At 41.4% G+C, this 72,053-nt stretch overlaps 1 protein-coding gene across 1 annotated transcript; it reads left to right on the top strand.

The window, feature by feature from the left end:
• Positions 1 to 12,237: 12,237 nt before the first annotated feature.
• LOC128377450 (NLR family CARD domain-containing protein 3-like) lies at positions 12,238 to 54,592 on the top strand (the record flags this gene model as incomplete). The annotated part of the gene is made up of 8 exons (XM_053337402.1): positions 12,238 to 12,430; positions 12,706 to 14,476; positions 14,578 to 14,751; positions 15,238 to 15,411; positions 51,100 to 51,146; positions 51,378 to 51,950; positions 54,201 to 54,281; positions 54,489 to 54,592. Coding segments are annotated over 8 exons (3,117 nt in total), but the record flags the coding sequence as incomplete, so codon positions are not given.
• Positions 54,593 to 72,053: the final 17,461 nt, after the last annotated feature.

Below are 72,053 nucleotides of genomic sequence, written 5' to 3'. Positions count from 1 at the left end.
TCCTACCCCTCTTCCTTCCATCCTTATTTCGTTCCTTCCTTCCTTCCTTCCTTCTGTCCTTCTTTCCTCCCTCCCACCTACCTTCCTTCCTTCCCATTCATTATATTATATTCATTATATTATATTATATTAATATATTATTTTATATTTATTATATTATATTATATTTATTATATTATATTATATTTATTAAATTCTTTATATTATATTATATTATATTTATTATAATCAGTATTTATTGTACAGGCAGTGTTATATGATGATTTTCTTTCCCTCATGTTTCTCCAGACAGCTGCTGGTTGTTTTCTTCAGGATGTAATATTTGATATGACTGTACTGCAGTGTTTTCACTCTATTATTGTGATGTATTTATGAGACATACTGTAAGGAGGGAAGGAAGGAAGGAAGGAAGGAAGGAACTGCAGTGTTTTCACTCTATTATTGTGATGTATTTATGAGACATACTGTATATTCATGTGTTTTATGTTGTTTGTCTGTAATCATATGTGTTGCTGCCACTCTGAGCCAGGACTCTCTGAAAAAGAGCTTTTTCATTTCAATGAGGTTTTCCTGCTTAAATAGAGTTTAATGTTTGTCTGCAGTGTGTATGAGGACACATGATATAATAATGAAAACACAAAGAACTATTTATTTATCATGTTTTGCACAGCGGGTAAAATAAGTATTGAACACGTCAACATTTTTCTCAGTAAATATATTTCTAAAGGTGATAGTGACATGACATTTTCACCATACATACAAATACACCAAAATAAATAAGTTCAGAAATTAAGTTATGGATAATAAAATGGAATTACAGGGAAAAAGTATTGAACACCCTTACTGAAATGTACTTTGTACAAAAGCCTCCTGTGTGGAGAAACTAGTCTCCTGCATTGTTCAGACTCAAACAGTCTTCAAAGGTTGTGTGGGCCTCTTCTATGAACTCCTCCCTTTAGTTCTTTCCATAGAATTTCTATTGGATTGAAGTCAGGTGATTGGCCTGGTCATGGCTGGTTTATGAGTTCTTCCTCATCAGTATGTTTGGCAACAATAAGGTTGTGAAGGTTTTGAGAAAGCTCTTTGATTTTACCCATCATGAGTTGTTTGTAGTGTGACACCTTGATAATGAGACTCCTTTTTATTGGCCATCAGTTGGGACTGAACCAGCTGGTATTAATTTGAGGATGGAGGAAGGAAGGGAGAAAGAAGGAAGGAAAGGAGGGAAGGAGGGAGGGAAGGAAGAAGGAAGGAAGGAGAGAAGGAGAGAAGGAGGGAGTGACACCTTGATAATGAGACTCCTTTTTATTGGCCATCAGTTGGGACTGAACCAGCTGGTATTAATTTGAGGGTGGAGGAAGGAAGGGAGAAAGAAGGAAGGAAGGAAGGAAGGAGGGAGGGTGGTAGGGAAGGAAGGAAGGGAGAAAAAAGGAGGGAAGGAAGGAAGGAACGAGGGAGGGTGGGGAGCGAAGGAAGGTAGGTGGGAGGGAGGAGGAAGGAAGGGAGAAAAAAGGAGGGAAGGAAGGAAGGAACGAGGGAGGGTGGGAGGGAAGGAAGGAAGGGAGAAAAAAGGAGGGAAGGAAGGAAGGGAAGGAGAAAAAAGGGAAAAAAGGAGGGGAGGAAAGAAGGAAAGGAGGGAGGGTGGGAAGGAAGGAAAGAAGGAAGGACGGAAGGAAGGAAGGAGGGTGGTAGGGAAGGAAGGAAGGAAGGAACGAGGGAGGGTGGGAGGGAAGGAAGGTAGGTGGGAGGGAGGGAGGAAGGAAGGAAGGAAGGAAGGAGGGAGAGAAGGAGGGAGTGACACCTTGATAATGAGACTCCTTTTTATTGGCCATCAGTTGGGACTGAACCAGCTGGTATTAATTTGAGGGTGGAGGAAGGAAGGGAGAAAGAAGGAAGGAAAGGAGGGAAGGAAGGAAGGAAGGAAGGAAGGAAGGAAGGAAGGAAGGAAGGAAGGAGGGAGGGTGGTAGGGAAGGAAGGAAGGGAGTAAAAAGGAGGGAAGGAAGGATGGAACGAGAGAGTGTGGGAGGGAAGGAAGGTAGGTGGGAGGAGGAGGAAGGAAGGGGGAAAAAAGGAGAGAAGGAAGGAAGGAAGGAAGGAGGGAGGGTGGTAGGGAAGGAAGGAAGGGAGAAAAAAGGAGGGAAGGAAGGAAGGAACGAGGGAGGGTGGGAGGGAAGGAAGGTAGGTGGGAGGGAGGAGGAAGGGAGGGTGGTAGGGAAGGAAGGAAGGGAGAAAAAAGGAGGGAAGGAAGGAAGGAAGGAGGGAGGGTGGGAGGGAAGGAAGGTAGGTGTTAGGGAGGAGGAAGGAAGGGAGGAAAAAGGAGGGAAGGAAGGAACGAGGGAGGGTGGGAGGGAAGGAGGGAAGGAAGGAAGGAAGGAAGGAGGGAGGGTGGGAGGGAAGGAAGGTAGGTGGGAGGGAGGAGGAAGGAAGGGAGAAAAAAGGAGGGAAGGAAGGAACGAACGAGGGAGGGTGGGAGGGAAGGAAGGAAGGGAGAAAAAAGGAGGGAAGGAAGGAAGGAATGAAGGAGGGTGGGAGGGAAGGAAGGAATGAAGGAGGGTGGGAGGGAAGGAAGGTAGGTGGGAGGGAGGAGGAAGGGAGGGTGGTAGGAAGGAGGGAGAGAAGGAGAGAAGGAGGGAGTGACACCTTGATAATGAGACTCCTTTTTATTGGCCATCAGTTGGGACTGAACCAGCTGGTATTCATTTGAGGGTGGAGGAAGGAAGGGAGAAAGAAGGAAGGAAGGAAGGAAGGAGGGAGGGTGGTAGGAAGGAAGGTAGGTGGGAGGGAGGAGGAAGGAAGGGAGAAAAAAGGAGGGAAGGAAGGAGGGAGGGTGGGAGGGAAGGAAGGAAGGTAGGTGGGAGGGAGGAGGAAGGGAGAAAAAAGGAGGGAAGGAAGGAACGAGGGAGGGTGGGAGGGAAGGAAGGAAGGTAGGTGGGAGGGAAGGAAGGAAGGGAGAAAAAAGGAGGGAAGGAAGGAACGAGGGAGGGTGAGAGGGAAGGAAGGAAGGGAGAAAAAAGGAGGGAAGGAAGGAAGGAACGAGGGAGGGTGGGAGGGAAGGAAGGTAGGTGGGAGGGAGGAGGAAGGAAGGGAGAAAAAAGGAGGAAGGAAGAAGGGAGGGTGGGAGGGAAGGAAGGAAGGTAGGTGGGAGGGAGGAGGAAGGGAGGGAGAAAAAAGGAGGGGAGGAAAGAAGGAAAGGAGTGAGGGTGGGAAGGAAGGAAGGAAGGAAGGAGGGAGAGAAGGAGAGAAGGAGGGAGTGACACCTTGATAATGACACTCCTTTTTATTGGCCATCAGTTGGGACTGAACCAGCTGGTATTAATTTGAGGGTGGAGGAAGGAAGGGAGAAAGAAGGAAGGAAGGAAGGAAGGAAGGAAAGAAGGAAGGAGGAGGAAGGGAGGGAGAAAAAAGAAAAGGAGGGGAGGAAAGAAGGAAAGGAGCGAGGGTGGGAAGGAAGGAAGGAAGGAAGGAGGGAGGGAGAGAAGGAGGGAGGGTGGGAGGGAAGGAAGGAAGGAGGGAGAGAAGGAGAGAAGGAGAGAAGGAGGGAGTGACACCTTGATAATGAGACTCCTTTTTATTGGCCATCAGTTGGGACTGAACCAGCTGGTATTAATTTGAGGGTGGTGGAAGGAAGGGAGAAAGAAGGAAGGAAAGGAGGGAGGGTGGTAGGGAAGGAAGGAAGGAAGGGAGAAAAAAAGAGGGAAGGAAGGAAGGAAGGAGGGAGGGTGGTAGGGAAGGAAGGAAGGGAGAAAAAAGGAGGGAGGGAAGGAAGGAAGGAAGGAACGAGGGAGGGTGGGAGGGAGGAGGAAGGAAGAGAGAAAAAAGGAGGGAAGGAAGGAAGGAACGAGGGAGGGTGGGAGGGAAGGAAGGAAGGAAGGAAGGAAGGAACGAGGGAGGGTGGGAGGGAAGGAAGGTAAGTGGGAGGGAGGAGGAAGGAAGGGGGGGAAAAAGGAGGGAAGGAAGGAAGGAACGAGGGAGGGTGGGAGGGAAGGAAGGAAGGGAGAAAAAAGGAGGGAAGGAAGGAAGGAGGGAGGGTGGGAGGGAAGGAAGGAAGGGAGAAAAAAGGAGGGAAGGAAGGAAGGAACGAGGGAGGGTGGGAGGGAAGGAAGGTAGGTGGGAGGGAGGAGGAAGGAAGGGAGAAAAAAGGAGGGAAGGAAGGAAGGTAGGTGGGAGGGAGGGAGAAAAAAGGAGGGGAGGAAAGAAGGAAAGGAGGGAGGGTGGGAAGGAAGGAAGGAAGGAAGGAAGGAAGGAAGGAGAGAAGGAGAGAAGGAGGGAGTGACACCTTGATAATGAGCCATCAGTTGGGACTGAACCAGCTGGTATTAATTTGCCAGTGTTAGGATTGCTGTCTTTTCTGTTCTATTACTGATAGATTTGAACTGGTGCTTTGGCTTTCTATGCCTTTTAAGCCTTCCTGTCTTCATGTGTTCAATACTTTTTCCCTGTGTCATTTCACATTATTACACATAACTTCATTTATACACATCTATGGGTTGATGTTTCTGTGTATATGTGGATTACTGATGTCAATATCACCTTTAGAAATATATTTACTGACAAAAATGGTGAGGAAGGAAGGAAGGTAGGTGGAAGGAAGGGAGAAAGAAGGGAGGGAGTAAAGAAGTAAAGAAAGAAAGAAGGAAGGACGGAGTGTGGGAAGGATGGAAGGTGGGAGGGAGGAAGGAATGAAGGAAGGAGGCAGGAAAGAAGGAAGGAGGGAGGGAGGGTGGGAGGGAGGTGGGAGGGAGGTGGGAAAGAAGGAAGGAGGGAGTGTGGGAAGGAAGGAAGGAGAGAAGGAGGGAGTGAGTGAAGGAAGGAAGGGAGGTGGGAGGGAGGAAGGAAGGAAGGAATGAGGGTGGAGGAAGGAAAGGAGGGAAGGAACGAACAAACAAACGAAATAAGGAAGGAAGGAAGGAGGGAGGAGGAAGGAAGGGAGAAAAAAGGAGGGAAGGAAGGAAGGAAGGAGGAAGGGAGGGAGGGAGGAAAGAAGGAAGGAGGGAGTGTGGGAAGGAAGGAAGGAAGGAGAGAAGGAGGGAGTGAAGGAAGGAAGGAAAGAGGGAGGGAGGAAGGAAGGAAAGAGGGAGGGAAGGAAGGAATGAGGGAGAAGGAAGGAAAGGAGGGAAGGAAGGAGGGTGGGAGGGGAGGAAGGGAGAAAGAAGGAAGGAAAGGAAAGAAGGAAGGAAGGAGGGAGGGTGGGAGGGGAGGAAGGAAGGGAGGATTGAAGGAATGAGGCAGGAAAGAAGGAAGGAGGGTGGGTGGGAGGGAAGGAAGGGAGGTAGGATTGAGGATGGAAGGAAGGAAGGAATGAGGGTGGAGGAAGGAAGGGAGAAAGAAGGAAGGAAAGAAGGAAGGAAGGAGGGACGGAGGGAAGGAGGGAAGGAAGGAAAGAAGGAAGGAAGGAGGGAGGGAGGGAAGGAAAGAAGGAAGGAAAGGAAGGAAGGAAAGGAAGGAAGGAAAGGAAGGAAGGAAGGAAGGAAGGAAGGAAGGAAGGAAGGAGCTTGCACACAGAGAGCAAACTTTGTGATCCAGCTGATAAAGATTTGTAGTGTCTGTTAATGTTTGACTCTTGTTCCAGATTGTTGGTTCCGGAGTTCAGAGCTGCTGTTCTGTGATCAGATTCCCTTAAAGAAGACTTCAGGTTAAAGATGAATACAGAGAGTTGACACCTTAAAAAGCTCCTGCTGTCACTTCCATGTTTGTTCTTCTTCTGGTTGGTTTCCTGCTTGAAGCTGCTCATTCATTTCACCTTCACTCATCAGCTAAAGGTAACGTCCTCCATCCTCCCTCCTTTCCTTCCTTCTTCCTTCCCTCCTTACTGCCTCCTTTCCTTGCTGATTCATTTCACCTTCACTCATCAGCTAAAGGTAACGTCCTCCATCCTCCCTCCTTTCCTTCCTTCTCCTTCCCTCCTTTCCTTCCTTCTTCCTTCCCTCCTTACTGCCTCCTTTCCTTCCTTCTTCCTTCAATCCTTACTCCCTCCTTTCCTTCCTTCCCTCCTTCTCTCTTTCTTTCCTCCCTCCCTCCTTTCCTTCCCTCCTTCCTCCCTCTTTTTCCTCCTTCCTTCCTCCCTCCTTTCCTTCCCTCCTTCCTTTCCTTTCCTTCCCTCCTTCCTCCCTCTTTTCCCTCCTTCCTTCCTCCCTCCTTTCCTTGCTTGAAGCTGCTGATTCATTTCACCTTCACTCATCAGCTTGATTCAGATGATTTTCAGCATCTAAAGGTAACGTCCTCCATCCTCCCTCCTTTCCTTCCCTCCTTCCCTCCTTCCTGCATCTAAAGGTAACGTAAGCAACAGTTTCATCATGTTTGTGTCAGCAGCTGTTAAAATGATCTGATAACAGTACAGATGGAAGTTATACTGATGACTTATGTTCATTTGTTGATGCATTGATGGAATGAACTAAACTACAGAAGAAATAAGAAAAGCTGAAATCAAACATCTTTATTTCACATGTCAAAGTTTGATGTGAAATAAAGTCATGTTCTGTTTCTATAAATCGTGTCTCAGTGAGTCTGAGAAGTTTCTGCTCTTTATATTTCTGATGGAGACGATGTTCTACACATGCAATGATCCCTTCACTAAACTGAAGACATACTGCAAAGTGTTGGAGTTGCTGCTGTGTTGTAGGAAGGAAGGAAGGAAGGAAGGAAGGAAGGAAGGAAGGAAGGAAGCTCTCATCATGTGTGATCATGTAAGGAGAGAAGGAAGGAAGGAGAGAAGGACAGAAGGACAGAAGGAAGGTCCTTCCCCCCTTCCTCCCCTCCTTTCCTTCCCTCCTTCCTCCCTCCTTTCCTTACTTCTTCCTTCCCTCCTTACTCCCTCCTTTCCTTCCTTCTTCCTTCCCTCCTTACTCCCTCCTTTCCTTCCTTCCCTCCTTCTCTCTTTCCTACCTCCTTCCCTCCTTTCCTTCCCTCCTTCCTCCCTCCTTTCCTTCCTCCATCCCTCCTTCCTTCCTCCTTCCTCCCTCCTTCCTTCCTTTCCTTCCTTCCTTCCTCCTTTCCTTCCTCCCTCCCTCCTTTCCTTCCCTCCTTCTCTCTTTCCTACCTCCCTCCCTCCTGTCCTTCCCTCCTTCCTCCCTCCTTTCCTTCCTCCCTCCCTCCTTCCTTCCTCCTTCCTCCCTCCTTTCCTTCCCTCCTTCCTTCCTTTCCTCCCTCCCTCCATCTTTGGTTTCAGTGATGGAATTCAAACCTTCACTGTTCATGTGTTAATGTTAATATCTCAGATGGTGACATTATTATAATTATGATATATGTGTTAAAGATGTATTTTTGGGTATTTGTGGCCTTTATTTAATAGTACATGTCGTACATAGAGCCTGACAGGAAACAGGGAGAGAGGGGAATGACCTGCATCAAAGGTCCCTTGCTTGGACGCACTGTAACCATTCACCTACCAAGGCTCTCCAACTGAGACTGTTTGGTTATTGGTCCCTGACCTCAGGGTGCTGCTCAATTATTATTCATTCATCTAATCATTTGATTGATTTCTGATCATTATCTTCAGTGATTATTACTTATTGCTGATAATCAAAGCTACACACATGAATATGAAGATGAAGTGTGTGCATCAATAGATCAGACTCAGATCAATAAACAGTTTGATGAGCTTTCAACACAACACTGACTGTTCTGTACAGACTGATGTGATTATGTTCTGACACATTTGACATGAAATCAACTCAAAGTGTTTGTTTTTCTAAAAGCTTTTCTTGTCCTTGTTAGAGAAGTTAGGTGACAGTATGGAGTCTCCTCCTTCATCACATTTTAATCAGCAGTGTCACTCAGTCAGTGAGGGACATTCACTGTCCACAGTCCAGCACAATGCAGCCTGCTTACTGATGAACTGTAATAAAAAGTCATAAATATGTTACAGTCAGAGATCTCTGACAATGTTTTAGTCTCAGAAATAGTGAAATCATCTTTTCATTGATGATATTCAGTTATTGAAGCAGCTGAGAGCTGCAGCAGCAGCAACATGTTTCTACTGTAGCTCTGCATTTACTGTTTAGTTTCACACATTTTACATCAACATCATGTTTACACATGTTTAATATCAAGGTTCAAAGTTCTGATCATTCAACCATATAACCTTCTGAAATAACATCCTTATTGTCCAACACTGACTAAAGGCCACAAACATGATATAAATATAACTGATAACTTTGATCTCCAGTAATATTTAGTTTTATAGCATCAGAGTCTTTATGTGTATTCAGTAAATGATTGTTTGAAGCCGTCATATCTCTGAGTGTAACATGTAGAGTCAGCACTGCTTTCTTTTATGGAGCCCCAATTGACTCCACATTCAAATAATAAATAAGTTAATTATTATGAAACATAACCTTATCATAATTTCATCAGGCATACAGCTCAGAAATCAGATTGGTTCATGTCCTCACAGAGAGTCTTGGCAGGTTCCTCCTGTGTGTTTGGAGCTGAACTCTGCTGCAAGCTTCACTGCTTTAATGTCATCTTGATGCTTTTGGACTTTGACTGTGAAGTTATGAGAGTGTGACAGCGTCCTCAGATTGATGATGAAGGACTGATGAAGGAGAATCAGCTGCAGCTTCTCTCTGTGTTTCCTCTACAGGTGAAGGTAGAACCACTCTGTGACCACATGTGGATCTGAATTCACCTGGTGAGTATTTTCTTCTTTCTGACACACAGCTGGATGAAAATAGATGCATGTCATCAGTTTTTAAACACAAGTGAACTATAACTTGCTGCATATGAGCTCTGTAGTGGACAAAAATACAACTGTATGAAAAGGAATCTAGTTAATGCAGTTTCTTCAACATGTATCCACAGTGGAAATCTTACAGTAATGACTAACTGTGGCGCCATCTGGTGGTAGAATAAAGAATGACAGTGTGATAGACAGCAGTGTGTGTGTGATGTGCAGCTGGTTGTAATGAATGAGCATGTTGTTGTGTTTGTGTGAAGGTGTTTCTCTGCTATGGATCAGAGTGAGGACAGAGAGGAGGGAGTCCCTCCCTCTAAAAGCTCTCTGTGTGGGGAACATGACAGCCAGACCAAAGCTCAGAGGTGAGATGAGGATCTCTAACTGTCCATCACTGTTCTCCACTCACATCACTCCACCATCATTATTCACACTCAAAGCTCTGTGTGTGTTGTGTTGAAGGACAGAGAAGCAGCTCAGACCAGACTCTGATGAACACAGCCGGCCGTCTGTCAAGAATCTGTGGTCAATATTTAAATCAAAGAAGTTCAAACATGAACATAAATCTGCTGATCAGAGGTAAGAATGTAAAATCTTTGTTTCTGTTAGTTTCCATCACACCTCAGAAAATGTTGAAGTCTTTGTCATGAAGTCATGAAGCACTTCTCATTCTTTCTCTGTAGTGTTAAAAACATGAAGTACAGCACCACATCATCAGATCTCAGTATGTTTTAAGGTTGATATGATCGTTCTGACTGATTGTCTGACTGCAGGTTTCTTCTTACTGATGTCACTGTGGTCCCACATTTCAGAGTTAATTTAATGAGCCCAGTGTTGTTAGTTCTGATAGAAATGAGACCCAACTCATAGCAGGAGATCATGTTTGAGCAGACTGTGTCCTGGAAGATCAGAGATGCATCTGTGCTCTCTAAGCTAGTTAGCCAAGCTAACAATGTCAGTTTGTTGTAGCTGTGTGGATCAGTTTCTTACTGCAGGTTTATGTAGAAACACCTGATGTGTCGTAGCTGTCGTCCAACAAAACACACAATCTTCAGGATCAACACTGTAGTTACACTTGTTTGATCTCTTCTCTGTTTCCATCAGGATCCATCAGCAGAGACCAGATTCTCCTGAACCCAGCTGTGTGTCCATGAAGAGTGACCGGTCTAATGATCGACATATTACCTTTAAACATGGATATCAGTCTGCTGATCAGAGGTCAGACTGTAAAATGTTTGTCTGTTATTATCCAACTCTCAAAAACACAAACATGCATAACAAAACAAATTCATATCATGCAAATAAAATCCCACTAAATTATACAAACTGCCTTTCTGACATCTCCCCCTGGTTTGTATTACCCTATTATTACTATCTATTACCTGATCTTGTAGGGGCTCTAAATCTGTTGGGTCCAGTCTTGGCCTTAATTTCACTAGGGCTGCTTGTTCGGAACAAGCAGCCCTAGGGTTAGGGTTAGGGTTAGGAACAAGTTGTTCCTGTGCTGCAACTGGGTCTGTTGGAGGAAATGTTAATGGTAAAACCAGTGGTATGCTGATATTGTTGCATGGCTCTGTGTTCAGTGGTGTAGGTTCATTTCCAATACTTTCACCGGGTCTGATAGGGCATGGCCGACAATTGTTGCGTTGAATTGTCTTTTCTGGCCGACTTCGCCCCTCTGGTCACACTTTATACACTGGCGATTTTGGATACAGTTGAGAGATGACAACGAATGGTGATGGTTGCCAGCAGGCAGCGAGTTTATTGTGGTCATGTCGAGGGAAGTTTCTGAGGAGTACTCTTTCTCCTGGAACTAAGGGCATGTCTATGGTGCAGCGGTCATACCTTTGCTTGTCCTTAGTTTGCTGTTGTTGGGCCCGAGCTGCAACCTGTTTGCATGCTTTTGTGAGCGTTTTGTGATGGTGTTGAACCCACTCGTTGATGTTGCAGCGCTCCGTTTTGCGGCAGGACTCCGGTCGCTACCTCCACTGGGAGTCTTGCATGCCTTCCTGTCAAGACAAAATGAGGGGTGAGACTTGTGCTGCTGTGAACAGTATTGTTTTAGCAAAGAGTAAGGCTGGTAAGTTATCTGGCCATCTGGCCTTCTCCTCGTCACTTAGAGACCCTAGTAGGGACAAGACGGTCTGATTAAACCGTTTTCAGGCACCATTCCCTTGGGGGTGATAAGGGGTGCTGCGTATTTTCTTGCAACCATATAAAGTGTATAGTTCGGGTGGTGTTTAGCTCAGTGGGTAGAGCACCCGCCCCATGTGTTGAGGCTACAGTCCTCACTCCCGCGCGGAGGAGAAAGAGTACTCCTCAGAAACTTTCCTCGACATGACCACAATAAACTCGCTCTTTTTTTATACTTTAAAAAAATGACTTCATCAGGACAGCTTCAATCCGGTTAGGCCCCATGTGGCCACAATCTGAATGATAGCGTTCCCATAAGGACCATGTGCATGCCTGCGGGACTACCATCTGGTATGACAGCTTTCCTGAGTAGGGGTCCTTCATTGTCCGCTGTGGAGGAGTCCCTCTTGTATCTCATGTCGAGTTTCTGTCTTGAATTTCTCTCTCCAGTCACTCAATTCACCTGAATTATGGTGTCTTAGTGTAAGCAAAGTCCAGACCTGCTCCTCTCCCAGATGTTCCCCCTCCAGGGCCTGAGCCTCCCTGCAGGCCTCAGAGAAGGACAAGGTTGGCTCACGTCGCACCAGCAGCTGGAGCTCTGGCTGAGCTGCGCCGGTCTTCAGACCCAGAATTAGCTGATCTCGAGCAATGTTTTCATCTTGCGCTGAGCCCTCTGGTTCCTGCTCCCTCCACCTGCTGAACAGTTCTGTCAGCTGCAATATGAAGGAACTCATGCTTTCCTCTTCCTGTTGTCTGCTCTTGAAAAACTGAACCCTCAGCTTATTAACTTCAAACATGGACATCAGTCAGCTGATCAGAGGTCAGACTGTAAAATGTTTGTCTGTTATTATCCAACTCTCATAAGAAGAAGTTTGATTGACTGAAACAGTTTTTACACACAATGTCCTCATAAAGACAAACACACACACTCCTCCTACAAACACTTTTCTAGAAACCACAAACTTTATGTGTATAACAGTTTTTAAACAGAGGTACAAAGTCTTTACAGAGACAAATGATCAGAGGTCAGACAGAACAGCCTGTGAGTGTTTTACCTGGATCCACTGTGATAGAACACAACACCTTTAACACTGAGTGTCATTATTTATTCTGAGACTTCATCTTTTCTTCACAGAGTTCATCAGCAGAGCTCAGAGGTTCTCAGTGGTCAGTCTGTCCAGCAGCATCAAACACAGCTGGACTCCATATTTATGGTGTGTAAATGTAAAGCACAGCTACTACTGCTAACTACAACAGCCACAGACTAAATACTAAACTACCATTCTGGTCCTAACAGTCTCCATGCTGCACTCTGTAGACCAGCAGCTTTTCAGTCTGTCACTGATCATCTGATGTTGACTTCTACCAGTTACATTTACATTTGATTGTGTTCCAGCTGCTGGAGGAGAACATCAGCAGGTTTGTGAAGAACGAGCTGAAGAAGATGCAGAAGGATCTGAATCCAGATTACCCAGAATACTTAGAGAGTCAGAGTGAGGATGAGGAGGTGTTGGACGGTGAGGAGGAAGAGCAGAGGAGGAGCAGCAGAGAGGCATTTCTGAAGATCACAGTGCACTTCCTGAGGAGAATGAAGCAGGAGGAGCTGGCTGAGCGTCTGCAGAGCAGTAAGAGGATTTTAACAGATTTAACATGATGGAGAGGAAATGGAGGCAACATGGGAGAGGTTTATATTTCTTACTCTGCTGTTAATATGATGCACACATCTGCATCAAATCTATGAATTCTTCTGAGCTGTTTTCAGATACTGTTTGTCCACAACTGATGAGCTGAATAGATTTCATAGTGGAGGAAAATATAAACATCTGCAGTTTAATGTTTACATTCTACCAATTTACTGTAGAATCATCTGATTGATTTCATTTGTTGTTTGTTCATTCAGGAACTCCTGCTGCAAAGTGTCAATATAAACTCAAGTCTAACCTGCAGAAGAAGTTCCAGTGTCTGTTTGAGGGGATCGCTAAAGCAGGAAACCCAACCCTTCTGAACCAGATCTACACACCGCTCTACATCACAGAGGGAGGGACTGCAGAGGTCAATGATGAACATGAGGTCAGACAGATTGAAACAGCATCCAGGAAACCAGACAGACCAGAAACAACAATCAGACAAGAAGACATCTTTAAAGCCTCACCTGGAAGAGATGAACCAATCAGAACAGTGATGACAAAGGGAGTGGCTGGCATTGGGAAAACAGTCTTAACACAGAAGTTCACTCTGGACTGGGCTGAAGACAAAGCCAACCAGGACATAGACTTCACATTTCCATTCACTTTCAGACAGCTGAATGTGCTGAAAGAGAAAAAGTACAGCTTGGTGGAACTTGTTCATCACTTCTTTACTGAAACCAAAGAAGCAGGAATCTGCAGGTTTGAAGAGTTCCAGGTTGTGTTCATCTTTGACGGTCTGGATGAGTGTCGACCTCCTCTGGACTTCCACAACACTGAGATCTTGACTGATGTTACGGAGTCCACCTCAGTGGATGTGCTGCTGACAAACCTCATCAGGGGGAAACTGCTTCCCTCTGCTCGCCTCTGGATAACCACACGACCTGCAGCAGCCAATCAGATCCCTCCTGAGTGTGTCGGCATGGTGACAGAGGTCAGAGGGTTCACTGACCCACAGAAGGAGGAGTACTTCAGGAAGAGATTCAGAGATGAGAAGCAGGCCAGCACCATCATCTCCCACATCAAGACATCACGAAGCCTCCACATCATGTGCCACATCCCAGTCTTCTGCTGGATCACTGCTACAGTTCTGGAGGATGTGTTGAAAAGAAAAAGGAGAAGAGAGCTGCCCAAGACCCTGACTGAGATGTACATCCACTTCCTGGTGGTTCAGTCCAAAATGAAGAAGGTCAAGTATGATGGAGGAGCTGAGACAGATCCACACTGGAGTAAGAACAGCAGGAAGATGATTGAGTCTCTGGGAAAACTGGCTTTTGAGCAGCTGCAGAATGGCAACCTGATCTTCTATGAATCAGACCTGACAGAGTGTGGCATCGATATCAGAGCAGCCTCAGTGTACTCAGGAGTGTTCACACAGGTCTTTAAAGAGGAGAGAGGGCTGTACCAGGACAAGGTGTTCTGCTTCATCCATCTGAGTGTTCAGGAGTTTCTGGCTGCTCTTCATGTCCATCTGACATTCATCAAGTCTGGACTCAATCTGCTGGCAGGAAAACAAACAACATCCCAGATACGTTTCTACCAGAGTGCTGTGGACGAGGCTTTAAAGAGTCCAAATGGACACCTGGACTTGTTCCTCCGCTTCCTCCTGGGTCTTTCACTGCAGACCAATCAAATGCTCCTACGAGGTCTGCTGAGACAGACACGAATTAGCTCACAGTCCAATCGGGAAGCAGTTGAGCACATCAAGAAGAAGATCAGTGAGAATGTGTCTGCAGAGAGAAACATCAATCTGTTCCACTGTCTGAATGAACTGAATGATCGTTCTCTAGTGGAGGAGATCCAACAGTACCTGAGATCAGGAAGTCTCTCCACAGATAAACTGTCTCCTACTCAGTGGTCAGCTCTGGTCTTCATCTTACTGTCATCAGAAAAAGATCTGGACGTGTTTGACCTGAAGAAATACTCTGCTTCAGAGGAGGCTCTTCTGAGGCTGCTGCCAGTGGTCAAAGCCTCCAACAAAGCTCTGTAAGTGGATGAAACACTGGATATTTGAACAATTAATGAATATGTTCAATATAGATATAAGTAATACATTATTTTGTGTTCATTACTAATCCTTTCTTCAGGCTGAGTGGCTGTAACCTCTCAGAGAGAAGCTGTGCAGCCCTGTCCTCAGTTCTCAGCTCCCAGTCCTCTAGTCTGAGAGATCTGGACCTGAGTAACAACAATCTGCAGGATTCAGGAGTGAAGCAGCTTTCTGCTGGACTGGAGAGTCCAAACTGTGGACTGGAAACTCTCAGGTCAGGATAGAGCAGCTATTGTCCTGTTGTACTGAACAATGAAAATAAAGATTAATGTTAATTGTTCTACACATCTGTAGGATGCTGGTACATATGTGATTAAAAACATTGTGTTACCAACCTTTTTATATTTCCAGTCTGTCAGGATGTCTGATCACAGAGGACGGCTGTGCTTCTCTGGCCACAGCTCTGAGGTTCAACCCCTCCCATCTGAGAAATCTGGACCTGAGTAACAACAACGTGCAGGATTCAGGAGTGAAGCAGCTTTCTGCTGGACTGGAGAGTACAAACTGTGAACTGGAAACTCTCAGGTCAGAATAGAGCAGCTATAATTTCTTTGTCTTGAACAATGACAATAAATCTGATTCTGAGACTTTATACAGATTAATGTAAATTGTTCTTCACAGCTGTAGGATTCTAGTACTTATGATTAAATGATTATGATATGATTAAAACATTGTGTTTTCAACCTTTTTATATTTCCAGTCTGTCAGGATGTCTGATCACAGAGGAAGGCTGTGCTTCTCTGGCCTCAGCTCTGAGCTGCAACCCCTCCCATCTGAGAGAGCTGGACCTGAGCTACAATCATCCAGGAGACTCAGGAGAGAAGTTACTGTCTGCTGGACTGAAGGATCCACACTGGAGACTGGACACTCTCAGGTAGGTGTAGAAACCTTTAAAATATAGATAAATGTAAAAAAAATGAAAGGAAGTGTGTTTCCTGTAAACTACAGATAGATTAATTCAAAGACTACATTAACCATGATCCTTTGTTTTCTTGTGGGTTTCTGTCCTGTTTGTTGGGTATGTTCAGTATGTTATGAGTGATGTAATCTAAACCAATCAGAGATCACTTTGGGGAAGGCAGACTGTAGCCACATGTGTGTGAGGAGAGCTGTGTGTGGGTGTGAAGTAGAAAACTAAGGGTGAGGCTGAATAGTGTTTTTTGTTTAGGAAGCTTCCTAACTGAGTGAAATGACCCAGTAGTATCTAAATGTCATCTATGACAAGAGCTGGTTGAATTCTCTAAATGCTAAGGAACTATGATTCAGTGCTTCCTTTCTAACCTCCTTTAGCACAGAGTACACCTGACCATCCTTTATGAAAGGAGAGGAGATAATACTGTCCCAAAATTCCTTGTGGCAGCAATATTTAACACGACCAAGTGACGGAGCATTCACAAACTCAAACCATTAAACCCACATTAAATGTCCACAGTGGTCTCTGTGTGTCCTCTGTCCAAAGCTGTGTTCAGCATGTTTAATAACTGGATTAACTAATATTAGGGGAGGGGAAATATATCCATTATACGATGCATCACGATGCAGACGTAGTCGACTCTGCATCAATTCAAAAAAGTCAAGAATAATCACAGTAAAGATGCACATGCATGTCAACCCTTAAGTGAATTGAGAGTCAGGAATTAAGTCCATGTAACTAAGGCATATTACAGCACATTACAATACAATGCAGTACAGTACTTGAAGAATGAGGACGTTAGAAAAATGGGGATTTTTTGAAAGAGATAAATACATTTGGGGAGAACTATGTTCTTGATAATATTAACACGCCCTATTACAGAGAGGGGGAGAAGTTTCCATTTATCTATCATAGTTTTAAGATTTCCAATCAAATCCAAAAAATTGATCTTAAAAAGAAGCTTTGTGTTACAGATAGATAGATACATTTATCTGACACAAGCAATACATAGAAATACATATGTCTGCACTTGTCAGGGATTAAACTAAAAAGTCCAGGACTTATTTCCATCGTTGTCCCTGTATTTCGGTTTTGGGCAATTTTAATCCCTAGATACACAAAGTGATCAGAGGAAAGTTTAAAGGGTAAATTACCAAGAAAATGTCTAGAGTGAAATCAGCTTCACCAAGAACAGGAATGTTCAGTGCATTAAGAGAATCAGAAATATCCACATCAGTGTCTTTAGACTTAGAGGCATATAACTGACTATAAAAGCTAAAAAATGATTAATCATCTGTCATTGATCAGCTTTGGATCAGATATCAGCTGCCCCTTAGGGAACATCATTCTGTGTATTGGCCTGTCAGCTTGCACACCTTTTAACTGTCAAGCAGTTTATCAGCTTTATCAGCTAACTCAAAATGCTTTTGTTTAAGCTAACGAATACGGTTTCCAACCGTCTCTCCAAGAATATGGTTGTACTCATATTTTATTTTTAAGATGGCATTGAGAGTGTCTTCAGAGTTTGAGTTTCTATAGACATCCTCATCCTGGCTCTCTTACTAGCTGACTGGTACGAGATGATGTGACCTCTCATTACTGCTTTGAAAGACTCCCAAAGGGTTGAGTCTGAAACCGCGTCATCATCATTGAACAGCAGAAAATCTGAGATCTTGGATGAAACATATTCACAAAAACATTTATCTGAATTTAGGGAGGGGTTATATTTCCAATTATATTGACGTGTATGAAGATTAAAATTAATTTTCATTGAGAAAGGGGCGTGGCGAGCGGAGTGTGAATTTGGTTCCTCAACAAAGCCACCTTGGGAATTGCACCCAAGGAATTATTTATTTATTTAAATAAATACTTCATTACAAAATATGTATTCTTTTAAAAATTACCATTCACACAAAAATAATGAAAAAAGGGACCCTAATCAGGGGCTGAGGCCTACCGGTAAATAAATTAAAGAAAAGGATTCACCCAGACACACACTCTGTGATATCACCAAAATCCAAAGAAGCACAGCCTGCGGCAACTCAGAAGGATTTAAAAAAGGAAGTTACGACGGAAATATTTAACCCAAAATATACCAGAAAATATACAAATTAAAGCAAGGGACAGTTCACAACATAAATAAGCTAAACACAATTACCTAAACAAAACAAACAATATATTTAATCAAGATAACAATAAAGTAAAGAAAACAAAAGAACACTTGCCCCAAAGAAATATCTAAATATATAATAAATCTATTGAAAGTAAATGGGTAAATCCCCAAATAAATTAAAAAGAAAACAAAAGAATACAAATGATCCAAAAATAAATGGATTAACTCTTCACAATCATTCAATTAAAATGAGAAAATTAAACAGGTTAAAAATGTGGTAAACTTGTGAAACCCATATCAACCTCAGTAGTCTCTGTTCTGTTGGTGAAATGTGGGTTTCCTGTAGGAAAATGATTTCAAGGATTTTAAGAGTGCAAATACTTTCCCCCTCTTAAGGGCCTTACCAAGACCTCTGCAGGTCCAAGAAATAAAAGTGATTGGGCTCAACCCTGACCTATTCAGATGGTCATTCTACATTTAAAAAAGACCAGCAGGTAATAAAGACTTACCTGTGGCTAATAAAAGTCTGGCAGTGTAACAGTTAACAAGAACCCCAAAAACACTTTAAAACCTAATACAACTTAATTATCCAACACATTAATTCACATAGATTTTAAAATGTATCATTGTGGCAGTCGTTTAGAAAAGGAAATTAAGAATTTAAAAATTGATGTACCAGATAAAAGTGATAATAAACCAAAAAAAAAAGATAAATATAATAATAAAAATAGTAAAAAGAAAAAGAAAGTGTACATTTTTTTTTGTTGTTGTTGTTGGTTGTTTGTTTGTTTGTTTGTTTTTACAAAATTTCATCATCAGAGTCTGAGATGGAGTAATGATAGGGATCAGGAATGCGAAATGAGGTTGAATTTTGATGATCATTGTTAACATTCATATGAACATATGTAGAAGATTGGATTACCTTTTTGGTGAGTATGTCAGATAGCCATTTCAACTTGCAGGGAATTATGATGCAGAGCAAAAAGAAAATAACTACAACTGGGATGATTATTGTTAGAAACCATGATGATCATTCTTGGCCCCAAAGCTTTAGCCAAGAGAACCTGGTTGCTAGAGCATGACAAACCAAACAGTCACCAGGAATCTTCAACTCTTTTTTGTTTGAAAGAGCTAGGGCACATGCACTGTTGCCGTTGCATTGTCTGAGGGCTTGTTGCACTGCGTCATCTTTGAAATCAGTGGTGTCCGGGTGGTAATCTTCTGTCTCAGAGTTCGGTGGAATTGTCTTTAGTTTGACCGTGTGTTAAGTGGGATGCCATATGAGTGTGGTGGCTCATTGACATTGACTCTATGATCTCTGTTTGGAGCAAGATTTTCATTTGTGGCAGCCACAACCAAATGCCAATCATGTGGGCCACAGAGATCTCTGCATAGGTACTTATCATATTTGGCATAATGTGCATGAATTTGACCTGATCGCCAAATTTCAGGATAAGCACTGCAGGTGAAAGTTGTATTTTGTCCTTTGTTCAGAGAGACAGTCTTGGTGGGTGTGTAGGTGTGTAAGCCTCTATCAGCATCACTGCCCATGACAGGAACAGGATCAGCTGGTGCATGATGTAGTTAGATGGGAAGGAAAAAGTTTGTGTTGTTACTTCTGTACGTCTAGTTGATGTTGAGTTCACAGAGTTCTCCCTCGTGTTGTTCTCTGTTGTGCTTATCTGTCGTTGTGTTGTTCGTTTTTGTGCCGTTCGGGTTGTCGGTCGAGTCCCTCTGTTGGCTCGGGAACCTTCCTGCAGTGGTTGGCGTGTATCCACGTTGTTCTCTCAGCAATCTTCACAGCCGTATGTGTCGTCAGGAGCACTTGGAATGGACCTCGCCAGCGTTTGGAGTGCCAATGCTTCCTTCTTAGGTCCTTTGTCACCACCCAGTCACCAGGCTGGAAGTCATGGAGCAATGTGGAAGCTGGTGGTGGAAGGGCTGACTTCACCTGCTGTATTATGTGTTGCACAAACCATACATGATAAACAAAACTTCTGTAAAAAAAAACTTTGGTGAACCAGTGTTGGGTTATGGTATCCAGTATCCCCCCTTTTGACACATGTGTCAGCTTTGCAAAGTGAGGAAATAAATGTTTAGGTAGACATGGTTTGTTATCGGGTCCTTGCCACACTGCTTCTCTCTGTGTGGCACCGCAGCATTTCCACAGAGCCTTCTCTTGTGGCGTGGCAAAGGATTGTATTGCTTCAAGGGAGATGGGTATGGAGGCTGGAGTTAAAACAAACAAAGGATCAAGGGTAATACGTTGGAGTGCTACTCTTTTTGCATCAACATTGGCTCTTGCGTTCCCTAAGGAGACAGTCTGAGTGGTTAGTATGAGCAAGGTGTTTACAAACAGCAATTGAGGTTGGGAGCAAAATGGCATCTAGAAGAGCTGCAACCTTGTCATGATGGAGTGAATCTGGGACAAGAGTTTCATGGTTAGTGACAACAGCAAATCCTATTCTGTTGCGACCAGTTTGTGGGTCACGTGAAGCAGATCCATCTATAAAAACAATCAAATCAGGATTAATTAATGGTGTTTCTTGTAGATCTGGGGCCTGTTTCAGGAAGCAGGTTTAACTAACTCTGAGTTAAAACCTTTACTCTAGGTTGACCAACTCTGAGCTGTCAAACTCAGAGTTTTCGGTTTCAGAACAAGTGTTAACAGTTAGTTCAATCAACTCTGAGTCAAAGTAACTCTGAGTGAAGCTTCTGCATGAGGAGATACCAAGCCCTCATCAATGGAGCACAGATAACATGATTCACCATGACAACAAGAGAAACAAAGGGCTCAGTCCTCCCACTTCTCCCCAAAGGAGTTAGAAATATTAATGAATACATGCAGACGATGAGTATATTTAAGAAAAGTATTAATGAAAACAAGAGAAACATTTTGTCTCGAGTGGTTGACTTATTCAACATTTATATTCTGTGTGTGTGTGCGTGGCACATTTAACATTCATGCAGACCCCAACAGGTACAAAACATAGGCCTACTTGGCAGCAACTGAATATGAAATATAAAAATATAGCTCAAACAAGTAAGGTTATTGATTACAAACAATTGTGGTGTTGTTTAGCCTGCCCTACCTCATTAAACAGCATTTAAATGCTACATTCAACATGTTATATATATTTCAGTAGTTGATCTTCTAAGCAAAGAAGAAAGTCAATTTTTCAGCCATCCCAACACTGCCAGTATTTAATATTGTCTATTTGAAAGCAACAACTACATGCCTTTATACATACAACACTAAAAAAGTAAACGTTTAAGTGTAATAGTCAAATTAAGTGTTATGTTTGGGCACTTGGCACTTTCACCGTAATTTAACAGTAGCTGGTATAGAGAGAGAGAGAGAAAGTTCCTCACTGGTATCGAACCAGCGACATTGCCACTGTGAAGCATGCGCAGTAACCACTTGGCTATCAATCACCTTCAAATATTGCCTTTGTGACAGCCCGACAGACGGTTGCCTTGGAAACATGAACTTGAACAGAGAACTTATTCTGAACTGAGAGCATGTCCATGTGGTGTCGTACAGACGATACGAGGGCTGAGAATATTGTTCAGATAAATTATTGATTGTACAAAAAAATGGAAACACTCAAACAGAACATCATCAGAGAATGATACAACATTCTAGCAGGGTCTGATCACCCTCTGACGGAGATTTATGCTTCGTATTTGTGCTTCAATATTAACAGACTCTTTAAGAAAAGGACACACCATGTCTGACTCCTCCTTCAGTCTGCGGGCTTCAACTAAAAAGGAGGAGAAACTCAGGGTTAGTTGAAGAAAACCTGCCAGCGAGCAGGTTAGGTTCACGGAATATGTTGCCAGAGTAACTGACTCAGAGTTAAGCTGAACTGGCTTTGTGAAACCGAAAAACCAGAGTTTCCCTCATCTCAGGGTTAACTAACTCAGAGTTCTCACTAAACCTGCTTTCTGAAACGGGCCCCTGGTCTTGGAGAGCAAACCTGTTGAAGGATAGCAACACAGTTATGTTCTTGTTCATCCTCAGGCGTATGGAAGAGAGAGGCAGGGTTTAAAACATTGCATCTTTGAACAGTGATATTAGACATTTCTAAAAGCACAGTGTTGTATCTTAGCCGTTGTGCTGTGGAGAGGTGAGAAGTTTTTTGTTTAAGTAAAATCATAGACACAGCATGTGGGACCAGGAGAGTTACATAAGAAAAATAAACTACGGGAAGTAGTTTATTTCCGTGATCCTGTAACAAAAGAGAAGTCATACATCCATTTGTCTCATATGCCGTTTGAGTGAACGGCCTGGTAGGGCTAAGTAGTTCCAGAGTTGGAGTGATCTGTAAGGCAAGCTTTTAGTTCAGTGAAAGATTGTTCTGAGCTTTATTGTAGATGGTGGGACTTTCACAATAACCTCGGCACAAGCGAGTGAATGTGTAGCCTCGTCCATTGAAGTTGAAAGCAAAGCAAAATTGACTTTCTGGATGCACTGGAACACTGAAGAAAACATTAGAAAGATTCACCATTGAAAAGAATTTTGCATTTGAGGGAACTTGAGACAAGAGTCATCACAGGGAATAATTACTCCTGCTGCTTTAAGAGACTCAAAGACTGATGTTATACCATCGATGGCTTCTTGTTTTAGTGGGCATTGAGCCTTGCAAGGTCTAAAGTCAGATTTTGATTTTATGATAACAAGTTTACAGTCTTTGATGAGGCCAACATCATACTTACTAACAGCCCACAGTGTCTTAGGGACTTCCTGTAGGGCTGTAATAGCTGCAGCTTTCTTCGGACAAAAAAGAAAAAGAGTTAGAAGTGCTTTCAGGTACCAGCTGGATTTTTTTTTGTAGTGTGCACAACAGATGTTAAATTTTTACAATAGCACTGCAGTGTTGGTGAAAAAAAAATAGATCGATCATATGTTTTTTGCCAATCCGCTGCGCGCTGACATGATTTTATGAATGGGCCCAAATCATGCCAGTTATCTGATGTGTGTTTTGCAAGTGTGATGTGCGGGACTGAATCAGGTATTGTATACATGTTTGATTGAGCTGATGTGAGAGAGACTGATATAGCACATCCGTGCTGTGTCCAATATATGTGTGTTAGTTTAAGCTTTTCAAATCTCTCTCTCAGCCAGCTCTCTTCATATGGCTCATCAGGTTCTGGTGACACATGAGAAGTACAATGCAGGTCCTCTGGTGTCATGAAATCAGTTGCAGTTGTTAAAACTGTCTTTTTGGCTTCTGTGACAAGTTCAGAAGAGACTGTTGTTTGCAATTTCCATTGATATGCATAGAGTAAATTTGGGTTGTGGTGAACAAAAGAATGTGAAAGATAGGGTTCCAAATCAGATAGTCTGTGAACTTTGACACCTTCTGGGGTTGAGTTTAGACAAAGGCCTAATTTGCACATTAAATCTCTGCCCATGAGATTAATGGGACAGACTTCAGAGAGTAAAAATGTATGTTTGAAATTTGTATGTGGTCTATCCTCACATTTAAGTGGGACAGTAATGTTCTCTCTGATTGTTTGACCTGATGAACCAACAGAATAAACATGATTCCCACTCAGTTTTGGTTTTGTAGTGAGCTCTAGAGCTCTTATCACAGAATGTGTAACTCCTGAATCAACTAAAAATAGAACATTTTGTTCAACTATGATCAATGTATGTTTGGGAACTCTTTTGAAATGATCAGATGTATATTGAACATATGTTAAAGCAATTTTGTCTGAGGTCTCAATAGATTGTGTGTTAATCTGCTCAGTATGTATGTTTGAGTGTGTGTGTGGTGCAGTACCTTCTTCTGGCTTCACAGGTTGGTTGAGCTTGTCAGCAAGAGTCCATCCCTCTCCGACAACCCCCGACCACCGTCAGTCTGATGTGTTCTCTGGAATTGATGATCTTAATGTGGGACGGTCACGTTTAAAATGTCCAGATTGGCCATAGCGGTAACAGACATCATTGGGAAATCTTCTTGGAAATCTGTTTTCCCCATTCTTGTCTCGGCTGTGTATTCTTTGTTTGCGTTCATGATGTGGTTGTCTGTTGTCTCGGACTGTGTTGTACATGGTCATTGCTGCCATGTGAAGTTCTTTTCGTGTCTTTTTCTCATGAAGTAATTGGTCACAGGCATGTATGGCGTGTCTGCGAAGTTCTGCTGCTGTGATGTCAGCAGAAGTCCATGCACGGAAAACCCATGTTGTACCTTCTGGTCCCGAGAATTCAACCATGGGCATGTTGAAGGCTGTATCTTGATTGGAATGACGTAGTCTGTGGGCAATTGGAGAAGAATGGTTGTCTGAAGAGTTTTTCTGGTTGAGCAGTCGCATCAGGATGAGCTGCTCCTGTTGTGTCATGTTGAAGGGATCTGGTTCTCTTGTAGAGTTGTATGATGGTGGAGCTGAAGGATGGGAGGGTGGGTTGCCGTGGAGGTCTGGATCCAGCTTCAAAACTTCAGCCAACTGTGGAAACAAAGAAGAAATCTGCAAGTCTGATGTTCTTGCAGTGTTTAAATCTTGTTTTTCATTGGTTTCGGTTCGCTCGTGTGTAAAAGGTAGTTGTTTTTGCATTAATTTCCTATTTCTTGTGTCTGCTTCCCCTTTCCAAATCTGCAAACATTCTTTTTGACCTTCCATAATTTCCAATCTTTTTACAGATATTTTCTTTTTCTTTCTCATTTCTAGTTCTTTCTTTTTTAGTCTTTCTTCTAATAATAATACATTTTTTAAACCGAGGGATCCCCCTAATGGGAATCCAAACTCAGCTGTCCAGACATTTAAATATTTTAAAACTTTATCCCCATATTTCCTTCTCATAATATCCACAATTGCACCCTCTGGAGGACCTGCCTGACCAGAGACTTTACTCCCCATTCCAGCTGGTAGAGGTCGTCGACGACAAAACTACAATACAGACGTCTCTGTAAGGACCACTCTGTAATACCACACAAGTGATTGAAAGCGAACCCCTTAATTTATGCTTATGCAAGCAATAAAAAAAAGTACCCAAAGTATTTAAACTTTGATCCCTGAGTCACTGACTCAGACACAATTGTGGATATAATGAAAAATGGAAATATTATGACAAATTAAACCCCAAATTTTAAAGAAAAGAGTTAGAATATCAATATTTCAATGCTCACCAGATGAATTTCACTAAATTATGTTCGTGGAATCCCAGCGGTAATGATCTGGGGCGTTTGTGGTCAGTCCTCCCTTCTCAGAAGAAGATTTTGAGGTTGGAGACTGGAAAGCTTTTTTTCTTCCAGGATGGCCTGTCACTGTCCGCGTTCCGCCCCAGACGATCACTCGAGGGATTCCACTTCTGACATCAAATTGTCGTGGAAATTCTGTGCTCTTGGTGAAGAATGAAATAGAGACTTCTGCCGGCTGGGGCTCGGGTCTCAGGCTATATATATATATATGTATGTATGTATATGTATATATATATGTATATGTATGGAACTTGGCTTCTTATGTTGAGCCTGCGAGAGCAACCCTCCAAGTCACACACTTTATCTCTGAGGAGTCCGTTAGCTGCCTGTAGCTCGTTACATGTCGCCTCCAACGCCGTAATATGGTTGTCCGCTGTCATTCATGCAAAGTTGAGCTTCATGGTGTTCTTTTTGTAAGGTGGACAGGCATGCTTCAATTTTTTTTTGGCATAGATGCCTTTATTAAGCATTAGACAGGAAACATGGGAGAGAGAGGGGGGTGTGACATGCAGCAAAGGACCTCCGGCCTGGACTCGAACCGGGGTCGGCTGCAACTTTGGCTTTATTTATTTACGTGTTTTGCACCAGAATGATTTTACAAGACACTGAAACAAAAGAAGAAAGAACAAATAATAACAAATGAAAACCAGATAACGGGCATTATAGCAATTAAACATATAAACCATCCTGATGATTTTTCCAGGCTTCAGTTACATATTTAGCCAACTTAAAAACATTAGAGTTAAACAGCCAGTCCATTTCAGTAAATAAAGGAGTTCTCAGTTCATCATTTAAGGGACAGTATAAAATAAAATGTGATTCATATTAAACTTCATTGAGTTAATTCACAAAACCTTTCATCTTCCAGGTTCAGGGGAAGGATTCCTGTTCTCAGCTGAGCCACTAAGGACCTTTAACAGGTTCAGGGCCATAATTATGCTTAATTTGGATATATGTTTGTAATTTGGGTTTTAATAAAAATATCATTTAACCATTTTGTCTCAAATAAAGCAAATAGTTTCTCACTAAATGAACAAGTTAAATTACTACTGTACAAATACCGTAATCCAAACTCTTCAAATAAAGTGAATATTTCTTTAATTTACTCCAAATAAAAACTTTCTTATTGACCCTGACCTCTGACCTGTCTGTCTGACCTCTGTCAGGTTGCAGTAGAGTGAAGTCATTATTCCTACTAGATGAAATGAATGTTATATTTATCTGTTATTGAATGGTAGGAAGGTTTGAATGGTTCATACACACAGACATATCTTTATTTACCTGGCTTGGCCATAAAAGAGCATCTCAATAACAATAATCAGCTGCTAATGTTGCTTCAAGTTTGAAGTGGAGACAGATGACAGAATAAAGTCCAGTGTGTCTCTCTGTTATATTTAGTTTTCTGATTCATCATCTAGTTAAAAATCTGTTAATTATCCGTCTGATCAACAAAAGAAACAGAAACAACTTTCTTCATTTATCAGACACATTTTTCTTTTCATGTTATTTCCTCCATTAACTGTTATTATGGATGGATATTATATGTTGTTATGGATCAAATGAACATAAGGAAGAGTTTGTCTGTCACATTTTAAACATATTTATATTTGACATAATGTGTCATCATTTCCATGTGAGCGTCTGGTTTGATATGAGTTTACTTTATTGAGTTACATCATATCAATTATTCCTCAAACATTCAACCTAATAAAACAAATCAGTATTTAAAAACACTCTGGTCATATTCAGAGTTATTAAATAATTAATTCACAATCAGAATATCAATAAATAGCCTTCAGATACAAATAATGAATAAATAACATTCTGCCAGTAGTAATGTTTCATATGTTTCTGAGCAGCACACAGTAGATACACAGCAGGAGTGTTTGTTAAATAGATATAATATAATATGATATAATATAATATAATATAATATAATGTAATATGATATAATATAATATAATATAATATAAACGAGTTCCTCAAGGCCCTGGATGTTGTGGGGCTGTCATGGTTGACACGACTCTGCAGCATCGCGTGGACATCGGGGGCAGTGCCTCTGGATTGGCAGACTGGGGTGGTGGTCCCTCTTTTTAAGAAGGGGGACCGGAGGCTGTGTTCCAACTACAGGGGGATCACACTCCTCAGCCTCCCTGGTAAGGTCTATTCGGGGGTGCTGGAGAGGAGGGTCCGTCGGATAGTCGAACCTCGGATTCAGGAGGAGCAGTGTGGTTTTCGTCCGGGCCGTGGAACAGTGGGCCAGCTCTACACCCTCTGCAGGATCCTTGAGGGTGCATGGGGCCCAACCAGTCCACATGTGTTTTGTGGACTTGGAGAAGGCATTCGACCGTGTCCCTCGGGGAGTCCTGTGGGGGGTTCTCCGGGAATACGGGGTATCGGACTCCCTGATACGGGCCGTCCGTTCCCTGTATGACCGGTGTCAGAGCTTGGTCCACATTGCCGGTAATAAGTCGGACTTGTTTCCAGTGAGGGTTGGACTCCGCCAGGGCTGCCCTTTGTCACCGGTCCTGTTCATAATATTCATGGACAGGATTTTTTAGGCGCAGCCAGGGTGTGGAGGGGGTCCGGTTTGGAAACCTCAGGATTGGGTCACTGCTTTTTGCAGATGATGTGGTCCTGTTGGCTTCATCAGACCGTGACCTCCAACTCTCACTGGATCGGTTCGCAGCCGAGTGTGAAGCGGCCGGGATGAGAATCAGCAACTCCAAATCCGAGTCCATGGTCCTCAACCGGAAAAGGGTGGAGTGCACTCTCCGGGTAGGGGATGAGATCCTGCCCCAAGTACCTCGGGGTCTTGTTCACAGTGAGGGAAGGATGGAGCGTGAGACCGACAGGCGGATCGGTGCGGCGTCTGCAGTAATGCGGACTCTGCACAGATCAGTCGTGGTGAAGAGAGAGCTGAGCCGAAAGGCAAAGCTCTGGATTTACCAGTCGGTCTTGGTTCCTACTCTCACCTATGGTCATGAGCTTTGGGTCGTGACCCAAAGAACAAGATCGCGGGTACAAGCGGCTGAAATGAGCTTCCTCCGTAGGCTGGCTGGGCTCTCCCTTAGAGATAGGGTGAGAAGCTCAGTTATCCGGGAGGAGCTCGGAGTAGACCCGCTGCTCCTCCGCGTTGAGAGGAGCCAGATGAGGTGATTCGGGCATCTAATCAGGATGCCTCCCGGACGCCTCCCTGCTGAGGCGTTCAGGGCCCGTCCCACCGGTAGGAGACCCAGGACACGCTGGAGAGACTATGTCTCTCGGCTGGCCTGGGAACGCCTCGGGATCCCCGGGAAGAGCTGGACGAAGTGGCTGGGGAGAGGGAAGTCTGGGCTTCCCTGCTTAGGCTGCTGCCCCCGCGACCCCGACCCTGGATAAGCGGAAGAAGATGGATGGATGGATGGACGTTCATGATCTCCTGATGTCCCTGAACTCATCAGAGTCCATCTGTTATTTTATTATTGATGTATTTACTGTTTATTATAAAGAAGTTCACTTGTATCATGAACTTTATTTAGAACTTTCTAACTTGTGGTTGTTTCTTCTTATTGTGTCTTTCAACTATTATTATTATTATATATTCAAACCAAATGAATGAACACATGGAATAATTACAGTCAAATGTTTTGCTGTCTTATAGCTGCATTTATTCTCTGATCACTTCAAAAATGCTCCTTTTGTCTCCTTTTGATATTGAAGTGATGACTGGCTCTATCCTCAGGACAACATGCAGAGATCAATATTTAATCTAGTGATTTATCATGTGGGAGGACATATTTGTTCATCCCATCCTCTTCTTCAGGTCTTTTCCTCTCAGACTTAAGTGAAAGAATCCAGCAGACAGTTGAGACAGATGAGTTTCAGCCTGTTTCTGTGTCACTCTGACAAACTGAGGAACACTGCTTCATGTTGAACAGCAGTTAGGACTCATGTTGGATAGAGAATCATTCTGACTGTGTTTCTTCCTCCAGGGTGGACCATGGTGGAGAGCACAGGTTAAAACCTGGTCTGAAGAAGTGTAAGTGTGGATTGAATTTGATTCATGACAACTGAACAGCACACAGTCAGTTTCTCTTTAAATACAAAGTTGGTCTTTGTGGTATTTATTCATTAAAACATTACTGACAAAATGTGTCATCATGAAACTTTATAGAAATGAACAACAGATCAGAAGTTAAACAGAGAATAAATCCATCAGGTGTGTCAGATGATAAACTGCTGCTGTGTTGTTTCTTCTTCTCTTCATCAGATTTCTGTGAACTCACACTGGACACAAACACAGCACACAGAAACCTCAAACTGTCTGATAACAACAGGAAGGTGACACATGTGAAGGAGCGTCAGTCATATCCTGATCATCCAGACAGATTTGACTCCTGGCTTCAGCTGCTGTGTAGTAATGGTCTGACTGGTCGCTGTTACTGGGAGGTTGAGTGGAGAGGAACAGTTAGTATATCAGTGAGTTACAGAAGAATCAGCAGGAAAGGAAAGAGTGAAGACATTTGGTTTGGATGGAACGATCAGTCCTGGAGACTGTTCTGCTCTGATGATGATGGTTACTCTGTCTGTCACAATAAGAGAGAAACACCCATCCCCTCCTCCTCCTCCTCCTCCTCCTCCTCCTCCTCCTCCTCTGTCTCTAACAGAGTAGCAGTGTATGTGGACTGTCCTGCTGGCACTCTGTCCTTCTACAGAGTCTCCTCTGACACACTGATCCACCTCCACACCTTCAACACCACATTCACTGGACCTCTGTATGCTGGGTTTGGGTTTGGGTCTTATGGTTCCTCAGTGTCTCTGTGTCCTCTGTCTGAGTGAGAGTCTCTTCCTGTGTGTGAAGATGTAAATAAATAACTTTGAGAAGTTTGAGTAACATTATTTTCATTGCTGGTTAAAATTCAAGCAGAAGCAAACACAACGAGCTTCTGTAACATTGATCTGATTATTAAAATAAAAACCAGTTTGAACTTGAAGCTTTTGGTTTTCTGTTTGTTTTTGACACCAGCAGGACTCCGTACATCTCAGCTCTCTGTTTTTACTTTATTGAACAACAGCAGAATATACAAACATACAGTTAAACATTAATATCAGTTAAATATGTAATAATATGAGAAAATGAACAACATGAGAGCAAATATTAAAGTCATTACATTAAAATAAATAGATGAATAAAATAAATAATCAGCATTCAGATATATTTAGTCAGTATAGCCGATAATATATTAAAATGTATTTATTTGGATAAACCCCTTGAGATGCATCATCTCGTTTTCGAGGGGGTCCAGACATATAAACAGACATTGATTCAACATACAAGTAAATAAATAAATAAAGAAGAGACAGAAGAGAGGAAAAAAGGACAGACCACAGTAACATCATGACGACATCAGAACAAAACAACCATTAAAAAATAAAAAAAAAGGCCACAATGAAAAAAACTGAAACTGAGACAACAGATAATGAAAACAATCACTTCACCAAATCAGAAAGTTCATGCAGCTTCAATGAAAACCAGAGCAGAAGACAGAGCACGCTTAAAGATAACAAATGAAGGATCTGATATTAGCCGGTAGGTTATTCCAATCTGCCGAAAGATTTATTAACATTGGGAACAGAAAGATAGAGATGGGCAGAATGTCTGATATGGTAAATTGATGGTATAAGAAACTGCTGTAGATAAGGTGGATAATTAAGGTCAATACATTTGTATATAAGCTGCAACCAGTGCATATGTCTTCTCTCATTCAATGAACTGGGCGTAACCTCCATGATGTCTTGCTGCCGCTGAGTTCAGTCTGAATTTATCTATAAAAAAATCTATCTATCTATCTATCTATCTATCTATCTGCAGATTAGCAATAAGAAGCTAGCAGGACAAAGACAATAAACACTTAAAAAAAAGCCACAAAGCAACAATAAGGCTTCTGTGGCTTCAAATTGAAATCATCTGTGAGCTGTATAAAAACTTGTGTTTTATTCTTTCTTTGAAAAGTTTGTGTAATATTCTTCTTGTTAAACTTTTGATCTGTTAGTTCAGGTCCATCTAACATCAGTGAAGGCTGATTCTTCTTTTCATCTTTACTTCTGTGACTTTTCACAAGTTGAATGAATTCATGGTTACAGCAGAAGTGAAAGAGTTCATATTACTGAATCATCACTCACATTATGAAACTATAAGAGACACAATAAACATCATCCATGACGTCATGTTGACTATTTAAAGTGTGGGTGACGTCACTCAGCGCGCCTGTGGGCGGGGCGTCGGGTTTCTCTTCCTGTGTGTGAGCAGATGAGACACACCTGATGGTTTGATGAGAGACTCACATTGGCGGTGCATATTCAAAATGTGGTGAATAAATGTAAAAAAGTCTTAAATGTGATGAGGTGTTTGGTGGGGTATGCCTGGGGGGCAGACAGGAGTGCGCTAAAAGCCATATATTGTGGGTTGATTAGGTCTATTTTAGATTATGGGGCAGGCACATCCCTGAGAAAGCTAGACATTATTCAATATCAGGCATTGAGGCTATGTACAGGGGCTTTTAAAACAAATCCAGACCATCCAACAAAATGCACTTTACAACCGTGTTGTAAAAGTTTTGGTTGGACAATAACACAGGAAACAGAAGAGATTGAAATAAACAGTCTTCAGAACAGTACCATTATAAATTGTTCCACCTTGGGTTTTGCCAAATGTCACAGTAGTTCTGATTCAAGTTCATCACTAAAGTCTTCAGTACAGTCACTCACACAGCAGGCCAGATATTTTGATTGAGGTGCAACAAACACTATACAGGATTCAAATGATGGGGATTACAGTGGTGTTTTTATGGGTACTGGCCACACTGGGGTAAAAGGGAATGAGGAGGCAGATAAGGCTGCAAAAGAGGCAACAAAGTATAGTGTTGTTGACTTGGCAGTTAGTCTCAGTAAGGCAGAAATCAAAAACATAATCAAACAAAGATTGAGGAGTAGGTGGCAAAAGCAATGGGAGGAAGAAAGGACAGGACGGTGGTTCTACACAATACAAAGGAAAGTGGGAGACATGAGGAGTACAGGACGGAGCAGAAGAGAGGAAACAATAATATCAAGAATTAGGTTTGGGCATACGGCACTAAATGGTACACTAGTTAAAATAGGGAAACATAACACGGGTGAATGTGAGAAATGTGGTCAAGCTGAAACAATAGAGCATGTTATGGTGCATTGTCGGGGGTATGAAGATGAAAGGCAGAGGTGGATTAGAAAACTTACAAAAAATAAGATACAGTGTGATCTCAGAACAATGTTACAGGAACACGCTGGGAGTAGGTGTTGGCAATTGATGTTAGAGTTTATTAGAGTGAGTGGTTTAATGGGGAGTATATAAGTTCTCTGTTTGTTTTTGTTTGTTTGTTTGTTTGTTTGTTTAATGTATGATTTATTTATTCATTTATTTATTTTTATTTTTCTTGTAGTATTTATTTAGTTATTTTGTGAGGGTGTTATGGCCATTTTGATCCACATTCCATACCAGTAGGTGGCGGTAATGCACCAATTCGTTGTTTGCCAACAGCCATTAAACAACAGAAGAAGAAGAAGAAGCAGCAGCGACACACCTGAGCAGCAGCAGACAGCAGCAGACGCTTTAATCACTTTGTCTTTTAAACTTTACTTCATATTTTACATTAAAGTGATCCGCGCGGAGCGGCAGCGCGAGACCGGAAACCGGAGCTACATCCGAGAGTCCGTGCACGCGCAGCAGCTGACGGCAGGTAAGTCAGAGTTTCAGTTACCATGGTGACTGACTCAGAGTTTCAGTTACCTCTCTTTCCTCATCTCAGGGTTAAGAGCTGATAAAAGTCCTCACATTGTGTACTTTAGGAGAAGTTGTGATAATGTTTTAAAAAGACGAGTGAAGCAGTTATTAGATGTTTGGACTGAGCGCATCACTTCCTGCTGTGCTTTGTGTCGGCCAGCAGGTGTCAGTAGTGGAGCAGCTGAAGTCTGGAGAGGTGAACTCCATCTCAACACGACGGCTTTAAAAACCTTCATCCAAAACTCGTCCAAACCTCAGACTGACTGATCAGAGACTCACATGTGATCAAACTGCTGCTGCTTCAAAAGTCGCCCCCTGCATGGAGAGTAGACGCTTTTACCATCTGGGAGGCGCTTCAGTACTCCCACAGCTTTTAAACAGCGCTACAAAAATTCCTTTATCCCTCTTTCCATCCAAGCACTGAACGCACTTTACAGAGGGAGATAGTCCTCGTCCATCCTAGTCCCCCCCTCCCTGGCTTGGACCTATTTATTTATTCATATTTATTAGTTTTTTCTTTTCTAAATTCATGTTTTTAATTCCAATCAATGAATGTAGTTGTTGTGTTTTAATGTGTTGTGTGATCTGTGTTGTCTTTTCTGTATTCCTGCTGCAAACTAAGTGGACAAAGAATCAAATGAATCTGAATCTGAATCTTCATCACATCTGAGCTCAGCTGCTCTGACCTGTAGATGATCACATGGTTCGTTACCACCATCTAGTGGACAGATAGCACAACTACATGTGATGTGTGATTTCTGACATGAACTTTATATATTTAATAACTTTATATATTTAATATAATAACTTTATATATTTAATACAGTAACTTTATAGAGTTTAATGTTTGTCTGCAAGGAAGGGAGAAAGAAGGAAGGAAAGGAGGGAAGGAAGGAAGGAAGGAAGGAGCTTGAACTCAGAGCCTCAGAGACTAATCCTTACAATATGGGAGCATATCAAAACTAATGATGATAGAAGTTAAATGTGATGTCAATAATATGGTTGATGAGAGCACATAACTTAACAATCATAATGAACACAAAGAACTATTTATTCATCAGGTTTTACACAGCGGGTAGGAAGGAGGGAGGGAGGGAGGGTGGTAAGGAAGGAGGGAAGGAAGGTGGAAGGGAGGAAGGAAAGGAGGGAAGAAGGAAGGAAAGGAGGGATAGAAGAAAGGAAGGAAGGAAGGGTTGAAAAAAGGAAGGAAGCAAGGGAGGAAAGAAGGAAGAGTGAAAACAGAGGGGGTGAATGTGTGTGTATCTCCTGGTGCACGTTGCCTCTTTAAGGGTTAAATAAATATAATAAATTCTACTATCAGCCTCGTTAACACTACTTTTAGTGGGAGGGTGTGATCTTAGTGGAAGGAAAGGAAAGGAGGGAGGAAGGGAAGAAGGAAGGAAAGGAGGGTGTGATCTTAGTGAAATTACATTTATAATCAAAAGAATTAGAAATATGTTTAATTACATCTGGCCCATCAGGAAGGAAAGGAGGGAGGTGGGAGGAATGAAGGAAGGAGGCAGGAAAGAAGGAAGGAAGGAAGGAAGGAAGGAAGGAAGGAAGGAAGGAGCTTGCACACAGAGAGCAAACTTTGTGATCCAGCTGATAAAGATTTGTAGTGTCTGTTAATGTTTGACTCTTGTTCCAGATTGTTGGTTCCAGAGTTCAGAGCTGCTGTTCTGTGATCAGATTCCCTTAAAGAAGACTTCAGGTTAAAGATGAATACAGAGAGTTGACACCTTAAAAAGCTCCTGCTGTCACTTCCATGTTTGTTCTTCTTCTGGTTGGTTTCCTGCTTGAAGCTGCTCATTCATTTCACCTTCACTCATCAGCTAAAGGTAACGTCCTCCATCCTCCCTCCTTTCCTTCCCTCCTTTACTTCCATCCTACCTCCTTTCCTTCCCTCCTTTCCTTCCTTCTTCCTTCCCTCCTTTACTTCCTTCTCCTTCCCTCCTTTTCTTCCTTCTTCCTTCCCTCCTTACTGCCTCCTTTCCTTGCTTCTTGCTTCCCTTACTCCCTCCTTTCCTTCCTTCTTCCTTCAATCCTTCCTCCCTCCTTTCCTTCCTTCCCTCCTTCTCTCTTTCTTTCCTCCCTCCCTCCTTTCCTTCCCTCCTTCCTCCCTCTTTTCCCTCCTTCCGTCCTCCCTCCTTTCCTTGCTTGAAGCTGCTGATTCATTTCACCTTCACTCATCAGCTTGATTCAGATGATTTTCAGCATCTAAAGGGAACGTCCTCCATCCTCCCTCCTTTCCTTCCCTCCTTTCCTTCCTTCTTCCTTCCCTCCTTCCTGCATCTAAAGGTAACGTAAGCAACAGTTTCATCATGTTTGTGTCAGCAGCTGTTAAAATGATCTGATAACAGTACAGATGGAAGTTATACTGATGACTTATGTTCATTTGTTGATGCATTGATGGAATGAACTAAACTACAGAAGAAATAAGAAAAGCTGAAATCAAACATCTTTATTTCACATGTCAAAGTTTGATGTGAAATAAAGTCATGTTCTGTTTCTATAAATCGTGTCTCAGTGAGTCTGAGAAGTTTCTGCTCTTTATATTTCTGATGGAGACGATGTTCTACACATGCAATGATCCCTTCACTAAACTGAAGACATACTGCAAAGTGTTGGAGTTGCTGCTGTGTTGTAGTAGGAAGGAAGGAAGGAAGGAAGGAAGTGTTGTAGTTGTGTTTCTCATGATAAACTGATTAGTGTTAGCTCTCCATCATGTGTGATCATGTAAGGAGAGAAGGAAGGAAGCTCTCCATCATGTGTGAGACTGTGACTTTGTTTTTTCTTCATTGAAGTCAGAACGTGACGTCATTTTGTCATCATGATCACTTTTACTAACCTCGTCTCAGATTGACATTAGATTTACATTTTTTGGCCTTTATTTAATAGTACATGTCGTACATAGAGCCTGACAGGAAACAGGGAGAGAGGGGAATGACCTGCATCAAAGGTCCCTTGCTTGGACGCACTGTAACCATTCACCTACCAAGGCTCTCCAACTGAGACTGTTTGGTTATTGGTCCCTGACCTCAGGGTGCTGCTCAATTATTATTCATTCATCTAATCATTTGATTGATTTCTGATCATTATCTTCAGTGATTATTACTTATTGCTGATAATCAAAGCTACACACATGAATATGAAGATGAAGTGTGTGCATCAATAGATCAGACTCAGATCAATAAACAGTTTGATGAGCTTTCAACACAACACTGACTGTTCTGTACAGACTGATGTGATTATGTTCTGACACATTTGACATGAAATCAACTCAAAGTGTTTGTTTTTCTAAAAGCTTTTCTTGTCCTTGTTAGAGAAGTTAGGTGACAGTATGGAGTCTCCTCCTTCATCACATTTGAATCAGCAGTGTCACTCAGTCAGTGAGGGACATTCACTGTCCACAGTCCAGCACAATGCAGCCTGCTGATGAACTGTAATAAAAAGTCATAAATGTGTTACAGTCAGAGATCTCTGACAATGTTTTAGTCTCAGAAATAGTGAAATCATCTTTTCATTGATGATATTCAGTTATTGAAGCAGCTGAGAGCTGCAGCAGCAGCAACATGTTTCTACTGTAGCTCTGCATTTACTGTTTAGTTTCATACATTTTACATCAACATCATGTTTACACATGTTTAATATCAAGGTTCAAAGTTCTGATCATTCAACCATATAACCTTCTGAAATAACATCCTTATTGTCCAACACTGACTAAAGGCCACAAACATGATATAAATATAACTGATAACTTTGATCTCCAGTAATATTTAGTTTTATAGCATCAGAGTCTTTATGTGTATTCAGTAAATGATTGTTTGAAGCCGTCATATCTCTGAGTGTAACATGTAGAGTCAGGACTGCTTTCTTTTATGGAGCCCCAATTGACTCCACATTCAAATAATAAATAAGTTAATTATTATGAAACATAACCTTATCATAATTTCATCTTCCTTATTTTCACAGTAACATTTTATTTAGTAACAGAACTTTTCAGACTTGTCTTTTATTTCATGTTTTTAAGCAAACATCACATCAGGCATACAGCTCAGACATCAGTTACATATGAGGAAATAAAGAATATGACATAATAAATCAATATAAACATCATTAAAGTCAAAGTAAATTAAAGGTGGTGTTCATATTCTAGTCAGAGGATTCAGGGAGCAAATTTCATTGTTGTTTATCATTTATAGCTTTTTTATTATTTACTAGCTTGAGTGATTTTAATAGTTCAATTCTAGGAGGAAAGGTGCAATTTTCTCTTTATTAAGATTTCATATGTTTTCAGATGAGAAAGTAACGATGTAGATTCCCAATATGTGATGAGTTTATCCAGATAACGCCTGTTTGTAAATCAGCTGTTAGCCTCTCATGTGACTCTGAGATGATGAGCGGTTATCTGAGGGAGAACATGACCAAATGAACTGATCAGTGCAGCTTCTTGGTGATTTTCCCCTGAGCTCTAATGTGAAGCGTTTTGATGGATGATATTATTCCCTTGAGTCTCACAGATTAAATCTAACTGTTGTAGCTGCCACATGTTGGTCTGAAGAGAAGCTTCATGTTTTACTGGACAGAACAACAGCACTGCTTCTCTATATACAGATATCACCAGATTTACAATGAATATAAATGTATTCATTTATTAGACAAAGACAAGCTGGTTGTTTAGCAGCTGGAAGACACCAAAGAGGAGGAAATATTTAATATTAATGTCAGACGTCCAGTCTGCTGTTAAAGTCAGTCACTGATGTCCAATGTAAAGCTGCTCACTGCTCCCTGCAGTAAACAGCTGATACTGAGACTAAAGGCTCACTGTCCCATCATTCACTGAACCTGCTGATACTTAATAAACTAGCTGGCAGCTCATTTGTTCACCTCATCATGTTAGAATCATGTTTGAGTATCAGGTTACTTGTTCCATGGAAACATCATCATATTCTCCACATAGATAATAATCAGAACCAGGATATGGATGATATGTGTCCTCAACTCCATAAAAGAGCCTGACGATAAACAAACATCTATGAGCTGAACTCTGCTGCAAGCTTCACTGCTTTAATATCATCTTGATGCTTTTGGACTTTGACTGTGAAGTTATGAGAGTGTGACAGCGTCCTCAGATTGATGATGAAGGACTGATGAAGGAGAATCAGCTGCAGCTTCTCTCTGTGTTTCCTCTACAGGTGAAGGTAGAACCACTCTGTGACCACATGTGGATCTGAATTCACCTGGTGAGTATTTTCTTCTTTCTGACACACAGCTGGATGAAAATAGATGCATGTCATCAGTTTTTAAACACAAGTGAACTATAACTTGCTGCATATGAGCTCTGTAGTGGACAAAAATACAACTGTATGAAAAGGAATCTAGTTAATGCAGTTTCTTCAACATGTATCCACAGTGGAAATCTTACAGTAATGACTAACTGTGGCGCCATCTGGTGGTAGAATAAAGAATGACAGTGTGATAGACAGCAGTGTGTGTGTGATGTGCAGCTGGTTGTAATGAATGAGCATGTTGTTGTGTTTGTGTGAAGGTGTTTCTCTGCTATGGATCAGTGTGAGGACAGAGAGGAGGGAGTCCCTCCCTCTAAAAGCTCTCTGTGTGGGGAACATGACAGCCAGACCAAAGCTCAGAGGTGAGATGAGGATCTCTAACTGTCCATCACTGTTCTCCACTCACATCACTCCACCATCATTATTCACACTCAAAGCTCTGTGTGTGTTGTGTTGAAGGACAGAGAAGCAGCACAGACCAGACTCTGATGAACTCAGCCTACCTGAACTTGGACCTCGACCTAAACCTAAACCCAGACTTAAACCTAAACCTAAACCTGAAGCTAAATCCGGACCTGGACCTAAACCTAAACCTGGACCCAGCTGTGTGTCCCTGCAGAGTGACGAGCATCTGTATGAAATTATCGACTTCAAACATGAACACCAGTCTGCTGATCAGAGGTCAGAATATAAAATGTTTCTGTCTGTTTCTCCTGAGCTGTGATGTCATTGATTCTTTACTGTTGACTCTTTTTTATTAACATGTTTGTTTGTTTTTAAAAATGTAATGGCAAAGAAGTGGTTAGTTCAAATAAGTAGAAAGAAGGTAAAGGTCATTACCAATAAATATCACTTGGCTCAGATGATAGAGAATCCAACAAGAATAATGTAATTACAGGTATATCAGATCATAATCTCACTTTAGTTACAAGACAGCTGTCAAAGATGTGATATAGAAATCAAACAAAATCAGAAGAGAAGATATTGTTTATTTCAAAGAAGGACATGAAGCACTTTGAGAATAAAATAAGGCAAACTAAGTAGGAAAATATCATTCAGGCCTGCGATCGTTTACCATCCACATAGAAGCAACTTGTATCTAAATCTACTAAAACTCTGCTTCAGAAGCATAATAGAAAACAGACTCTGTCTTGGTTTAAAGACACTTTATGGCACTTAATGGAGAAAAGAAATACAGCCCTCAAAACTTTAAATTTAGGACCAGAAACGGACCCTTTGATGTATAAAGGCCTTTTAAAAAAGACAGTTTAGGAAGGCCAAAGCCAATTTCTTGCTTGAGATAATAAGAAAGGCAAAAGGGAAAGTATTGATCAACTCACAGGAAAACCCCAAACCCTAACCCTAGCCCCAAGACTGGACCTATAGACCATAGGTTAAAGGGGATTATACAAGATGACAGTTTAGCTGTTGCAGGCTGTTAAAGTTAGGCCACCTTCATCCCCATGGCAACAGTAATAACCACAGGGTTAAAGGTTAGGGGACACCAACATCACTGAGACCTGATGTTGTCCTGCTGTCAAAGGCCTCATAGCAGGAGATCATGTTTGAGCAGACTGTCCTGGAAGATCAGAGATGCATCTGTGCTCTCTAAGCTAGTTAGCCAAGCTAACAATGTCAGTTTGTTGTAGCTGTGTGGATCAGTTTCTTACTGCAGGTTTATGTAGAAACACCTGATGTGTCGTAGCTGTCGTCCAACAAAACACACAATCTTCAGGATCAACACTGTAGTTACACTTGTTTTATCTCTTCTCTGTTTCCATCAGGATCCATCAGCAGAGACCAGATCCTCCTGAACCCAGCTGTGTGTCCATGAAGAGTGACTGGTCTAAGGGTCAACCTGTTAAATTCAAACATGGACATCAGTCTGCTGATCAGAGGTCAGACTGTAAAATGTTTGTCTGTTATTATCCAACTCTCAAAAAAACAAACATGCACAATAAAACAAATTCAAATCATGCAAATAAAAATTATTCAAACTGCCCTTCTGACACCTCTCCCTGGTTTGTAGGTAGTCGTCTCGGCTACCTTGATACTAACTCTCCGTATCTTAAGGGTCTATTACCTAGGTTACTGCACTGCGAGTGTTGTACAGGTACCTGATCTTGTAGGGGCTCTAAATCTGGGTACAGGGTTCTCAAACGAGACAAAATCTCCTTTACATTACTCCTGAGATTTCCCTCAAGAAGTAAGATCACCCTTTTTGCATTGCCCTCTAAGGCCCCGATAACAAAATCGTCTTTTTGCTCTTCCAAAGCCCTTGTGCCCTTAGCATAGCTTCAATCTGCCACAACCATTCCCCAATCTTAATTTCACTGCCTTCACCTGAACATTTTGATATCGATGGTACTCCCATGAACCAAGGCATTACCATGGTGTTAACTATCGATGGATTATTGACAGTAGGGACACGAGGTCCCACATTTGCTTCCATGTTACTGTTGTGTGGTAAGGGATCCTGCCAACAATGCCAAAAATTTCATTTTGCATGTCAGTCAGAGCGTCCTTCTCTGCTTCCTGGTGTGGTCCTGCTGGTGTCTTCCAATTCTCCCACTCACACACACTCTCCTCAGCTGTCCTGCAGTCCTCTTTAACCTCTTAACGCACACTGTTCCGTCTACGGGACGGGACGGATGTCAGGAGGTAGCCATACGTTCTTCTGAATGTTTTAAACACCAACCCTTAAACATATATACTCATGCCGTATATTGTTAGAAAGCTTAGATTCTCCTGATTCATTCAAGACCACTCTAGACTTATATGGTTGCTCACAGCAGTATGAGCGATTAGCACGGCTAGCCACTCAGCTAAATGAGAAAAGCTATAATGCTACATACCTTCAAAGTCTTCCCTTTATCCACAACGATCATCTTATGACTCAGCACTTTCTGCACAGCTCGCCAAATATCCATTCTTGTGAAATATGAAATCCGTTTCCATAAAACCAGAATACTTTCCTCAATATGTCAACATGTATTTAGTCCAACACCTAACGTAATAACACAAATAACAAACCATATACGGTCCGTTTACGTCATTTCCTGACCTGCTCGTCCATCTCAGAGTACACGTGACTAGATGTTTACGACCGTGAGCCTCTCCTGCTTCTGACGACACCACACACAAGCCAAGCGGTGCTTAGGATTAGGCAGTACGTGCCTCCAAAGTCAATGAGGACATGTGACCGACAACAATGACGACATGGCTTTGATTGACTGCTGTTCTAGCCTATGGACATATTCGGTGAAATGAAGTTGATAACCTTTTAGCCAATAGTGTGAGGTTTCCAACGGTGTATGACACTAAGCTATTAAGTTTGGCTGTCCATAAACAAACTCCAAGCGTAACTGGCGTGCGCCCGGTGCGTAAAAGAGTTGAACCATGTCATTACGCACTCGGCATTTTGGTACACGGTTGGTTCTTCTTCGACTTAACATATGACTTATACCAAAATAAACAGATAGATAGATAGATAGATAGATAGTCAGTCAGTCAGTCAGTCAGTCAGTCAGTCAGATACATATATAGATAGATGGTTATATAATAATAATAATAATAATAATAATAATAATAATAATAATAATAATAATATGGTGTCAGCTTTCATTAGAGACCAATATTTTGATTGTAGGCAAAGGGGATGTGAAGTTATAGGTGTTTGATTGTGGTTATACAGCTTTGGTAACCATGGTAACCAAGTGTCCATTTGGAGTCTCCAAAAAGGACCTAAGGAAAACGCATGGACATACCTGTTGAAAAATAACTCTGAAAAATTCATCTTTTGGTCTTTTGACTCCAAATTTGGACTGCATGAAGCCAAGACATGTGGCTGTGACCTCATTGTGTCTATATCCCGCTGAGAGGTCCCTGAATGTCTGTACACATGTCATTGTAAAGGCAAACCTATAGGCGAGTAAACAACCCCATCATTGTAACCTCTGCCACTCTTTGTCAGTAAGTCACAGAATCACACAGACACTTTTACAAGAATCCTGAGAGTGTTTCCTTTCCAATGATACCAGACACATCTCTGAGTCTCAAACTATGTGGGATCTGTGCTGCTCACAACTTGGGCATGTCGTTTAGGCTAACAACATAAAAAATAGGGGCGTGTATTAAGAGGTTAATACCCGTCTGTGGGTTTGACACTCCACCCCTCAAGGTCCGTGATTGGCCATAATTTGCAGCCTGCAGCTTGTTACCAGCAATTAGACAGTCCCAAAGGCAGTTTTTATTTAATAATCCAAGTTAAAATTTTAATACATGCAACTCTTTAGTTAGTGCATATGTAGGGAAAAAAGGATCAAATCATGCAATGAAGTACTCAAAAAAAGACAAAACATGAACAATAAAACAAATTCAAATCATGCAAATAAAATCCCACTAAATTATACAAACTGCCCTTCTGACATCTACACTTGTTTTTTATCTCTTCTCTGTTTCCATCAGGATCCATCAGCAGAGACCAGATTCTCCTGAACCCAGCTGTGTGTCCATGAAGAGTGACCGGTCTATGGGTCAACCTGTTGTCTTCAAACATGGACATCAGTCAGCTGATCAGAGGTCAGACTGTAAAATGTTTGTCTGTTATTATCCAACTCTCATAAGAAGAAGTTTGATTGACTGAAACAGTTTTTACACACAATGTCCTCATAAACACAAACACACACACTCCTCCTACAAACACTTTCCTAGAAACCACAAACTTTATGTGTATAACAGTTTTTAAACAGAGGTACAAAGTCTTTACAGAGACAAATGATCAGAGGTCAGACAGAACAGCCGAGTGTTTTACCTGGATCCACTGTGATAGAACACAACACCTTTAACACTGAGTGTCATTATTTATTCTGAGACTTCATCTTTTCTTCACAGAGTTCATCAGCAGAGCTCAGAGGTTCTCAGTGGTCAGTCTGTCCAGCAGCATCAAACACAGCTGGACTCCATATTTATGGTGTGTAAATGTAAAGCACAGCTACTACTGCTAACTACAACAGCCACAGACTAAATACTAAACTACCATTCTGGTCCTAACAGTCTCCATGCTGCACTCTGTAGACCAGCAGCTTTTCAGTCTGTCACTGATCATCTGATGTTGACTTCTACCAGTTACATTTACATTTGATTGTGTTCCAGCTGCTGGAGGAGAACATCAGCAGGTTTGTGAAGAACGAGCTGAAGAAGATGCAGAAGGCTCTGAGTCCAGATTACCCAGAATGCTTAGAGAGTCAGAGTGAGGATGAGGAGGTGTTGGACGGTGAGGAGGAAGAGCAGAGGAGGAGCAGCAGAGAGGCATTTCTGAAGATCACAGTGCACTTCCTGAGGAGAATGAAGCAGGAGGAGCTGGCTGAGCGTCTGCAGAGCAGTAAGAGGATTTTAACAGATTTAACATGATGGAGAGGAAATGGAGGCAACATGGGAGAGGTTTATATTTCAAACTCTGCTGTTAATATGATGCACACATCTGCATCATATCTATGAATTCTTCTGAGCTGAAAACAGTCAGAAACTGTTTTGTCATCAACTGATGAGCTGAATAGATTTCATAGTGGAGGAAAATATAAACATCTGCAGTTTAATGTTTACATTCTACCAATTTACTGTAGAATCATCTGATTGATTTCATTTGTTGTTTGTTCATTCAGGAGCTCGTGCTGCAAAGTGTCGACATAAACTCAAGTCTAACCTGCAGAAGAAGTTCCAGTGTCTGTTTGAGGGGATCGCTAAAGCAGGAAACCCAACCCTTCTGAATCAGATCTACACACCGCTCTACATCACAGAGGGAGGGACTGCAGAGGTCAATGATGAACATGAGGTCAGACAGATTGAAACAGCATCCTGGAAACCAGACAGACCAGAAACAACAATCAGACATGAAGACTTCTTTAAAGCCTCACCTGGAAGAGATGAACCAATCAGAACAGTGATGACAAAGGGAGTGGCTGGCATTGGGAAAACAGTCTTAACACAGAAGTTCACTCTGGACTGGGCTGAAGACAAAGCCAACCAGGACATACACTTCACATTTCCATTCACTTTCAGAGAGCTGAATGTGCTGAAAGGGAAAAAGTACAGCTTGGTGGAACTTGTTCATCACTTCTTTACTGAAACCAAAGAAGCAGGAATCTGCAGGTTTGAAGAGTTCCAGGTTGTGTTCATCTTTGACGGTCTTGATGAGTGTCGACTTCCTCTGGACTTCCACCACAATAAGAACCTGACTGATGTTACAGAGTCCACCTCAGTGGATGTGCTGCTGACAAACCTCATCAGGGGGAAACTGCTTCCCTCTGCTCGCCTCTGGATAACCACACGACCTGCAGCAGCCAATCAGATCCCTCCTGAGTGTGTCGGCATGGTGACAGAGGTCAGAGGGTTCACTGACCCACAGAAGGAGGAGTACTTCAGGAAGAGATTCAGAGATGAGAAGCAGGCCAACACTATCATCTCCCACATCAAGACATCACGAAGCCTCCACATCATGTGCCACATCCCAGTCTTCTGCTGGATCACTGCTACAGTTCTGGAGGATGTGTTGAAAAGCAGAGATGGAGGAGAGCTGCCCAAGACCCTGACTGAGATGTACATCCACTTCCTGGTGGTTCAGTCCAAACTGAAGAACGTCAAGTATGATGGAGGAGCTGAGACAGATCCACACTGGAGTTCAGAGAGCAGGAAGATGATTGAGTCTCTGGGAAAACTGGCTTTTGAGCAGCTGCAGAAAGGCAACCTGATCTTCTATGAATCAGACCTGACAGAGTGTGGCATCGATATCAGAGCAGCCTCAGTGTACTCAGGAGTGTTCACACAGGTCTTTAAAGAGGAGAGAGGGCTGTACCAGGACAAGGTGTTCTGCTTTGTCCATCTGAGTGTTCAGGAGTTTCTGGCTGCTCTTCATGTCCATCTGACATTCATCAAGTCTGGAGTCAATCTGCTGGAAGAAAAACAAACAACATCCTGGTCTGAAGCGTTGAGAGCCAAATCAACACGTTTCTACCAGAGTGCTGTAGACGAAGCCCTAAAGAGTCCAAATGGACACCTGGACTTGTTCCTCCGCTTCCTCCTGGGTCTTTCACTGAAGACCAATCAGACTCTCCTACGAGGTCTGCTGACACAGACAGGAAGTAGCTCAAAGACCAATCAGAAAACAGTGGAGTACATCAAGAAGAAGATCAGTAAGAATGTGTCTGCAGAGAGAAGCATCAATCTGTTCCACTGTCTGAATGAACTGAATGATCGTTCTCTAGTGGAGGAGATCCAACAGTCCCTGAGATCAGGAAGTCTCTCCACAGATAAACTGTCTCCTGCTCAGTGGTCAGCTCTGGGCTTCATCTTACTGTCATCAGAAAAAGATCTGGACGTGTTTGACCTGAAGAAATACTCTGCTTCAGAGGACGCTCTTCTGAGGCTGCTGCCAGTGGTCAAAGCTTCACATAAAGCTCTGTAAGTGGATGAAACACTGGATATTTGAACACTATCAAATATGTTGGATAAAACATTTTGTGTTTGTTACTAATCCTTTCTTCAGGTTGAGTGGCTGTCACCTCTCAGAGAGAAGCTGTGCAACTCTGTCGTCAGTTCTATGCTCCCAGTCCTCTAGTCTGAGAGATCTGGACCTGAGTCACAACAACCTGCAGGATTCAGGAGTGAAGCAGCTTTCTGCTGGACTGGAGAGTACAAACTGTGAACTGGAAACTCTCAGGTCAGAATAGAGCAGCTATAATCCTGATGTACTGAACAATGACAATAAATATTAATGTTACTGATTCTGCATATCTGTAGGATTCTGGTACATATGTGATTAAAAACATTGTATTATCAACATTTTTATGTTTCCAGTCTGTCAGGATGTCTGATCACAGAGGAAGGCTGTGCTTCTCTGGCCACAGCTCTGAGGTCCAACCCCTCCCATCTGAGAGATCTGGACCTGAGTAACAACAACCTGCAGGATTCAGGAGTGAAGCAGCTTTCTGCTGGACTGGAGAGTACAAACTGTGAACTGGAAACTCTCAGGTCAGAATAGAGCAGCTATAATCCTGATGTACTGAACAATGACAATAAATATTAATGTTAATGATTCTGCATATCTGTAGGATTCTGGTACATATGTGATTAAAAACATTGTATTATCAACATTTTTATGTTTCCAGTCTGTCAGGATGTCTGATCACAGAGGAAGGCTGTGCTTCTCTGGCCACAGCTCTGAGGTCCAACCCCTCCCATCTGAGAGATCTGGACCTGAGTAACAACAACCTGCGGGATTCAGGAGTGAAGCAGCTTTCTGCTGGACTGGAGAGTACAAACTGTGAACTGGAAACTCTCAGGTCAGAATAGAGCAGCTATAATCCTGATGTACTGAACAATGACAATAAATATTAATGTTAATGATTCTGCATATCTGTAGGATTCTGGTACATATGTGATTAAAAACATTTTATTATCAACATTTTTATGTTTCCAGTCTGTCAGGATGTCTGATCACAGAGGAAGGCTGTGCTTCTCTGGCCTCGGCTCTGAGCTGCAACCCCTCCCATCTGAGAGATCTGGACCTGAGTAACAACAACCTGCAGGATTCAGGAGTGAAGCAGCTTTCCGCTGTACTGGAGAGTACAAACTGTACACTGGAAGCTCTCAGGTCAGAATAGAGCATCTACAGTTTCCCTGTCCTGAACAATGACAACAAAACTGGTTCTACATGCTGTTTTACATTCAGATTTATGTGTGTTGTCAATGAGTAATGTATAATCAACCGTTTTATATTTCCAGTCTGTCAGGATGTCTGATCACAGAGGAAGGCTGTGCTTCTCTGGCCTTATCTCTGCGCTCCAACCCCTCCCATCTGAGAGAGCTGGACCTGAGTAACAACAACTTGCAGGATTCAGGAGTGAAGCAGCTTTCTGCTGGACTGGAGAGTCCACACTGTGAACTAGAAACTCTCAGGTCAGAATAGAGCAGCTATAATCCTGTTGTACTGAACAATGACAATAAATATTAATGTTAATTATTCTGCATATCTGTAGGATTCTGGTAAATATGTGATTAAAAACATTGTGTTGTCAAACTTTTTATATTTCCAGTCTGTCACGATGTCGGATCAAACAGAAAGGCTGTGCTTCTCTGGCCTCAGCTCTGAGCTGCAACCCCTCCCATCTGAGACAGCTGAACCTGAGTAACAACAACTTGCAGGATTCAGGAGTGAAGCAACTTTCTGCTGGACTGGAGAGTACAAACTGTGAACTAGAAACTCTCAGGTCAGAATAGAGCAGCTATAATCCTGTTGTACTGAACAATGACAATAAATATTAATGTTAATTATTCTACACATCTGTAGGATTCTGGTAAATATGTGATTAAAAACATTGTGTTGTCAAACTTTTTATATTTCCAGTCTGTCACGATGTCGGATCAAACAGAAAGGCTGTGCTTCTCTGGTCTCAGCTCTGAGGTCCAACTCCTCCCATCTGAGAGATCTGGACCTGAGTAACAACAACCTGCAGGATTTGGGAGTGAAGCAACTTTCTGCTGGACTTAATAGTCCGCACTGTACACTGGAAACTCTCCGGTCAGAATCGAGCATCTATAATTTTTTGTCTTGAAAAATGACAATAAATCTGATTCTGAGACTTTTGATACAGTTGATCATTTGCATTCAGTTTTACATTCAGATTAATGTAAATTATTCTTCATAGCTGTAGGATTCTGGTACTTATATGATTAAAACATTGTGTTATCGACCTTTTTATATTTCCAGTCTGTCAGGGTGTCTGATCACAGAGGAAGGCTGTGCTTCTCTGGCCTCAGCTCTGAGCTGCAACCCCTCCCATCTGAGAGATCTGGACCTGAGTAACAACAACCTGCGGGATTCAGGAGTGAAGCAGCTTTCTGCTGGACTGGAGAGTCCAAACTGTGCACTGGAAACCCTCAGGTCAGAATAGAGCAGCTATAATCCTGATGTACTGAATAATGACAATAAATATTAATGTTAATTATTCTGTACATCATCTGTAGGATTCTGGTACATGTGTGATTAAAAACATTGTGTTTTCAACCTTTTTATATTTCCAGTCTGTCAGGATGTCTGATCACAGAGGAAGGCTGTGCTTCTCTGGCCTCATCTCTGAGCTGCAACCCCTCCCATCTGAGAGAGCTGGACCTGAGCTACAATCATCCAGGAGACTCAGGAGAGAAGTGGTCTGCTGGACTGAAGGATCCACACTGGAGACTGGACACTCTCAGGTATGTGTAGAGAACTTTAAAATATAGATAAATGTAGATAAAATGAAAGGAAGTGTATTTTCTGTAAACTACAGATAAATTGATTCAAAGACTACATTTACCATGATCCTTTGTTTTCTTGTGGGTTTCTGTCCTGTTTGTTGGGTATGTTCAGTATGTTATGAGTGATAATCTAAACCAATCAGAGATCACTTTGGGGGAGGCAGACTGTAGCCACATGTGTGTGAGGAGAGCTGTGTGTGGGTGTGAAGTAGAAAACTAAGGGTGAGGCTGAATAGTGTTTTTTGTTTAGGAAGCTTCCTAACTGAGTGAAATGACCCAGAAGTATCTAAATGGCATCTATGACAAGAGCTGGTTGAATTCTCTAAATGCTAAGGAACCATGATTCAGTGCTTCCTTTCTAACCTCCTTTAGCACAGAGTACACCTGACCATCCTTTATGAAAGGAGAGGAGATAATACTGTCCCACAATTCCTTGTGGCAGCAATATTTAACACGACCAAGTGATGCAGCATTCACAAACTCAAACCATTAAACCCACATTAAATGTCCACAGTGGTCTCTGTGTGTCCTCTGTCCAAAGCTGTGTTCAACATGTTTAATAACTGGATTAACTAATATCCTTCCCTCCTTTCCTTCCCTTTCCTTCCTTCCTTCCTTCCCTCCTTCCTTTACTCTGCTGCTTTATTATCGGCTCTATTCTTCTCCTCCCTCCTTTCCTTCCTTCCTTCCCTCCTTCCTTTCCTCTGATGCTTTATTATGGGCTCTATTCTTCTCCTCCTCCCTCCTTTCCTTCCTTCCTTCCCTCCTTTCCTTTCCTTTCCTTCCTTCCTTCCTTCCCTCCTTCCCTCCTTCCTTTCCTCTGCTGCTTTATTATCGGCTCTATTCTCCTCCTCCCTCCTTTCCTTGCCTCCTTCCCTCCTTCCTTTCCTCTGCTGCTGTATTATGGGCTCTATTCTTCTCCTCCCTCCTTTCCTTCCTCCTTCCTTCCCTCCTTCCTTCTCTCTGCTGCTGTTCTGACCTGTTTATGAATCCAGCGAGCAGAATCACTGGATGGGATTTAAGCTCACACTGCTCAGACCTTTATTCATGTTTAAAGCAGCTGGAGATAAATAATAACTTGCAGCAGAGACTTCATATAGACCAGAGGAGTCAAACTCATCTTCATTCAAGCGCCACATACAGACTAATCTCATGTGGGCCGGACCACTAAAAGGAAGGAAGGAAGGAAGGAAGGAAGGAAGGAAGGAAGGAAGGAATGTTGCTGTTTAAAACCTGTAATGATATTAACTCTTCAACTCTCAAGCTAATTATTCCTTGTTTCATCGTTGTTGACATTTCTTCCTTATCGATACATTCAAGTAAAACTCAGTTAAACCATCAATCTCAGGTATGAACACACAGGTGGACACTCTCAGGTCACATTTAAGGGTTCATTTTAACAGTAAATGTAGTTTTAGTCATAATTGAGTCATGTACATTGTTTTAGTTTTAGTGGACTAAATATCATTAGATTATAGATTATAGTCTATATAATATAATAAAGTTTAAAGGATAATGCTTTTTTAAAGTTAGTGTTGAATGAGTGAAGTCATTATTCCTACTAGATGAAATGAATGTTATATTTATCTGTTATTGAATGGTAGGAAGGTTTGAATGGTTCATACACACAGACATATCTTTATTTACCTGGCTTGGCCATAAAAGAGCATCTCAATAACAATAATCAGCTGCTAATGTTGCTTCAAGTTTGAAGTGGAGACAGATGACAGAATAAAGTCCAGTGTGTCTCTCTGTTATATTTAGTTTTCTGATTCATCATCTAGTTAAAAATCTGTTAATTATCCGTCTGATCAACAAAAGAAACAGAAACAACTTTCTTCATTTATCAGACACATTTTTCTTTTCATGTTATTTCCTCCATTAACTGTTATTATGGATGGATATTATATGTTGTTATGGATCAAATGAACATAAGGAAGAGTTTGTCTGTCACATTTTAAACATATTTATATTTGACATAATGTGTCATCATTTCCATGTGAGCGTCTGGTTTGATATGAGTTTACTTAGTTTATTGAGTTACATCATATCAATTATTCCTCAAACATTCAACCTAATAAAACAAATCAGTATTTAAAAACACTCTGGTCATATTCAGAGTTATTAAATAATTAATTCACAATCAGAATATCAATAAATATCCTTCAGATACAAATAATGAATAAATAACATTCTGCCAGTAGTAATGTTTCATATGTTTCTGAGCAGCACACAGTAGATACACAACAGGAGTGTTTGTTAAATAGATATAATATAATATAATATAATATAATATAATATAATATAATATAACATGATATAATATAATATAATATAATATAATATAATATAATATAATATATAATATAATATAATATAATATAAACGTTCATGATCTCCTGATGTCCCTGAACTCATCAGAGTCCATCTGTTATTTTATTATTGATGTATTTACTGTTTATTATAAAGAAGTTCACTTGTATCATGAACTTTATTTAGAACTTTCTAACTTGTGGTTGTTTCTTCTTATTGTGTCTTTCAACTATTATTATTATTATATATTCAAACCAAATGAATGAACACATGGAATAATTACAGTCAAATGTTTTGCTGTCTTATAGCTGCATTTATTCTCTGATCACTTCAAAAATGCTCCTTTTGTCTCCTTTTGATATTGAAGTGATGACTGGCTCTATCCTCAGGACAACATGCAGAGATCAATATTTAATCTAGTGATTTATCATGTGGGAGGACATATTTGTTCATCACATCTTCTTCTTCAGGTCTTTTCCTCTCAGACTTCAGTGAAAGAATCCAGCAGACAGTTGAGACAGATGAGTTTCAGCCTGTTTCTGTGTCACTCTGACAAACTGAGGAACACTGCTTCATGTTGAACAGCAGTTAGGACTCATGTTGGATAGAAAATCATTCTGACTGTGTTTCTTCCTCCAGGGTGGACCATGGTGGAGAGCAGTGGTTAAAACCTGGTCTGAAGAAGTGTAAGTGTGGATTGAATTTGATTCATGACAACTAAACAGCACACAGTCAGTTTCTCTTTAAATACAAAGTTGGTCTTTGTGGTATTTATTTATTAAAACATTACTGACAAAATGTGTCATCATGAAACTTTATAGAAATGAACAACAGATCAGAAGTTAAACAGAGAATAAATCCATCAGGTGTGTCAGATGATAAACTGCTGCTGTGTTGTTTCTTCTTCTCTTCATCAGATTTCTGTGAACTCACACTGGACACAAACACAGTAAACAGATACCTCAAACTGTCTGATAACAACAGGAAGGTGACATGTGTGAAGGAGGATCAGTCATATCCTGATCATCCAGACAGATTTGATGTCTGGGCTCAGCTGCTGTGTAGTAATGGTCTGACTGGTCGCTGTTACTGGGAGGTCGAGTGGAGAGGAAGAGTTATTATATCAGTGAGTTACAGAAGAATCAGCAGGAAAGGATACAGTTATGACTGCAGGTTTGGATTTAACGATCAGTCCTGGATTCTGATCTGCTCTGATGAAGATGGTTACTCTGTTTGGCACAATAACAGAGAAACATCCATTCCCTCCTCCTCTTCCTCCTCCTCCTCCTCCTCCTCCTCCTCCTCCTCCTCCTCTTCCTCCTCTGTCTCTAACAGAGTAGCAGTGTATGTGGACTGTCCTGCTGGCACTCTGTCCTTCTACAGAGTCTCCTCTGACACACTGATCCACCTCCACACCTTCAACACCACATTCACTGAACCTCTGTATGCTGGGTTTGCGTTTGGGTCTGATGGTTCCTCAGTGTCTGTGTGTCCTCTGTCTGAGTGAGAGTCTCTTCCTGTGTGTGAAGATGTAAATAAATAACTTTGAGAAGTTTGAGTAACATTATTTTCATTGCTGGTTAAAATTCAAGCAGAAGCAAACACAACGAGCTTCTGTAACATTGATCTGATTATTAAAATAAAAACCAGTTTGAACTTGAAGCTTTTGGTTTTCTGTTTGTTTTTGACACCAGCAGGACTCCGTACATCTCAGCTCTCTGTTTTTACTTTATTGAACAACAGCAGAATATACAAACATACAGGTAAACATTAATATCAGTTAAATATGTAATAATATGAGGAAATGAACAACATGAGAGGAAATATTAAAGTAATTACATTAAAATAAATAGATGAATAAAATAAATAATCAGCATTCAGATATATTTAGTCAGTATAGCCGATAATATATTTATTCTTTTTTTATTATTAACTTGAGAGTTCAGTTTAGGATTAAAGATGAGATCTTACATGAAGATTTTAAAAACTTTTATTCCTCTGGGTTGCCATGGTTACCACGGTAGCAAACGATAGCGATACTGGTTGAGACCAGATCAGTCCAAACAGTTTTAGATATTTAAAACAATCAGTGAGAAATAGTTTGTGTATGTTTTATGTTAGATTTTAAAGGTGACTTATTATTATTTATTAAAGGTTTAATGATCAGGGACAATGCACATGAATAAAACATTTGAACACATGTAAACATGAATTAGCCAAAAGGCTATTTTACATCTGCTGTCCCTGGACTGATGTTAAGTATTCAGCCTCAAAGAATATAAAAAGATTTAGTTTGAAGCATAAAAGTTATACATTAAAAAATAAGAAGACTAAATCTGAATGAAGATGAAAAAGCAGAAAACAATGCAAACACACACACACACACACACACACACACACACACACACAAGCTAACAAACAAGCTACCAGCAGACAGAAGCAAGAACAACATGAAGCAGATTAGCAATAAGAAGCTAGCAGGACAAAGACAATAAACACTTTATAAAAAGCCACAAAGCAACAATAAGGCTTCTGTGGCTTCAAATTAAAATCATCTGTGAGCTGTAGAAAAACTTGTGTTTTATTCTTTCTTTGAAAAGTTTGTGTAATATTCTTCTTGTTAAACTTTTGATCTGTTAGTTCAGGTCCATCTAACATCAGTGAAGGCTGATTCTTCTTTTCATCTTTACTTCTGTGACTTTTCACAAGTTGAATGAATTCATGGTTACAGCAGAAGTGAAAGAGTTCATATTACTGAATCATCACTCACATTATGAAACTATAAGAGACACAATAAACATCATCCATGACGTCATGTTGACTATTTAAAGTGTGGGTGACGTCACTCAGCGCGCCTGTGGGCGGGGCGTCGGGTTTCTCTTCCTGTGTGTGAGCAGGTGAGACACACCTGATGGTTTGATGAGAGACTCACATTGGCGGTGCATATTCAAAATGTGGTGAATAAATGTAAAAAAGTCTTAAATGTGATGAGGTGTTTGGTGGGGTATGCCTGGGGGGCAGACAGGAGTGCGCTAAAAGCCATATATTGTGGGTTGATTAGGTCTATTTTAGATTATGGGGCAGGCACATCCCTGAGAAAGCTAGACATTATTCAATATCAGGCATTGAGGCTATGTACAGTGGCTTTTAAAACAAATCCAGACCATCCAACAAAATGCACTTTACAACCGTGTAAATAAATAATAATAAACAGTCTTCAGAACAGTACCATTATAAATTGTTCCACCTTGGGTTTTGCCAAATGTCACAGTAGATTTTAGACTATTAATGCAGAAGAGGTGGATTAGAAAACTTACAAAAAATAAGATACAGTATGATCTCAGAACAATGTTACAGGAACACGCTGGGAGTAGGTGTTGGCAATTGATGTTAGAGTTTATTAGAGTGAGTGGTTTAATGGGGAGTATATAAGTTCTCTGTTTGTTTTTGTGTGTTTGTTTGTTTGTTTGTTTGTTTAATGTATGATTTATTTATTCATTTATTTATTTTTATTTTTCTTGTAGTATTTATTTAGTTATTTTGTGAGGGTGTTATGGCCATTTTGATCCACATTCCATACCAGTAGGTGGCGGTAATGCACCAATCCGTTGTTTGCCAACCGCCATTAAATAACAGAAGAAGAAGAAGAAGAAGCAGCGACACACCTGAGCAGCAGCAGACAGCAGCAGACGCTTTAATCACTTTGTCTTTTAAACTTTACTTCATATTTTACATTAAAGTGATCCGCGCGGAGCGGCAGCGCGAGACCGGAAACCGGAGCTACATCCGAGAGTCCGTGCACGCGCAGCAGCTGACGGCAGGTAAGTCAGAGTTTCAGTTACCATGGTGACTGACTCAGAGTTTCAGTTCCCTCTCTTTCCTCATCTCAGGGTTAAGAGCTGATAAAAGTCCTCACATTGTGTACTTTAGGAGAAGTTGTGATCATGTTTTAAAAAGACGAGTGAAGCAGTTATTAGATGTTTGGACTGAGCGCATCACTTCCTGCTGTGCTTTGTGTCGGCCAGCAGGTGTCAGTAGTGGAGCAGCTGAAGTCTGGAGAGGTGAACTCCATCTCAACACGACGGCTTTAAAAAGCTTCATCCAAAACTCGTCCAAACCTCAGACTGACTGATCAGAGACTCACATGTGATCAAACTGCTGCTGCTTCAAAAGTCGCCCCCTGCATGGAGAGTAGACGCTTTTACCATCTGGGAGGCGCTTCAGTACTCCCACAGCTTTTAAACAGCGCTACAAAAATTCCTTTATCCCTCTTTCCATCCAAGCACTGAACGCACTTTACAGAGGGAGATAGTCCTCGTCCATCCTAGTCCCCCCCTCCCTGGCTTGGACCTATTTATTTATTCATATTTATTAGTTTTTTCTTTTCTAAATTCATGTTTTTAATTCCAATCAATGAATGTAGTTGTTGTGTTTTAATGTGTTGTGTGATCTGTGTTGTCTTTTCTGTATTCCTGCTGCAAACTAAGTGGACAAAGAATCAAATGAATCTGAATCTTCATCACATCTGAGCTCAGCTGCTCTGACCTGTAGATGATCACATGGTTCGTTACCACCATCTAGTGGACAGATAGCACAACTACATGTGATGTGTGATTTCTGACATGAACTTTATATATTTAATAACTTTATATATTTAATAACTTTATATATTTAATAACTTTATATATTTAATATAATAACTTTATATATTTAATATAATAACTTTATATATTTAATATAATAACTTTATATATTTAATAACTTTATATATTTAATATAATAACTTTATATATTTAATAACTTTATATATTTAATATAATAACTTTATATATTTAATATAATAACTTTATATATTTAATAACTTTATATATTTAATAACTTTATATATTTAATACAATAACTTTATATATTTAAAACAATAACTAAAGTACTGAAGGAAGGAAGGAAGGAAGGAAGGAAGGAAAGAAGGAAAGGAAAGGAGGGAAGGAAGGAAGGGAAGAAGGAAAGGAAAGGAGGGAGGAAGGAAGGAAGGTAGGAAGGAAAGGAGGGAAGAAGGAAGGAAAGGAGGGAGGAAGGGAAGGAAAGGAGGGAAGAAGGAAGGAAGGTAGGAAGGAAAGGAGGGAAGAAGGAAGGGAAGTAGGGAAGAAGGAAGGAAAGGAGGGAAGGTAGGAAGGAAAGGAGGGAAGAAGGAAGGAAAGGAGGGAGGAAGGGAAGGGAAGGAAAGGAGGGAAGAAGGAAGGAGGGAAGAAGGAAGGAAAGGAGGGAGGTAGGAAGGAAAGGAGGGAAGAAGGAAGGAAAGGAGGGAAGAAGGAAGGAAGGAAGGAAGGAAGGAAGGAAGGAAGGAAGGGAAGGAAAGGAGGGAGGAAGGTAGGAAGGAAAGGGGGGAGGAAGGGAAGGAAAGGAGGGAAGAAGGAAGGAAGGTAGGAAGGAAAGGAGGAAAGAAGGAAGGAAAGAAGGAAAGGAAAGGAGGGAAGAAGGAAGGAAGGAAGGGAAGAAGGAAAGGAAAGGAGGGAGGAAGGAAGGAAGGTAGGAAAGAAAGGAGGGAAGAAGGAAGGAAAGGAGGGAGGAAGGGAAGGAAAGGAGGGAGGAAGGAAAGGAGGGAGGGAGGAAGGAAGGAAGGTAGGAAGGAAAGGAGGGAGGAAGGGAGGAAGGAAAGGAGGGAGGAAGGGAAGGAAAGGAGGGAGGAAGGGAAGGAAAGGAGGCAGGAAGGAAGGAAGGTAGGAAGGAAAGGAGGGAGGGAGGAAGGGAAGGAAGGAAGGAAGGAAGGAAGGTAGGAAGGAAAGGCCCATCAGTGTCTTGAAGAAACTCAATAATTTCTTTTCCAATGAAAGTTTTCACATGTTATGAACCAGATGTTTAAAATTCCTCATACCTCCAAAAACAAAAGAAATCCTTTTTAAAATAATAAATGGTGTTTATCCATCCAGTGACTGGTTAAGAAATTGTGTTTCATGATGAAACTACTGATCATTTATTTTTCCATTGTTTGTATTCTGATGTCTACTTTATTCACAAGTTCAAACATATGAAGGTTTAATGTTTCTCTCTTATATTAAAGCTCTGAAACTCATTAAAAATCAAACTGCAGTGCAACTATTTAGCATAATAGAAGAATATGATTTAAAGAATAAACCCAAGCCCTTTTCATTTATTCACTTTTAACTTCATTTTATTTAATTGTCATTTATAATTTATTTTTTATTTGTCTTTTCTGTATTTCAGCTGTTCCTTTATAACAACTTAATAATCTTGGTGTCATGATGTTTGTATGAATAAAAACTGTTGAATAAAAAAACTCCAGAGACTTCCTGTTTAAATAAAGATTTAAAAAAACATAAACCCCCTCCCACTGTCAGTCTCATGTTTGTTCTTCTTCTGGTTGGTTTCCTGCTTGAAGCTGCTGATTCATTTCACCTTCACTCATCAGCTAAAGGTAACGTCCTCCATCCTCCCTCCTTTCCTTCCCTCCTTCCCTCCTTCCTGCATCAAAAGGTAACGTAAGCAACAGTTTCATCATGTTTGTGTCAGCAGCTGTTAAAATGATCTGATAACAGTACAGATGGAAGTTATACTGATGACTTATGTTCATTTCTTAACTGTATTCTTAAAAAGTCTCCAATCCGATCATCTGAAGTTTATGCTTTAAAATGTTTTAACAGATTGATCAATTATAAAGATAACATTACTTATATAAAGTTATTTTAACTTCAGTTTCTCTTTTAAATGTGTGACGCAGTTACAAAACACAGCAAATAAACTTTTCATCAGAAGTGACAGTTAGAAAGAGGAAGTGAACACGAAGACATGACTCCATATATGGGGGTGAAACGTGTCTGCAGGCAGTGATACGTGACTTTACATCAATGTGTACGTGACAGGTTGAACTCTTGTGGTTTAAAATGTTTGTGTGAGCTGTTTTTTTTTTCTTGTTCAGTGAAACCAGACTGCAGAAAAGAGTCTTAACTGGCTCCAAAGGGACCAAAGGAGGTCCAGGTTGTTGGTGCTTTGGTCTGTGGCTTTAAAGATTCCCTCCAGATCAGATTTAAGAGGTATGTAAAATATTTTGAATAAGAATTTGTGTCTGATGTGATTTTTATACAAAACAAAATTAAGTCATCTTATTAAAGTCCTGAATATGTATGTATGTATATGGGCTCTTAGATGGTTCCTGTTTTCGGTGCCAAACTGGTTGTGCACTCTTTTCGCCACTGAAGAGGGCAGTTTAGTCAGTGTTTTGCCAACCAGGAGAGCACCATAGCACTTATTTTGGCTCCCAGGAGGGCACCTTAGAACGTGTTTTGGCTCTCAAGAGGGCAGTTTAGCGCGTGTTTTTCAACAATTGGGCAAAGACCTCATGTTTTCTACACTGTAAGCACATTGTTGTGGTTTGAGTCAGATGTCAGAAGGATGCATCTCTGCAGGCAGTGATACGTGACTTTACATCAATGTGTACGTGACAGGTTGAACTCTTGTGGTAGCTGCTGTGGTGTGCACAGACTTTTTGAAGGGCGGGGGCGAAAAGGAAAAAAAGGGCACATACAGCGCGTTCTCATCACTGAAGAGGGATCTTTAGAGCGCTTTTCAACAATTGGGCCACGAGGGGGGGGCGACCACCCCTCTGCCCCCCCTTATGCACACCACTGGGTGGAGACTGAAAGTATGAAATGTTTGTGTGAGCTGGTTTTAGAGAAACTTTCCACTTTGAGATGAAAGTGAAAACAAACGTAAAACATTTAACTGAAGGAACAAGAAGAAAAACATTTTTTAAGTGGAGGGGAAGAAAAAAAGATGATGATGATGAATCCAGTGTAGAAATGTGTTGAACTGATCAATTCTGCCTTCAAAGAACATGATGACCTCTTGACTTTATGTATGTTTTATAGGCTGTAAGCACTTTGTTCTGGTTTGAGTCCGATGTCTCACTAAGTTCATGCAGTTTGTCTGGTGGAGATGAAATGAGTCTCATCTGTTAGGAAAGAAGAAACAGAAAAGTTCAGAATAAACATGATGATCACGATTTTATATTTAACGGTAAGAGTGAAAACTGAATGCAAAAATAGAAAGAGGTGAAAGACATGACTCCATATGTGGGGGTGAAACGTGTCTGCAGACAGTGATACGTGACTTTACATGAATGTGTATGTGACAGGCTGAACTCTTGTGGTAGCTGCTGTTTGTGGAGACTGAAAGTATGAAATGTTTGTGTGAGCTGTTTCCAGACTGCAGGACAGAAAAGAGTCTTAACTGGCTCCAGTAGTCTGCAAACTGCTTCCATTTTAATCTCTGTAATGTTTTTATGAATATAATTTAAATATGAAATCTCCATTCTTTGATAATGACTTCCTGTCCTGATCCACAGTTCTGTTCTCAGCAGTGTAACTCATCTAGACTAGAGCAGCAGGCTGTTTGTGACTCATCAGCAGGTCAGGTGGTTCAGAGATGCTCAGAGTTGATCAGAGTACAGCCAGCCAGTGTGTCTCAGTTCAGGAGTCACAGCCTCCAAAAACTGAGGTGTTCATGTGAGGAGCTGGTCAATGTTCACTGTTCCAATAAACAGAGTGTCAATTTCTGGACTGATATCATGCACCGTCCTTCTATGCTGCGCTTTACCTGACCCACACATCTTCGCATAATGGTTCTGTTTACCACACTTGTTGCAGGAAACTCCATATGCTGGGCATTCTTTGGGCTGGTGTGATTTTCCACATTTTCTGCATGTGTTTATATGTCCACTGCTTTGTGTGTGTTGAAAAGGTTGTCTTAGGTAGTCTTTTCTGCTGAAAGGTTAAGTGTGTTATGCACTTCGAGAGCCTCCTCTCCTAGTGCGTGCAGCAAGATGGTGACTTTGATCTTTTCGTCCTTACCCTCTGCACCACTCGCGGTCATGTAGATTTGGAAGCGCTGTTCCCATCGTCTCCAGTTTTCACCCAAGTTGCCTGTCAACACCAGTGGTGATGGTAGTTTGAACTGCTCCATCGTACTGTCTCCTGTCGTTGCAGGTCTCCGTGCGTCTCCCACTCTTTGAGGAATACTCCCGCGCGACTAGCACAGCGTTTAGCTAGCAAAACTCTGGTGTTTTCCGACCTCGGCAAACTGACGAACTGGACCGACTTCTGACACCATGTTATAGTTCTTCATGACCGGGTTACTCGACATATATAATTGATATCCATAGGCTTGTCTTTAACTCCAAGAATGTTACTTTATTACACACACTTGTAGCCTGCATTACATGTACTCCGCTGAACCGGGAACTAGACAAATCATGACAGTAGCCTATAAGTGCGCGGCACTATATACTACAACACCACTTTTTCACCTGTATGCTACAGTTTTAAGTGAGGTAAGTTAGTCAGTGGAGTGGTGCATTTAAAACTTAAGCATTGACTCAGCAAGAGTTTCCTCCCATGAGTGTGTGTGTGTGTGTGTGTGTGTGTGTGTGTGTGTGTGTGTGTGTGTGAGAGAGAGAGAGAGAGATATAAAGAGAGACCAACATTTAGACAAAATGCTATAAATGGAGTCAATATGAAATCTCTATTTGTATCTGCATGTACACACATTTACGTTCTCTCTCTCTCTCTCTCTCTCTCTCTCTCTCTCCCTCTCCCCCCCACACACACATTTATTTTACAATACACACATAAATTACACACTCTGACACACATACCAACACATCCAGGTCATGTTGGTCTGCTGTGGACGAGCAGGACTGAGGAACACTGCATTATATTCTCCCATAGAGGTAAAATACAGTTAAATCATGATATCTGTCTCTAAGATGACCAGAACACAGGAATATATGAAAGAGTCATTTTTTGGCTGGAGGGTATTAAATGTAGTTATAATGGGTTTCAATCATAGACTGTATAAAATGGGGACATTTTTGTCCTTAAGGATCTGAGAGGAAGTTTTTTTTAATGTGACACTGCACAAAAAATAATGATAAATTATAATAAATAATAATTATACACATCATATTGTGATGTGTTTTAAGGATGTTTCATATATATGTGTATATGTCTAGCTGTTGCATGCAGTACACCGTGGTTGCACAACAAGAGAAGACAGTGATGAGTAAAGGAGGCAGTGAGGGGATTTCTCAGCAGTGAAAGTGAAATGTGTCTGAAAGCTAACTGATGATGGTCCGACTGGGTTTTCACCCTCGTGTGCAATGGTTGGTTAATTGTGGGTATGAAGACCCACAGAGGAGGAATTATATGATGTTGTAAAAGGTTCATTCTGGTAAAAAGTTAAGGAACAGAGAGTATGTGCAGTAATACACCTAAGAGCAGGATATCACATGGGCGTAGCGTGGGAGTGCAGGACATGGAGGACAGGTTTGGGAGCGTATGCTAGGTGTGTGGGAACATCTGTAACCAGTGATGTGTTTTAGCAGATGTAACTTTGCTGATATAAGATGTCATCTTGATGCTTTTGGACTTTGACTGTGAAGTTATGAGAGTGTGACAGCGTCCTCAGATTGATGATGAAGGACTGATGAAGGAGAATCAGCTGCAGCTTCTCTCTGTGTTTCCTCTACAGGTGAAGGTAGAACCACTCTGTGACCACATGTGGATCTGAATTCACCTGGTGAGTATTTTCTTCTTTCTGACACACAGCTGGATGAAAATAGATGCATGTCATCAGTTTTTAAACACAAGTGAACTATAACTTGCTGCATATGAGCTCTGTACTGGACAAAAATACAACTGTATGAAAAGGAATCTAGTTAATGCAGTTTCTTCAACATGTATCCACAGTGGAAATCTTACAGTAATGACTAACTGTGGTGCCATCTGGTGGTAGAATAAAGAATGACAGTGTGATAGACAGCAGTGTGTGTGTGATGTGCAGCTGGTTGTAATGAATGAGCATGTTGTTGTGTTTGTGTGAAGGTGTTTCTCTGCTATGGATCAGAGTGAGGACAGAGAGGAGGGAGTCCCTCCCTCTAAAAGCTCTCTGTGTGGGGAACATGACAGCCAGACCAAAGCTCAGAGGTGAGATGAGGATCTCTAACTGTCCATCACTGTTCTCCACTCACATCACTCCACCATCATTATTCACACTCAAAGCTCTGTGTGTGTTGTGTTGAAGGACAGAGAAGCAGCACAGACCAGACTCTGCTGGACTCAGTCGGCCGTCTGTCAAGAATCTGCGGTCGATATTTGAACCTAAGAAGTTCAGTGATGAACATAAATCTGCTGATCAGAGGTAAGAATGTAAAATCTTTGTTTCTGTTAGTTTCCATCACACCTCAGAAAATGTTGAAGTCTTTGTCATGAAGTCATGAACCACTTCTCATTCTTTCTCTGTAGTGTTAAAAACATGAAGTACAGCACCACATCATCAGATCTCAGTATGTTTTAAGGTTGATATGATCGTTCCTATCCATAGGAGTTATGTCATTTCCACTTGTCTCAGCCAAGTCTTTATGAAGTTTTACTTCATCAATCCAACTCTTTTTATGAAGTCTTGGCAGTTGGACGTTTTGGGCTCAAGCCAGTATGTTTGGTCATCTTCACGTTCTTCCTCTCTCAAGTAAAATTTCACTGACTCGTTGGCTTCAATGAATTCCTCATACAACTTGTAATAACTCTTCATTTCCTTTTGTTCAATATATGTCATGTTGTCATCTTCCATGAAGCGTTCTATTTGATTTGATTTTGTAGTTAACTGCCTTAATTTGGATCTTCTAGCAGTGATATACTGATGCAGTTTCTCCTCAATACCTTTTTCTGTAAGCATGACCGCCCTCTTGTGGTCATCTTCGGTGACTGCACGTTCCTCATCGTCTTCGCTTTGCGGCTCCTTTGTTACAATGTTCCAGCGACGGGAACAAGGTAACCACTCGGATTTAACACAGGGATGGCTATCAGGCTTATCCCGGTTACCTTCACCCAGGTGTCCGACCAGAGCCTTTGTTTATTCCCACAGCAATATAATCCTGTAGGGCGCCGTCCAATTCCTGGATGGGCCGTGTCCGCGACGTGATCCGGGTCGATGATGTAGTGGCAAACTTAGATTTTAATACCAAAGCCACTAGATTTATTAGCAGTATGCAGGTACAGCTGGCTCGACTCGTATGTTACTGTCTTGTGTTCCTTAAATACTCACAAACCACCGGAGAGTTAGGTCGTAGTTTCATTGTTTTATTTCTCGTTGCAAGCTTCTCTTGGTTTTCACAACGGTCCACAACATCTTAATTTAACAGTAACATCTAAAAGTGACGGTCAAAAAACCTTTTTTCCCTGTACCTATTAGCACTCTGCTAATCCACGTCTTGTACTTTTTACAAGTCCTTCAAAAACACCATGCGCAGCGCCTAACGCAGTAAGAATCAGCAGCGCCTACTTCAGGTGTTGTAGTAAATTTGACATCTATGCGATAAAAGGCAATAATGTCATAACACAATCAAAACCAATATAAAAGACGCTGTAATCTACAGCAGGTTTGTTCTTACTGATGTCACTATGGTCCCACATTTCAGAGTTAATGTAATGAGCCCAGTGTTGTTAGTTCTGATAGAAATGAGACCAAACTCATAGCAGGAGATCATGTTTGAGCAGACTGTGTCCTGGAAGATCAGAGATGCATCTGTGCTCTCTAAGCTAGTTAGCCAAGCTAACAATGTCAGTTTGTTGTAGCTGTGTGGATCAGTTTCTTACTGCAGGTTTATGTAGAAACACCTGATGTGTCGTAGCTGTCGTCCAACAAAACACACAATCTTCAGGATCAACACTGTAGTTACACTTGTTTTATCTCTTCTCTGTTTCCATCAGGATCCATCAGCAGAGACCAGATCCTCCTGAACCCAGCTGTGTGTCCATGAAAAGTGACTCGTCTAAGGGTCGACTTATTCACTTCAAACATGGACATCAATCTGCTGATCGGAGGTCAGACTGTAAAATGTTTGTCTGTTATTATCCAACTCTCATAAGAAGAAGTTTGATTGATGTAGAAATTAATTCTTGACCTCAGTGATACATAACTGCAGTAAAAACTCTAAACAGTTTTACTAACTTAGTTCATTCCAGAACTTTCTGTTGTATCCCATGGTCTTCCTCAGTGAATGAGACTTACTCAGGTATCATCAAGTCAGATGTGAATGTCCTCTTTGATCTTTCTCTGACTGTCCATTGACTGCAGGTCAATGACCTTTGACCTCTTCCCAGTGGATACTGTGGAGTATTGTGTGTATTAAAGTCTCATATATCTTATTATTCTGATGTTGTTCAAAAACTATTAAAACAGGTCAGTGAGACACAACTTCCCAATGCAGCTTTCAGCTTCACCAGCTCGTTGTGGCTCTGCACGAGATTTCTTAACAATGAAAAAATATAGAAAATAATGACCATACCTGAACAAATCCATTATCTGATGAAGGCTGTGGGATACAGTTGAGAGTTGTAGGAAGGACGACAGATGTTGAACTTAGAGTATTTACCACAGAAGAGGCATGAGAATAATTATGACTGGGTTTTTATTTCCATCAGGATCCATCAGCAGAGACCAGATCCTCCTGAACCCAGCTGTGTGTCCATGAAGAGTGACTCGTCTAATGGTCGACTTATTCACTTCAAACATGGACATCAGTCTGCTGATCAGAGGTCAGACTGTAAAATGTTTGTCTGTTATTATCCAACTCTCATAAGAAGAAGTTTGATTGACTGAAACAGTTTTTACACACAATGTCCTCATAAACACAAACACACACACTCCTACAAACACTTTTCTAGAAACCACAATCTTTATGTGTATAACAGTTTTTAAACAGAGGTACAAAGTCTTTACAGAGACAAATGATCAGAGGTCAGACAGAACAGCCGAGTGATTTACCTGGGTCCACTGTGATAGAACACAACACCTTTAACACTGGTTCACAGGTTTGTGAAGAACGAGCTGAAGAAGATGCAGAAGACTCTGAGTCCAGATGACCCAGAATGCTTAGAGAGTCAGAGTGAGGATGAGGAGGTGTTGGACGCTGAGGAGGAAGAGCAGAGGAGGAGCAGCAGAGAGGCATTTCTGAAGATCAAGGTGCACGTCCTGAAGAGAATGAAGCAGAAGGAGCTGGCTGACTGTCTGCAGAGCAGTAAGAGGATTTTAACAGATTTAACATGATGGAGAGGAAATGGAGGCAACATGGAGGTTTATATTTCAAACTCTGCTGTTAATATGATGCACACATCTGCATCAGATCTATGAATTCTTCTGAGCAGAAAACAGTCAGAAGCTGTTTGTCCACAACTGATGAGCTGAATAGATTTCATAGTGGAGGAAAATATAAACATCTGCAGTTTAATGTTTACATTCTACCAATTTACTGTAGAATCATCTGATTGATTAATTTGTTGTTTGTTCATTCAGGAGCTCGTGCTGCAAAGTGTCGACGTAAACTCAAGTCTAACCTGCAGAAGAAGTTCCAGTGTCTGTTTGAGGGGATCGCTAAAGCAGGAAACCCAACCCTTCTGAATCAGATCTACACACCGCTCTACATCACAGAGGGAGGGACTGCAGAGGTCAATGATGAACATGAGATCAGACAGATTGAAACAGCATCCAGGAAACCAGACAGACCAGAAACAACAATCAGACAAGAAGACATCTTTAAAGCCTCACCTGGAAGAGATGAACCAATTAGAACAGTGATGACAAAGGGAGTGGCTGGCATTGGGAAAACAGTCTTAACACAGAAGTTCACTCTGGACTGGGCTGAAGACAAAGCCAACCGGGACATACACTTCACATTTCCATTCACTTTCAGAGAGCTGAATGTGCTGAAAGAGAAAAAGTACAGCTTGGTGGAACTTGTTCATCACTTCTTTACTGAAAGTGAAGAAGCAGGAATCTGCAGGTTTGAAGAGTTCCAGGTTGTGTTCATCTTTGACGGTCTGGATGAGTGTCGACTTCCTCTGGACTTCCACAACACTGAGATCCTGACTGATGTTACAGAGTCCACCTCAGTGGATGTGCTGCTGACAAACCTCATCAGGGGGAAACTGCTTCCCTCTGCTCGCCTCTGGATAACCACACGACCTGCAGCAGCCAATCAGATCCCTCCTGAATGTGTCACCATGGTGACAGAGGTCAGAGGGTTCACTGACCCACAGAAGGAGGAGTACTTCAGGAAGAGATTCAGAGATGAGAAGCAGGCCAGCACCATCATCTCCCACATCAAGACATCACGAAGCCTCCACATCATGTGCCACATCCCAGTCTTCTGCTGGATCACTGCTACAGTTCTGGAGGATGTGTTGAAAAGCAGAGAGGGAAGAGAGCTGCCCAATACCCTGACTGAGATGTACATCCACTTCCTGGTGCTTCAGGCCAAACTGAAGAACGTCAAGTATGATGGAGGAGCTGAGACAGATCCACACTGGAGTCCAGAGAGCAGGAAGATGATTGAGTCTCTGGGAAAACTGGCTTTTGAGCAGCTGCAGAAAGGCAACCTGATCTTCTATGAATCAGACCTGACAGAATGTGGCTTCAATATCAGAGCAGCCTCAGTGTGCTCAGGAGTGTTCACAGAGATCTTTAAAGAGGAGAGAGGTCTGTACCAGGACAAGGTGTTCTGCTTCGTCCATCTTAGTGTTCAGGAGTTTCTGGCTGCTCTTCATGTCCATCTGACATTCATCAACTCTGGAGTCAATCTGCTGGCAGAACAACAAACATCCCAGATATGTTTCTACCAGAGAGCTGTGGATGAGGCCTTAAAGAGTCCAAATGGGCACCTGGACTTGTTCCTCCGCTTCCTCCTGGGTCTTTCACTGCAGACCAATCAGATGCTCCTACGAGGTCTGCTGACACAGACAGGAAGTAGCTCACAGTCCAATCAGGAAACAGTCGAGTACATCAAGAAGAAGATCAGTGAGAATGTGTCTGCAGAGAGAAGCATCAATCTGTTCCACTGTCTGAATGAACTGAATGACCATTCTTTAGAGGAGGAGATCCAACAGTACCTGAGATCAGGAAGTCTCTCCACAGTTAAACTGTCTCCTGCTCAGTGGTCAGCTCTGGTCTTCATCTTACTGTCATCAGAAAAAGATCTGGATGTGTTTGACCTGAAGAAATACTCTGCTTCAGAGGAGGTTCTTCTGAGGCTGCTGGAAGTGGTCAAAGTTTCAAGTAAAGCCTTGTAAGTCGATATAGGAACAATTCAAATATTTTAAATTTTAAATATGATAAATTAAACATTTTGTTTTTGTTACTAATCTTTTTTCAGGTTGAGTGACTGTAACCTCTCAGAGAGAAGCTGTGGAGCTCTGTCCTCAGTTCTCAGCTCCCAGTCCTCTAGTCTGAGAGATCTGGACCTTAGTTGCAACAACCTGCAGGATTCAGGAGTGAAACAGCTTTCTGCTGGACTGGAGAGTCCACACTGTGGACTGGAAACTCTCAGGTCAGAATACAGATATTTCATCCTGCTGTAGGTTCAAGTTAATGCATTTTTTGAACAATTGTAACATTTTTCTGCAACTCTGAGTTATCTTTATTACCTGAATCCCAGTCTGTCAGGATGTCTGATCACAGAGGAAGGCTGTGCTTCTCTGGCCTCAGCTCTGAGCTGCAACCCCTCCCATCTGAGAGATCTAGACCTGAGTAACAACAACCTGCAGGATTCAGGAGTGAAGCAGCTTTCTGCTGGACTGGAGAGTCCACACTGTACACTGAAAGCTCTCAGGTCAGGATAAAACATGTATATTCATTGTTGAAAATTCGTTTATTTGGATAAAACCCCTTGAGATGTACCATCTCGTTTTCGAGAGGGTCCAAACATATAGACAAACATAGATTCAGCAGACAAACATGTTCTCAATAATATAGAAAAACAAACAGACAAATAAACAAACAAAAAAAAGACAAACGATAATGCAGACAAGGACAAACCACAGTTATTGTAACTACCCTGGGACAAAACAAAACAACCATAATAAGGCAACCATGGTCAACACTGAGACTAAAATGACAGTATATAATGATTAGTACCGGTTCAACAAATCAGAAATACATCTTCAGTGAAAACAGGAACAGGTCACCATGAGATGAGAAGACAGAGCATGCTTGAAAATACCAAGAGAGGACTTCCGGTGAGCTTTTCAAGATGGCGGCATAATTGTAAAACTCACCCGGTCAATTCGAAAGAAAACTCCCACCAACTTCAATTATTGCTCTCACAAGAAAGTATAAAGACTTAGAATGAGTGGGGCTAAAGGCAAGAAAACTACGGGGAAAAACAAAAAACAGCAAAACAAATCTGAAGACGAGGAAAAGAAGAGACCCGAAACAGACTTCAACTCGGCTAACGCTAGCATGGATGAGTTGGAGCGCAGCAGTGGGGAAGAGGACGAGGAGTGTACTTTGGCTAAAGCCATACAAAACCTGAGTAAGGACATTAAAAACATGAAAACGGAACTCAAACAGGAACTAACAGACTTCAAAGAAGACATTAAACAAGAGTTCAACACATTCAAAGAGGAGATCCACCACAAACTGAAAAGTGTCAGCAGTGACCTCCGTAACCACGGCACGAGACTGACTGAGGCAGAGCAACGTGTGGCGGAAACAGAGACCTCTAACACCAAGCTAAGGGATGCCTTGGTTCATTCACTCGCTCAGCAGAAACTACTCCAGGCCAAAGTGACTGACCTTGAAAGAAGATCACGCCGTAACAACATACGCATCTACGGGATAAAAGAAGGCACTGAAGGAAGCTCGATGTTGACATTTATTGAAAGCTTTCTGAAAACGGAGCTTGGTCTCGACACCGCTACCGACTTACAGATACAGCGAGCCCACCGGTCACTCGGTCCGAAACCTCCAGATGAAGCGGTTTCAAGATCCATCCTGGTTAACTTTCAAAGGTATGATATTAAGGACAAAATCCTTAAAGCGGCATGGACGAAGAAAATCACCTGTGAAGGGAAAGCAGTCATGTTTTCACATGACTTCCCCACAGAAATCAACAATAAACTCAGAGAGTACAAAGACATAAAGAAGACCCTTAAAGAAAAACAGATCCGCTTTCAGACCCCTTATCCAGCCAGGATGAAGATTTACTGGGAGAATGGACCGCGACTTTACAACAGCGCTGCGGAGGCATCTGAGGATATGAGAAAGCGGGGCTTCCAGCTCGACCTGCCGCAACGGAATACCACAGACTGGGAGCAGAGACTGACCCACGGCGCACACTGGACCAGAAAGGATGGAGATCGGACCGGACGGGTCCGAGAGAGACTCAAGGACTTTCAGCATCAGTAAAGGTGTACAAACGGACTTTTAAAGGTATCACGTGTCACTGATTTATCGCAACATTATGACAGGAAGCTTTATTTAACAATTATTTAAGTTACAGTGACACAATATGACAAATTGGTCTCCATCCCTTAAACTGCCAACATGTTATTATTACCACGATATGGTTAAAATGTTCTGACATACACTTATTGACGTGGATTATCTTGTTTTTGTTTTGATTAGTTATAATTATTTACTAATTTCTATTCACGCTTTTACTTATTCATTTACTCAGAGAGGGAAAAAAAAAAAAAAAAAAAAAGTTTTTCCTTTTAACGGTGATATTATCATTAACCCCGCTAAATAAGTAAACTGAATTTGATCAGGTAGAGCCTAGATATCTATTTGGCTCAAGAAGAAAGGACACTTTGCTTTGTGCAAAGAGGGAGCCCTACGTCTGTAGGATAGATTCTCCATTAGAGTATGATGAAGGAAGCAGGGCAGTGTAAGACCCTGAGGTTGGAAGTCAGTGTTAAATTAGTTTCCATTGTTCATATTAATGTTCTTTGTTTCATGCACAGTAACCTTACTTGTTATCATACAACCAGCACAAGTGGATTGACTCACGGATATGAAGTATAGCTATTTGATAGTTGCCTCCTGGAATGTTAATGGCTTAAATAGTCCAGTAAAAAGGAGTAAAGTAATGGCAAAAATGAGAAGAGAAGATAACAAAATCATCTTTTTGCAGGAATCACACTTATCCAAAACTGAGCATGAGAAGTTGAAAAGATTTGCTTATACAAACACATTTTATAGCACATTTAAAACAGGACATAAAAGAGGAGTTGCAATATTACTCCACAATTCTATAAATTTTGAATTAATCAAGGAGATCAGGGATAGAGAAGGCAGATACATCCTAGTGCAAGGCAAAATTGAAAATCATTTGACTACTATCATTTCTGTCTATTTACCCCCACTAAGTGATAAATACACTATAAAAAAGATCTTTGACCTGATAAGCACTGAATCACAAGGCACACTTATCTGTGCAGGAGACTTCAATATGGTGATGAACGGCAATTTGGACACAACTAATATGAAGAGGGCTGTGTCCCCTCAGAATAAATTAATGAAGAGGGGATTGAATGAGGCAGGTCTATCTGATATTTGGAGGGACCTGCACCCATTAGATAAAGATTACACCTTTTACTCTGCTCCACATGCAGTGTACTCAAGAATAGATTATTTTTTTATGTCCCAAAATGACCGACATCGGATTCTGGATTGCGAATTTGGGACAAGGGATATATCAGATCACTCTCCAATTTACCTAAAATTACACTTGGACAACAGACCAAAGAAAACAATCTGGAGGCTCAATACTAGTTTGCTTAATAACAAAACAGTTGTTCAACAAATTAAAACTGAAATTAAAACCTTTCTTGAAATTAATGATAACGGGGAAGTGAATCCAAATATACTATGGGACACCCTGAAAGCTGTGGTCAGAGGTAAATTAATATCCCTGAGCACGGCAATCAAGAAAGCAAAAGAAAATAACCTGAAACAGCTAGAAAAAAACTTAAAGGAATTGGAAACGCAACATAGCAAGGTTCAGAACCCAGAAATTATGACAAAAATTAAAGAATTTAAAGATCAAATCTCACTCATTTATAAAGAGGAACTAGCAAAAAAATATAAATATTTAAAACAATCATATTATGAGATAGGCCCTAAAGCTACCAAATTATTAGTAAGGAGAATACGTAAAAAACAAATTTCACAATCAATTTTCAAAATATCAGATCCTAATACTGGACAAATATATCATAATTTAGATGAAATCGACACTGCCTTCCAGACATATTATAGGACCCTTTACTCACGACCAAAACAAGAAAGTAAAGAAAATATAAAGTCATTCTTAGATTCCTTGGACCTGCCTACAATTGGAGAGTATCAAAATAATTGCCTAACATCACAGATTACAGAAGTAGAACTGGGAAAAGCATTAAATAGACTAAAGAGTAATAAAACACCGGGAAGTGACGGTCTACCAGCGGAATGGTACAAACTCTTTAAAGAAGACTTGAGCCCAGTACTCCTTAATTCCTTTAATTGGACGCTTGAGAGCCTGTCATCCCCACCTTCATGGAGCGAAGCTATCATTTCTGTTATCCCAAAGGAGGGGAAAAACAAATTGTTATGTAGCTCGTATAGACCGATCTCAATTTTAAATCAGGACTACAAATTATATGCCTCTATAATGTCCACAAGACTGGATTCATTTATACCTGAACTTATCGACACTGATCAAACTGGATTTGTACGGGGGCGTCAAACCCAAGACAATATTAGACGCTCACTTCATATCATACAGAATATCAAAAAAACAGGATCAAGTGCTGTATTGGCAAGCTTAGACGCTGAAAAAGCCTTTGATTGTGTTAGCTGGGAGTATTTATTCTTAGTCTTGGAGCGTTTTGGTTTCAACAAAAAATCGATAGATAATTTCAAAACATTATACTCAGCCCCTACGGCAAGAATCAAGATAAATGGACGCCTCACTGACCGTATAAAGTTGGAAAGATCCACAAGACAGGGCTGTCCCCTATCACCAACACTCTTCGCACTTTACCTAGAACCTTTGGCTCAAGCAATAAGAGAAGATAGTAACATACAGGGAATTCAAATTGATAAGAGAGAACATAAAATAGCGATGTACGCGGATGACGTGTTACTATACATTAGTAACCCACAAACCTGCCTTCCTATTCTTTTAGACCTCCTCGACACATTCGGCACATATTCAGGTTATAAGCTCAATAAACAGAAAACCCAAATCCTAAGGTTTAACTATAACCCATCACCTGACCTTAAACAAAAAATGCCTATTGACTGGTCTCTAAAAGCAATTAAATATTTGGGGGTTTGGTTAACACAATGTCCTGATGATTTGTATAAGAAAAACTATGATACTGTAAACATGAAGATTAAAGAAGACCTTAACAACTGGTCAACAACTCTGCTAAGCTTCAGTGCAAGAATTGACGTTATAAAAATGACTATTTTACCTGGATTACTATATTTATTTATGTCATTACCAGTTAAAATCCCAAACAGCCAATTTCATGAATGGGACAAGCAAATTTCGCGTTTCATTTGGAAGGGGAAGAAACCAAGGATTAAATACAGTACACTAACCATCAGTAAAAAAAAAGGTGGTATGTCCCTCCCTAACCTTAGAGACTATTACTATTCGGCTCAATTAAAAACTGTAATCCTCTGGTGTGATAATAATTATGAAGCAAAATGGAAAGACATGGAAAGGAACTGCAAGGACGTCCCGACACAAGCAT

This window comes from Scomber japonicus, chromosome 17 (genome assembly GCF_027409825.1).
Source record: "Scomber japonicus isolate fScoJap1 chromosome 17, fScoJap1.pri, whole genome shotgun sequence".
Classification (NCBI taxonomy): domain Eukaryota; kingdom Metazoa; phylum Chordata; class Actinopteri; order Scombriformes; family Scombridae; genus Scomber; species Scomber japonicus.
The sequence above is the reverse complement of the archived record's forward strand: the minus strand, read 5'-3'. Positions and strand labels throughout refer to the sequence as shown.